The sequence below is a fragment of the Ischnura elegans genome, chromosome 2 (assembly GCF_921293095.1).
Source record: "Ischnura elegans chromosome 2, ioIscEleg1.1, whole genome shotgun sequence".
NCBI classification, from domain to species: domain Eukaryota; kingdom Metazoa; phylum Arthropoda; class Insecta; order Odonata; family Coenagrionidae; genus Ischnura; species Ischnura elegans.
In genome coordinates this window covers 57702592-57774680 of record NC_060247.1, presented here as the reverse complement: position 1 = coordinate 57774680, position 72089 = coordinate 57702592, and the positions used below count along the sequence as shown (strand labels likewise).

The window sequence follows — 72089 nt, the reverse complement described above, 5'->3', positions numbered from 1 at the left end:
ATTTTGAAGTATCACGAAAATTAAGAAATATTTCAGGAAATAAATCATGCATCACTCAATTTACTCCTCGATCTAATTTTCAACATTTTGAAGTGATTTTCCTCAGCTTTAATCTCAATTTTATCATAAGAATACCGAAACTGAACTGGGTGGCTACACTACCACCAAAATATTAGCTTAAAGCACTTTAAAAGCCGATTCTGCATTAGGATTTTCGACGTTTTTGGATTGACTATTTCTGGAAAATATTTTCCAGATGGGGAAAACTACGGGTACTGCAATACCATTTGCATGAGGGTTCTTTCTAAGTCTTTTAATGAAGTAATCAATATTTAGGAGTAAAACAAATATGCAGAGGATTTTAGATTGGCGCATCCAATTGCGTAAGGACTATTGTCGTAACGCTCGTTAAGAATGGAGTCACATTATTTGTAACCCATGATGGAACTGAAGCCCTCGTGTGCACACGCCTCATTAACGTATGGGTAACGCGTTATGAGCTACGCGTCGAGGCGTGGTTGAGGCGCGTTTGACGCCGTAGGAAACGGGGCCTCACTCAAGTCCACTTTCCCTCCGCCGCCCAATGCTCCTGACACAATGGTCGAGAGTCGAAAAATATTATCGTTTCGTATGTGCAATAATCCGGCTCATTAGTCCGGGGTTTCGCGTTTCACGGGCGCGGATTATTGTTCTCCATGTCTATCAGTGACGAAACGCATTCTACTGTATAAAAAAAACTTAATCTTTTCCGTCGCCCGGGAAAAATGATAGGGAAAGCGGATCGTTTTGTGCACGGGAAATCCCTCATTGAACGCGAAAGTAGGCTGGAGTGAACGAGGCTGGTCCATTGTCTCGAACAGCTTGGGTCCGTTGGAAATAAGCAGTCAATTTGCCACTGTCATCAGGATTCTGGGAATGGCGTCCAATTTAGATGTCTTTATACTACAGTATACGCAAAAGAAATTTTATCGACACGCCTAAATGGGTCTTTGGCTTGTCTAATGGAGTGTCTCGTCTCGTGGTGTGGTATTTTAAATTCAAAAGGCTCCCGTTAGCCTTCATAGCTTGCTTTCTTCATCATAGTGGGTAAAAAGGTAGACTAGAAAATGACGTAGAACACGTCGAAATCGGTCGCAAAATATTAAAATTGTGAGGAAAGTACAAAGTGAATAAATTTTATTTTTTTAATCATGTATAACTTCCACAAAGTCAATTCACTAACCATCAACTTCATCATAGTGGGTAATTGAAGAAGGCGACCGACAGCTTCAAGTTACTTACGCTACGAAATGAAGGGTGGAGACAAGGGATCTGCACAGGGGAGGCCCAATTCCATCCCATTGAAGGATGATTTCCGTTGCCACTTATTTATTATACTTGCATTTTATCCGGTTTTCAAAAATGTTCGCGACGCGGTGATGAGTGCAATGCGATCCACTTTTTTTACAATATTTTGCCGTAAAATTCTCGTCAATAGAATTGAAAAATCATGAATTTGATAGATCACATCATCATATGTACACATTTCGGTTAAAGCCCTTTTTATACCTTATTTCCCCGTGAAACTCGGATCACTTTGTCCGTCAGCGACGCGAGTGGCGACTTTTTGTAAACCCATTTAAATGCCCGGTAGGTCACTACACATTTAGAGGCCAACTTGATGATCCTCTTTTGTAATATTCTTGGATGGAGTTAACTCGGCGTCGCATCGGCATTAGCTTTAACTGAAGTGCTTTCCGTAAACCCATCAAGCAGGGATCGGGCTGTAAAGAAGAAATCTCCTGCACTACCGGGATTGGAACTCGGGCCACGGGGAGGGAAGTCAACATTCTAGAATATTTAAAAAATCGAAGTATCGCTTCATAATCTATTCATAAGTCCGTTGACAATTAGGTAATATAGCCACTGATGATTGGGCATTTTACTTTTTAATAGCTTCTCTACACACTTAAAAAAGTTTTCATTGGAAACTGCAAATTTATTCACTCTGGAAATAATTACTTGTGCAGCGCCCTCGTGCTATTTACAAATAGAAAGAATATATGTATATTATATTCCCAACTGAATAACACATTCCTCTAGAGGTAACTAATTATACACTCCAACCCATGCAATTTAATTAATCATAACTCCTTGGGTCGGAAATAGACCATGAGAAAATTATAGAAGTGCAATTCGTTTCGTAATTTTATGGTAGGTAAGTTTATTTTTTCACTTAGCCATTATTCTGGATTCTAGCCACTCGTTTCACTGTAGTGTGAAGGAAGAGGAATCATCAACGTATGCAGTGAACCTGAACGAAATTCCCTTCTCTTCAATGATGGGGAACTCGCAATGAATGCCAGCGAAAACTACGCAGTTCTTCGAAAAAGGGAAGAGAATTAAAACGTCCATGTGACACCTTTTGGTCATTATTCACGGAATATTTAAATGAAACTCATTTTGAATTGATTATACCCCCTTAAGAAAGGCTTCCCTTCAACATACCTTTCAATTTCACAAGCTCAGTTCCCAGGAAAATAAACGCGCTTGGTATCACCGTAACAGAAGCATTGATACTTATAGATCCGTCGAAACATTAGTCACTGCAGCATTTACATAGCTCCAAGGCTATTTTCCTGTCTAACGATGCATAGGAGGAGCAGTAATTTTCGGTAATTTTGCAATCATCTAGCATTGGTTCCATAACGGATACGTACAACTATCAGCAAACTCACTAAAATTTTCATTTACCAGCGGCCTCGATCGGCTTTGTGTGAATTTTAATTATTTAATGAAACATTTACTTATACATGAAAATTTTCAGCGAACGTTTCAAGGGCCGGGAACCGTTACAATATATTAGCAAATATTGTATGAAAGGCTTATTTTAATGACGGGAAATTCTATAAAAGTTGATTCATGCCTGATTTTATATTTTAATTGAAATGTTGGGGAATGATTGTTTTTTGCATTTGTTCCCATAAAAATAAGGCTAGAAATCGTCACTGAGCCATATTAACATAAATATTTTTTTTAGGTTTATTAATCATTTTGCCATGAAGACGTCAGACGACATAAATCAGTGTGTTTTAAATTATTCAATATAAATTTTCTGAGTAAAATTTGTTTTATTATCGTATCTCTACGGATGAAAGAGCTTTCTCAATTTGGTAAACATGTTGTAATTTGTTGGTATGAAACAAAGTTCAAGGCATGATAAGACGTGTACCTACGTGAGAAAAATTTAATTTAAAAAACCCTAGCTTATTTAACTACAGTTTGGCGATTTCGTGCTAACGGCAACACAATCAATTAACTATGAAGCTTACATCCTGCAAATGTATAAGATTTTCGGAACTATAATACCACAAAATCGTCTCTCCTCAGTTAACCTCTTAATTTTTGGGCATCATTAGTTATAAATAATCAGCCAATTTCTAAGATTTTGAAATACGTGTGGCCCAATTTTATACCGTTTTTGGTTGAAACCCTCACGGATTTAAATGAGTTACATGAGTCTAAAGTTACGATTTAATGAAAAATCAACACTGAAGCAATGTAAATTGTGTTAAATTGCGCTTGATCATGCTTATCCTTTCTATACATTCTCAGAGCATCAGGAAGTCCGTGGTAAGACAAATCGATATCACCCGGCTCACTCAATCCTTATGGCTACCGTGTCTTTATCAACTGGATGACATTGCAACGTTATTACACTTTTACCACGATTGGAAGAGTGCCTCGAGTAATATTAAGGAATAATAATTAAATATGGAGTTCTAAAAATGGCCACTTAAATACAATGGAGGCGCTGCAATCACAGTAGTTGCAATAAAGTATCTGTTTGTAAACGTTAAGTAACTCCATATTTTTTCTGTTGTTCATCTTCAACAGAAGCTTGCGATTTACCATTTATTTTATGACTTGCTCTGAAAAATGTATAATGCTACGTGGAATTTTCGACTTTTCGAATTTCGAATTTTCTACATGGAATTTTCGCCCCCGGAGCACAGAGAAATTTTTTAAGTTAAATCCATTTAATTTAATTGAATAAATATTTATAATATTATAAATTCATAATACTTATACTAAATATTTATAATACTTATATTTAATAGTGTAAGCCTTGATAAAATATCCCTCAGAAACCCGTAAAACTCACAATTTTAACTATTAACCTTCCAATTTTCTGAGGGAGGGCCCCCGCACCTCCCGCTTACCCTGGCGGGTATTCCATACCACAAGACCCCCCCCCCGTATTAGTTGCGCCTGAAACCCCCCCCCCCCCCTTAGCCTTATTTCCTAGCTGCACCCCTTATGTGTTTCCCCAAAGTTTCAGGCCTCAAAAATGGCAATTATCCCCAAAAAAAATTGAAACACGAATTTTAGTCTTTTAACCATATCTCCAGTTCTCATTTGTTGGAAAATATTTTCTTGATTTTAAAATATATACACTATTACATCCTAACATCCTGATTTTTAAAAATTTTTTGTCTTGCGAAAAAATGTTTGACCGAAAACTATAATTCTACGTAGGTTTGAAATTAAAAAAAAATATTGTTAAAAAAAATATTAAAAATTTTAGGAAACAATAGACACACCAAAAAATATATGTTTTTATCCCTGCATCAAAATATTTTCCTAATTTTTTTCAGATTTTTAAAATTGGTGGAACATGGTCAAAAACACGAATAACTGTTTTCCGCCATTTACATCTATGTATTCTACGATGAATTTCATTTGATTGTTGAAAGCAACGATTATTGATCAGTTTGTAATATTATTGATAAAGAATAAATATTAATAACAAAAATGCCTATCACACTAATAATAACCGTAATTAATGCTTATAACCACACTGTTAATTTCTTCAAGCTTTGAGAAATACGAAGTCTGCCGAAAATGATTTGTTGGTTTGATGTTGAGGCCTGAAACTTTGGGGAAACACATAATTTCGATGCGCTTTAAGAGCATATTTTTTATTTTTCCAAATATCTGGGGGCATTTTTCACCCTCTTGACCTGCTAGACCCCTTTACAAGCAGTGGAATTCTTACTTTCAACGCATTTCTTCTTACGAAATGGCTATTTTTTAAATTAACTTTTATCTAGTTTTTTTTTACAGCCAGAATTGCGTCAAAATCGATTTCTGGGTGGGCCCCATCATGAGCCCCCGCCGAGGAAATCATCCCAGACCGCCCCTAGTCGCGAAGAGTGAAATGGATCGGAAATAGAGTTGGTTGTTTCGGTGATAAGCTAGTATTGGCATGGTATGACATCATGAATATGGTAATATTTTCTTCAGCCTGGCCATTTATCCATTTTTGGCCTCCCTTGGTATTCAAAACTGTTACTAAATTTCAAAATATCGCCGAACATTACCTAACTGAAGAGTTATTAGCATAAAACGCATGGAAGCATAGCCAGTCATTTCAAAGTCATAAAATCATAAAGATATAAACAGGCCACGGCCAAAAACATGAAACGACGAAAACTCACTGAACAGGGAGTGTCGCTTGAGCCCGAAATTAGCTATAATTGAGAATTGCAAAACCGTGGAATGAATGCCACCAAAGTATCCAAAGGTATCGGCATTTTATTGCCATTGTGGCTATTTGAGTCTAACCTCTTTGAAGATTTGTCCAGTTGGCGAGACGCGACGTCATAAAGTTGCCCATGACCTATTTTCTCCAGCCATTGATCATTCCACCAACGTAGAATTTGTGTTCCCAATAGTATTTTTTCCTTTAATATTCGGGCTTTAAGATAGTCCTCATCTTTCCGAAAAAATTATCCGTGGATATAAATCAAAAGTGGAATGACATATTTGCCGTAGGTTTCAGGGGAACCCGTGCAATATCTGATATCTTAGAAAAGATTTCTTGCCAGAAAGAGAAAACTTGAAAATTATACCTTATTCTACGCATTATTTCACATCTGGTTTAATATATGTAGATTGAAACGACGAGGTTTGTGACTTACAAATTAGAGGCACAATTATCAAATTAAAATGGACGATATGAAGAGGGGTAACATTTGCGTCACTCGAACCTACTTGTTGACTCCAGCTAAAGGATACGTGTTTCTTTTGCCCCACTAGTTAAACACGATGAGCTCCAAATTCAAGGAAGTTGAAATAAGAAGATATTACTAAAATTCCTGCGGTGAACATCATAGCTGTGAATGCATTAAGATTAGAGCTGAGTGGAGAATATTCTGAGAATAGGTGGTTCCAGTCCATATAAGATCATTTTTTCCTCATGACACGACGGGTCATTTTTATTTTCTTAGATTTGAGAATTCAGGCATCAGCACATAAATATAATTATTTGTTTTATTACAAAAATTACAAATGAAAACCTTTTTGGTGTCACAATTTTCCTTTTTTTGGATAATTTTCAAACTCATGGCATCTATTAATTAAGATTTCAAGAAATTGACCTCCAATTACAATCGAGTAGACGCGAACATTACGAATTCTGAAAGTCAATACAAAATGCAATCAGGCATTTTTGTCGCTGATATCCACGGCGAATACGAAGGATATATAAATTGTGAGCAAAAGAAAAGATAGCTCCTATAGGTTTTAAAGTGTTCATAATCCCCATAACGCCAAGTGTTACGAACCATCCAGGACTATCTACAGAAATTCATGATGATATTACCGCGTTTATACCCTTATAAGTCACTTAACAAATGTGCCATCCCAAAAATGAGTGTATCGTCTCCAAAATACACCGAGGTATTCCACGGAGAATGCCAAGTTATGCTACCTTCCTCGTAATGAAAAGACGCAGGCAGCTTGGCAGCTCGCTTTTTGTCATCCATCGAAATTGTAGCATCAGGAGGAAGGAGTGTTTCTGCGCATGTATAGTGATAAACGAAAAAGACGGGAATACCGAGATCAGATAACTTCCGAAATGTAAGTCAGAACGCGTTCTCCCATCCCCATGCAGTCTGCGTCTCCCACTCATCTGGTAAAATGGATCTCATTGTTGTCATGTGAATGCGGCACTAAGTGACATAGAGAATAAAAGGTCATAGAGTATATCGACGGCTAAGTTCTAATAACACGTATCTCAAAAATAGTAACTTTTCAGGAGAAGAAAAAAAGATGATTAATATTTAATTGTGCATAATTTTAATTTTAATTAAAAACCAAAAATACATAAATGTGAAAAAGAAGCATACGTTTGCAAACTAAGAGTTGTTTTTTGCTTAAATTTTATTTTTTATTAACAGTATTAGCAGCATTAACTCAGACCGACCAAATTCTGAGATACGTGTTGTTAGAACTTAGCCATCGATATATTACTGTATTTATGGGCACGCTTCCATATCCGAGACGAGAGGAATGAAGATTGGCAACAGCTGGTGCTGTTGGACCACGGAAATCGTAGGTTCACGTAGGAATTCAGGTCCAAATTTGACCATCTGCATGGTGTCGAAGTCCTCGGTATACGTTTTATAGCCCCTTCTTCTCTTTCTTATCTGGCCACGATGCTTTTTTGTTACTCTTTATCGAGAAACTTTCTGCAGTCTGGTCGTGAGATCCGCGGAAGATGTCTGTTATCCTAAGTGGATGTGGCATTGTGGATCACGAGGGGTTGCCGCTTTGTTTCTGGAGTGTACTATACTATTTTCATAAACTACCTATGTCTTATAAGTCTTTCTTTTGCTATTAACGTTATTTATAAGCAAGCTCAATATTTTTAACGCCTTTTTTCTCCGCAGGATCCGTATGGTTGGATTTCCCGCTCCCGATGTCTTTACCGTGAACAGAAATTCGACTGAGCCAAGTGAATGCATATTTCGAGTTCTGCTTTGATTGGATAAATAAATGCATCCGAGGAAGAATTTAAAGTAGCTCGGATATTAAATGTATGCAAGGTAGGTCATTTTTAACAATTTTGGTATTACTAAGTATATGCTGTAGCTAGTACCGCATTTTTGCATAATGATCAGTGCTGAACTTGTTCACTGATAGGACTGAAATGGTTTCTGTTTAGTTGCCATTTCAATGCTATTATGTAGTGGCCGCTGTTTCTATTCTTTCCTGTAGAAAATCTTGCAATGATATGCCTTATTCTTGTGCCTTTACCTTACTATAATGAACTAATAGAGAAAATCAGCTTAGACTTAGGCATTTTCAAGTACGTACATATATCTTCTCCATCATCGATGAAGGTTGCCTGCCAAATCTAAATTTCTTCTGCAGAAAACTTCGACGTTATTTTCTTATCTCACTCCGTTTCCTCAGCATAAACTTTGTTATCATGACCCCCTCTGTCTCCAACCGCTATGTTTAAATGTTTCGTAAACAACAATATATCCTCCCTCATGCTGTGCTTAGGTCTTCCACTTATCGTTCGTACATTTACTTCATACTATTTCAGAAAGATCGAAAGTTGGCACGAAGGACTGCACAGTATCGCATTTAGGGGGGAGGGGTCATAATACCTCCACATTTTATCAACTTTAAAAAAATGTTATTAGTTTAATAGTTTCTGTTTTCTTAAATGTGTAATATTGCGTAATTTCATTTGTTATTAATAACAAAAATGTAATCTTAGGCTCCAAAAGGGTTTTAAAAATAGGTATTTAAAAACATTTACATGGGAGAACGCCTCTCTCTCCCAGGAATTATTAAATACTCCCCGGCCCCAGGTCATGACCCCCTCCTCAAATTTGATGCTGAATCGACTTTTCGGACTGAACTATTACGATGTAAATCGGTTATCATTTTACTTCGATTAGTATTGTTCATTTTTTGCACTGCCAACATCCTTTCGTCCTACATTGGTCTCGTTTTTCTCATACCAATGCTATATTACTCCTGTACTGCCACCTTTACCTTCAAGATCTCCTATTTCTGGCTTATTCCAAATGATCTACTGTCCCATGTTCATCTTTCATTTCCACCATGCAAAATGATTGACTGGTATCCTATCCTATACGGTTTTCTCTCAGAAAATAGATTGGTGACAGTATTTTATGGGTAAGGATACATCATATTAGAATTAAAATTTCGCCGTAATAGATTTAAAACATTTTTTTTTGTAAATGAGTAAATGGAGAAATCTTTGTAGAAAAAGATTGCCGAATTAACCGAATTTACTTATGTTAGTTAAATTGAAATTCCGAAATGTAAAATTTTCTTTGAAGAAGATTCCAGGCCTCAAAAGCCGTTGCAATTAAGTTGTTTTTGATTATTTTTGTGTTGATATTGACCTTGGTCTCTTATTTGTATTTCGATTTCTTTCAGCATTTTGGGCCAATCTACTGAGTCCAGCTCGAAGCATTTATTTAAGACGCCGCCTAAAGTAGGACATGTGTCCAGATCAGAAGAGTGATCCTAATATTCTTCCAACCACTGCTGATTTCATTAAGTAATGTCAAACGTTATGAGAAAAATTCCCTTGTTTGTCGTAGCCGCTTATAAATAATCTATACATAACTGAAGTGATGGCCATTAATCAAGTGTAAGTAACATAAACTAATTATTCTTATAATATTTTCATGGTGTACGATTTCTGTACAATTTAAATAAATCTAATATTTTCTTAACAGAATAATTTTTAAGATGTAGCCGAAGCTATTGGCTCGATGCGATATCCATGCTTCGGGAAATGTCTTATGTTGCGGTTAGATGGAAATGAAACTAGAAAACCATGAATATTTAAATTTAAGATATATATTTATTAAAAACTAAATTTTGATCATTTCATTTTTTAAATTCACGTAAAAATTCTAATATAATGCACTCGTAATCTGCCGGTGATTAATTACTTTTAGTAGGTTATAGAAAAGAAATTCTCAATTGGCCGTATAATTCTCTCTGCTCGTCCACCTTGTAAGTCAGAAATGTTACTGCGTTGGTGTGCGGGAAGGGGGAGAAATTACCCGCAGGGACCAAACACCAGCCTCTCCACCGGAAAGGCCAAAACACACACACTCACACATTCACTCACAACAAACATACACAGCAAATCCTCTGTGGGGGCTGTAGGGACCTCCACTAAGGATTCTCGCTCCACAAAAAACCGGCAATCTTCACAGGATGGACCTGTTAAAGATAGCGAGTGATTTGTGGAAGCATATGCACTCAATAAGCAGTCACTCACCTGTAGATGGCTTCAATGTTCCGGGAGAAAAATTTGCTACTAGTGAGCGTCGTCGGGGATCGGCAAGAGGACGAGGAAAACACACGTACACATATTTCGGCTACTAAGAAGCCCTATTCAGCGCGCTGAAGGAAGAACCAAATGCACTTAAAACACGAGGCTGAAAGTGGAGGGGACGGGAGGACAAACAAATTATACATAAGAATAAGGATGGGGAGGGTTGAAGATAGAGGGGCCAATGGGGGAGGACCTGCCAGCATATGGCGCATAATTCCACTTCGGAGGTGTGTTCCTTACATTGGTGTCCGCTTTCATCGTTTCAAATTATCTTATGCTGTAGTTTTAAATGAAAAACTATTGAGCAATACGATTATCTCCAATATTAACAGCCTAGTCATTAGATTTCTCTTGCAAAATGCCGAAAATTGGAAATGAAATGACCAAGTAACTTACATGTGTTGTTTTTTATTTGTTCTTTGATTTAATCCCGCCAAAACTATTTAGTATGTCTTTTGTTTGTTTTATATGTATTTTGAATTGTGGGTAAAGAATAAAATTTCACTTCCTGTGTGTTTTTCAAGATGTCGAGTTGATTCTTTAGCGTGGTGATAAATATCCCTCAGCAACTAATTACTCTTAATAGGTTATGGGCCCCAGGACACGTATAACATGCGCTGGCATATTATTTTGTGAAATACGACGGCAGTTCATTTTTAAGACTTTAGTAAGAATTAAACTCGGAAAGCACATGGCGACAGCCACGAAAAAGTGCCGGTTCTTCGGAGTCTAGAATTACTGTGGCGTCCAGTCATTTACCGCCGATTGACAAATAGGGTAGTTTCCTTCATCAATGAAAACGAAAGGCATTGATTGCGATTCGTTACCCACCATTAGTGTATTTACAGGTATACCTGTATAATATAGATACAAATTATTTGGTTGTAGAAATACCGGTTTAGACGAATGGCAATGGCCAATTTTTATCCTCATTTGAAAAAGGCCAGATTGGCGCCCATGCGATGCCACTCCATGTGACGTCATAGGGACCTAGTTTCTATACGAGTAGATAGGAGTTTTACATCGTCTGAGATTACCAATGCATGCATGAGGCACAAAGTTCAGGGAAACATGTCTTAATAATCACTTATTAAAACTGGCTAAGGTCAGAAAGTTTTCTTCGTTTGATAAGATATTAATAATCCTTATTTAAGCCAAGCGCTACCAGCTAGCAGGGTACTCTGCTACCTGCCAGCATCCTGCGTCGTAATAGCGCTCAAAGCCTCGCCCCAAGGTCACCTCACTTGCGGCAGCGGGAACCAGAACGACGTCATACGGAGTTTTCCCGGCATTCATACTTAGCCGTCGCGTTTTCGCGCGCTTGAAATTTTTCACTTTTCATTTAATCGCGAAAAATAGATGTCGTCATTTAAAAATCTAAATGCGTGAAATACGTACTCCAGGAGTAATAATCTTTCGATTTAGGCAATAAAAAATAATAGGAAACCACCCTATTAGAGGGCGAAAGTAACTGGGTGAACTGGAAGTACCTGATGGAGCAATACTTGGGTCTCGACGATCTTGGAGACTGTATTTTAGCTCCACCACCGGAGGATGCGCTATCCGATCCTCTGTGTGGGACAATGAAGAAGAATTTAAGAGCTCGCTCCAAAATCTTAATAATGGTTCAAAAACATATAATTTTCCATGTTAGGACTGCAAAAACTTCATTTGAGGCATGGGATAATTTATGCAATGTTTTCGAGGACAAAGGTGTGTTTAGAATTTCAGCAATTTCAAGGTGTGTGCCTTGGTGGACGAGTTGCTTGATACGAAACAAATCAATCTTAGTTCGTTATGTGATTATGTGATGGGTATGCGGGATATGATTCATAAAATTGCGAAAACCGGCAAGCCCGTAGACAATGAATTCAGTGCTTTTTTTAATGCTAAGAAATTTCAATCCTGAGTATAAATGGCTCTGAATATTAATTGAGAAATATGTTTCAAAGGATGGAGAGTTGACGCCAGATGTGGCTGCTAACCAGCTTCTTCGAGAAGGCCAAAAAGAAGTTGCAGATCGAGGGGGTGCCAGCGGTGACTCGTCCGATCTCTTGGTAGGGACCAACGGCGGACATCGCCAAGGGGGAGGCAGTTCCACTGAAGTGAACAAGAACCACAAGAATGGACGGGGAGTGAACTCCGGAAGTGCCGCACCTCATCAGCAGAAGGCGCAGCAACTGCAACCGTGACAGAGAGATGTACAGATTCCAGATGAGCACCAACAGCGGCAAGGTGGAGGCATGGTTTGCTACAGCTGTGGCAAACCTGGTCGCAAGGCTTCCAATGCTGGTCCCGAGGTCGGGACAAGGAAAGCCAGGGTAATGGCTCGGGTTTAACCGGTAACAAGAGTGGTGGAGCAACCTCATGGAGTCTTCTGGTAGGTATGATTGCTGTGAGTGAAGGTATGGACTGGTATGTGGATTCAGGGGCGTCATCTCAAATGTCAGTGAATAAAAATGCTCCTGTGAATTATAAAGATATTGAGATTCACAATGTAAACTGTGGTGCTCATCAAAAACTTACCACTAAAGGGATGGGTTATGATGAGGAGAGGAAGGGATATCGCTTGATTAATCCTAAAAGTCCACACAAAGTCACTGTAGAGAGGAGGGTAATTTTTTATGATACTTAGTTTCCTGCTTTGAGGCAGTGGCGTAGCCAGGAATTTCGTTCGGGGGGGGGGAGGGGGGGGGAAAGGAAGAAATTTATGAAAAACAGGGTACTAAGTAGAAGGTTTTAAACTAATTTTAACACTTTCCATAGTAGAAAAAAAACTTCATTTGCTAAAGAAATATTATGTAAATTTATAATTTTTCAATATTTTATTTTCTTTTGTGAAGGAAAAATAATTTGGATTTTTATATTTCTGGGGGGGGAGGGGTCCTTACCCCCCAGGCCCCCACTGGCTACGCCACTGCTTTGAGTAAAGGTAAAGTAAAGGATGAATGTCTTAATGGAACTCCTTCTGAAGTAGTATTTCACCTAGATGCACCCAGTGGTTCTCTCATTGTAGAGGAAAGAGTCCAGGAACATGAGGTGGAGCGCAGGTATCCTGTCAGAGAAAGAAAACCTCGTGATTTCCCAGATTTTGTTGCTCGCAAAGCATCGTTAGAGTATTTTGATGATGAGCCAGAAACCAGAGGAGGAGGCACTTTCCAGAGGGGATGGGGAGCTGTGGGAAAGAGCGATGAAAGACGAGATATTGTCATTGAAAGATAATGATGCTTGGACTTTAGTCTCAAGACCTTCTGGCAAAAATTTGGTGCGATCAAGGTGGGTTTATAAATTAAAAAGGGGCTCTGATGGGGAAATTGACCGATATAAGGCACGACTGGTGGCTAAAGGTTATACCCAGCGTTTTGGTCAAGACTATTTTGAAGCATTCTCTCCAGTGGTCAGAGCAGAGAGCCTGAGAATGATGTTATCCTTGTTAAACCAGTTGGATCTGGACATTGAACACCTTGATGTCTGTACTGCCTTCCTTAATGGTGACTTGAATGAAGAGGATATATGGAACAGTCTGAAGGTTTTGTTGATGCGATTAATGGTAATAAGGTACGTCTGCTGAAAAAGGCCATATATGGACTGAAACAGGCCTCCAGAGCCTGGAATATGAAGTTTGATAGTGTTCTGATTTCTTTGGGGTACGTAAGGTCTAAGTGTGACCAATGTGTGTATATTAAATCTAAGGGAATTGATGTACTAACTTTAGTGAGCATTCTTTGGACGATATATTTGTCATGTCTAATAGTGATGATGATAAGTGTTTGTTGAATAAGAGCCTGAAAGATAATTTTGATTGTAGAGACCTTGGCTCTTTAAAATATTTTCTGGGTGTGAGTGATTTTCGTGATAGAGAGAATAATAAAATTTATCTCTCACAAAAGGCCTATCTAACAAAGGTTCTCTCGAAGTTTGGAATGCTAGAGTGCAACCCAGTGAAAAGCCCTTTTGAGAGTGGACTGAATTTACAAAGTACTAACATGTGCGGAATCTCGTAGACATAGGACAAATTTTGGTGCAGGATATGCCGTCAGAGAATACATGGTTGCTGACATGTTGACAAAATCTTTGCCCTATCCTAAATTTATAAAATTTGTGGAAGTGCTCGGTGTCGTTCAAGTGCGGGATTAAAGGGGATGTGTTGTTTTTAATTTGTTCTTTGAGTTAATCCCGCCAAAACTATTCAGTATGTCTTTTTTGTTATAAATGTATTTTGATTTGTTGGTAAAGAATAAAATTTCACTTCCTGTGTGTTTTTCAAGATGTCGAGTTGATTCTTTAGCGTGATGATAAATATCCCTCAGCAACTAATTAATCTTAACAACATGGTATTTTTTTATTTATTAATTTTAGGTGTGTGAGCTTCACTTCAATACTTGTGAGATCAGAAATTGATATGTGGCCTTGGACGAGAAGACAGGGAAGATAATTCATGTTGAATTGAGAGTTCCCAGATTGAAGGAGGGTTTCATTGCTTCACAGTTACCTCACTATCATCAAGGAGACAGAGACATCGAGGCAGAAGTGGCATATAGTGGATGTGGATTTGTTTTTACAAGTGGATGTTGTGACAGTGGGCATTCATCGGAGACACTATTAAAGATAGTTATTATGTCTTCTACCAGTGCTCTATTAAATAATTTTTGTTCGAAAGAGAATAAGAGTATTTGTTTCGCCAAATTAGATGTGAGTTATAAGAGAAAATTGCAAATCGAGATTGACTAATGAAAATATAAAATATCTGTATTGTATTTCTGTGTTTTTTTTTCCTTTGTCTCTAAAATTTCTTGTGATGGTGAGTTCATGCATAGTAAGTAAGATGTGAGGTGTGATTTAAGAGATATATAAAGTTTTTGTACAAATGTTTATGCTGGTGATTTGGCAGGACTTCCGTATTTTTATTAGGTATTTTTACTTATCTGCTGAAGCGACACAGAGACTTACCCATCCAAAATAAATTTTCAAATACTTATGCGCTTTGTGCGGGTACGTTTTAGTAGTCGAGGCGAACTATACGTAAATTTTTGCTGGCATTTTGATGAATTCGAGCATAATAATAGCAGATATGTCAACGATTTTGTTTCATTGACAATTAATTATCATGGAAAAAATCTTATTTCGACAGGCCCTAGGGTAAGGTTTTCAATGCTCGGGTGCTATGTAATGCTAATTTATTGTCAAAATAATGAGAATTTACTCTTAATTAATAAAACTACTTGGGACCTCGTGTCTCTCTGAGAACTTCCAATTTCTAACGTTATTTACTGGCATTATGGCGTCTCTACTGGCGCTACGGTATTCCTGCACGTTTCGTACCCCTTCGCAAGCACTCCGTAGCGGACATTGACATGCTTACCACTCATTTTATCAACAGGCCGTCAGTGGATTGTATCCATTGACAAAAAACACGGAGCGGCATAGTATACCCGCGGTCAATGGATACTATCTAAATACGAATTAGGTACGGAGGGTGTTGTGCCGTCTGGGTAGTCACCACAGAGAATTGCCTGTTCATGAAATATCGATTCAGGGGAAAAAAATGGACTGTGGCTTTCATGGGCTAGTTTATGTGATTTGCCCCTTGACTTGCGGAAGATAGGCAATATTGTGACTTCATAGGTGGGCCAATATATTCAACGGCTCGTTTTCGTGGAAATGTGGTCACCGAAGAAACAGAGATTTTGTTATTAATTGGGAATCTAACCCCAAACAGGAACGTTTAAATCATGTGATACAGTTCAATAATTTCAAATTAAGCAGAATATCGATGCAATCTTGAATAAAAACGGCGTTTTTGTTCATTAAAAATCCCGAATGGTTTTTCCATATTACTCTGTCGATTTCTGTAACAATTACGCCTGTTCGTTGTCTGTTCAGTTGGCTGCGTTCGTTCCCTGTTTCTTGACCAAGAGAGAACAGGCAGGCGACTGTTCGTAGAATGTAAATCGGAACGCCTTGTCTGTTCCTTGTCTGTGAGAAAAGGGTTACTTGTCTGTTCCCTCCCTGTTAAGGTAGCGGCATTCTCTGTTCCTTACTTGTTGGACCACAGCCAGTGAACAGGTGGGGGACTGTGCGCTGTCAGTTCGTTGCCTGTTTTTTTTAGGCTGTTAGTTCCCTGTTCCTTGTCCGAGTGACAACAGCCAGGCAACTGTTGGTTGAATGTAAATTTGAACGCCTTGTCTGTTTCATGTCTGTGAGAAGACGGTTACTTGTCTGTTCTCTCCCTGTTAAGGAAGCAGCATTCTCTGTTCCTTACTTGTTGGACCACAGCCAGTGAACAGGTGGGGGACTGCTCGCTGTCAGTTTGCTGACTGTTTATTAAGCTGTTAGATCCATGTTTGCTGTCCGAGTGACAACAGGCAGGCAACTGTTGGTAGAATTTAAATCGGAACACCTTGTCTGTTTCATGCCTGTGAGATGGTTATTTGCCTTTTCTCTCCCTATGCGCATACGTTGTTCCTTACCTGCTCACTGTTGCTAATTTGGTGATAGAAAAGAGATGATTTATGTAAACATAGAATTCAAAGTTGAAATTCATTTGAATGATTTTAAGAAAAACTTTTATTGTGCTTTTCCACATCTTCCATCAGTTATAAAAATCTTGAATAGTTATAGAAAAGCAAGCTTCGTCATCATTAACAGAACAACCACTACACCAACAAATATTTCACATATCTTCATCAAAGAAAGACTTCCTTGAATTAATACAATGCGGGTTCTGCACTATGCCAATATAATACGTGTGATTCTAAAGGAGAAACACGCCATTAATGAATATATATGAACACGATGATTTCACTACACATAAACAAACGTACAAGAAACACAGTCCTCTGACAATGTTTGTAGGTTCTTATTGGCGATGTAACACATATACGCATAATACATATTAAATACAAATATCAGTAATTGCTCAAAAAATTAAGTCACACGATAAATTATTAAATAAACACACTCAAGAACAAATATCACTTCAAGACATCCACTATCACTGAATGGATGCACGAATCACTTAATTCAACACTGCGGGCATTCAGCACAGGTTAAATAATACTCATATATAAGTAACTATTTTCTCCACAACCAACAACTTCACCACAATACAGTCGACCATGTGCTCCTAAACATGTCCGGAAACGGTATCGGCGTTATTGTTTGCGTTTGCTATCTCCCATAGGTAGGTAGCATCACCGTGCTATCTTTCCGTGCCAGTGAGAACCTGTTCACTATTTTATGTTGATGCCCTTTATCGTGAAACGGACTATCAACCGGCCCTTGCCTGTTGAGTGCCTGTTCACTGTTGCCTGTTCGTTCCCAGTCCGGTGATACATACAACCAATCGCCCCCTACCTGTAATTGGCGAAGTAAAGTATTTAACGTGCATAAGCCGTGATCACTTCGTTAGAACCCGTGGTTGGTGGTAATCGTGATAATGAATTCAAGCGGATATAATTACTGTTTAAGTAGATAATATTTTCTTTGGATTCAATTTAACTTTCTCGTACTCAATTAATTTGAGATTGTTCGTAGGCTGTTCATACTCTGTTCTCTAAATCTCGCGAACAAGCATTATTGTTACCGAAATCGATAGGGTGTTTAGTGTCTGTTCAGGGCGGATTCAGATTTAAGTTTGGGGGGTTTATGATCTGATATAAGTGGGGCATCCTCCCATGTTAACTTTTTTAAATATCCATTTTTAAATGCATTTTGGAGCTTAAAATTTCACTTTTATTCTTAACAACCGATGAAATTGAACAATTGAAATAGTTTAATTTAATAATGGAGAAAAATTAATAGCAAAAAAATGATTAAACTACAAATTTTTTTTAAAAATTAATAAAATTTGGGGGGAGGGGTCACGACCCCTGTGATCCCCCCCTAAATCCACCACTGGTTAGGAGAAGCGGACAGCCAATCAGTTCCTGCCTATTGAGAACCTGTTCACTGTTGTCTGTTCGTTCCCTGTGCGGTGAAACATACAAACAACCGGCCCCTGTCTGTTAAGCGCCTGTTCAATGTTGTCTGTTCGTTCCCTGTATGGTGAAGCATACAACCAACCGGCCCCTGCCTTTTAAGAGCTTGTTCACTATTGTTCCCAAAATGCTTGTTGCCTGCCTGTTAAGGAACAAGCTGCAAACAGAGTACAAACTGTTTTAAGGCTGTTCTTAAGTTGTTCCCATTTGTATGTGGCCCGAGATTGTTATAGGCTGTATCGTAGGCTGTTTGTACTCTGTTCACTAAATCTCCAACAGACTATCAACAGACTTCAAACGGACAGCAAACGGCCATTGTTGTTACAGAAATTGACAGGGTACCTACTCACTTTAGAGAATCTATGCATGTGGATTTACGTTCTCCCAAAGTACATATTAATTATTTAAGCTAACATATGGGATATTTTCCTTCCAAATTTTTACTTATGATCTTAAAATTCCGAGGTGGTGCCAGTGGCAAGATGGACGCCGCGCGCTCACATCATTCACGGAGTCATTCAAGTAAATTATAACATGCTATAAATTTCATTCGAATGCAGGAAATTTCCGTTTAATGCGGTGAATTATGATCATTCGCAAGATCATTCTAATGGTCATCCGAATGAAAATTTACTGAGTTAAACGGTTTTCCGAGATGCACATAATTTATCCCAGCCGTTCCTTTCACGCCTAGGCGAGTCGTGGTTTGATGGCGCCCGTCGCGACAGCCTTCCCTGCCGACGGGTGGCGGTTAAAGGCGGGACTATTTTACTATAAGGATAAATTCAGCAAGATAAACATTGAAGATTGCAGCAGATTGTATTTAGCATTCACGATTCTCAGCCACGTAGAAAACAATTCTGTCCGTTGAGAGCATCAGAACTACGAGATGGTTTCGTGTGGAATAAAACAACAGCATTCACAGAGATTCATTTTTTTGCGCAAAAAATGAACTACAAATACAAGAAACGTAATTGCGCCTTCACTAAATTATTCAAAATAATCTTACAGCATCGTCGCCGCGGGATTAGAAATCTGTGCCCAGTGTCATGCTCGAATCAATTACTAACATTTGACTGAATTAATTCTCTAGTAAAATAAATAATTTTGAGAGAAAACGAGGGTTTGTCATAAGAAAATGAATCAAAAATTAAACCAAGCTTCCGTCTGTGTGCACGATACGACAGCAGTGGCGGCTGGTGGTAATTGATCTGGGGTGTGCATTAGAGCAGATATAGGATGATTTAATTATATTATGTTAATACAAATCCATGAGCATCATATTTCGTCGTAATAGAATACATAGCAAGCAAACCACTGGTATTTTCTACCCTTAAAATTGCATGAACAGAAAAAATATTAGCATGCATGAAAATAATTATCATAAACACACCTTTACAAGTGACGGTGGGTGAAATTCATTCTCCCTTCCTTACACCCTATGAGGAAGTAGTGTAGAAAACGGCCATACAGATGACTCTGTACACGGACTAGGATCCTGGGCGCAGGTAGTGTAGGTTGCGGCTACACCACTACACTACCTTCGAGTCACTCACCAAAAATATGCGCGTGCGCACTCGCATCGTTTTGAGTCTGCTCCCATCACCCATTTGAACTGTACATACCCCCCCGCATACTTCGTCCCGCCAGAGCACCATCAAGCGATCGCATAAACCGAAAATGCGCCCGGCGCGATGCCACGGGATCGCACACTTGTAGAGCGGTGAATTCGAAAAGGAGATAGCTGTAGCGTTCGGAGCTTCGTGTTTCTTGCATATGCAGACAGGATTTTTATCCTTCTCATTGCAAAAGAATAGTTTTCTTTTATAATTCATTCATCTTTGGGTGTGCACTTGCTAACATGCGTATACGCACGCGCCGCCACTGTACGACAGTATTAGTGAACTGTATTTTCGATGCGCTGGGAGTCCCACGACACGTCTCCAAACCATCACTCACCTGAATCGGTCGGTCTCTCCTCACCTGTCGGTCGGTGAGGTCCGGTCGGTCACCTCTCGTCGATAGCTTTCTCTGGGCAGAGTCGGCTGGAGACCTTTTCTACACAACGACAGGAATCACTACTCGTTCGTTCACGACTATCAACCACGAAGCAACAACGCTCAATAATCACACCATCGCCCGCACGGGCGCACAAAAAACAACAAACCAAGTGAGTGGCGATTTTAGCGTGGGAGTCCCTATGACGCGAACAATGATCCCGCCCACTTTGGAACGCTGTTCCAACTAAACTAACCGATTCTGTTGGATTTGCTAATTCATTCTTCATTTCAATAAAGGAGATGGACGCAGACGTATCAAGAAAAACTGATTTTAATTGACCACCTTCATGTTCTCAAGACAACGTACAACTAGTGCAAAAAAGGAAAATCGTCATTCATACATAACAAAAGAAAAAAGAAGGCCAAAAGAATTGACAATTGAACAAAGAGAAGACACCGCGATTAATACAAAAAATTCAATAAAACAACAGATTCGATTTTAATTGTTGACCAAGCCTTCTATTGGACCCCATTCGTCCTACCAACTTAATAATCTTAAACAAATCTGACTAGTATAGGCGTAAAAAAGGTAGAACGTTATATAGGAGAAAAAATATAGAACACCACAGCTGTAAGTTGATGTATTATAATTTCTGAAAGTAAATATCTGGGGTCTGCAGCAAAAAAAAATTAAGAGAAAACTAGACTTCAACACATGAGATAGATTATAGAGAAATTGTATTAGCTGGAATCACATAGAAAATTCGTAGTATTTTGATCTCCAGCTTAAAAGAAAACTTAAGGAATTAAAAAAGTATCTCTTAACTTCCAAAAACTAAAGCTGAAAAAAATGCATTGATAACCTTATAGCCATAGGCGGATTTAGAGGGGGGCACGGGGACACGTGATCCCCCAGACTCTTAAAAAAATAGACGAAATTTTTAATGCAAATATTAATGATCATGGGCGTACCCAGCGAGGGGGGGATGCAGCTGCCCCCCCCCCCAGAAGCAACAATCTGAAATGTCTTTAAGGAAAATATTTTTCCAAGCAAATAATTTAAAAAACTAATAAAGACCTGTTACATTCTCCTTAAAATGTTGATTTCATTCATCTTTTCCATGCTTAAAACTTACCTACCACTTGAACAACCATGGCTTGCCCCCCCTAGCTTTGATCCTGGGTATGCCCTTGTTAATAAGTTTTATATTTTAACACGTTGCGTACCGGGGTATTTAAATTCCTTGGAACGCCGGTTTGGAAATATGTGCCTATTAGGGTGTAATGCCTTTGGTTTAAACATGGTTAAAAAGCTAATGTTTAGAATATAACTTTACCCAATCAAACGTTATGATGCATCAATTCATTATGAATAACAAACAACAACTGAAAATGTACTAACGAATACGTATTGTACTCTTTAAAATTGTTTAGGTTGATGAACCTAAATGATGAGAATCTTCGTCATCCATCCGGAACGTTCAGGAAAAAAATGACGAGAATTCTCGCCATCCTTACGCAATGTGTTTATATAAAAGTTATATGTATTTACATATTAAAAACTTTCATATTGAAATGAAGAGTGTATTTTGTAGAGTAATTGTTGCATGTAGTTTTTAACCTCTAAGATGAGACGACCGTTTGCCAGTCAGATCTTGGTGCCCCCCAGAAACAAATCCTGAATCTGCCCTTGCTCATTGCCATGCGCCTATTTACTTATTCTTTAAAAATAAATTGAAAAAAAATTGGAAAAGAGAGTAATTAGATGTGGGTAATCAAACTTCTATCAAGATAATGTCTATCAATGAGTAAATATGAATGTAGACATTTCCTTGAGTGTTGGTGGTTGGTTGTTGGTCGTCAATTAATTGCTTGTAAAAAATTGTAGAGTTAATATATAATTTGCTAATGTATTGGAGGAATGAGAGGGTTATCATAATAAGTTGAAATGATTGAAAATTATTTGCGGTGTATGTGATGATAGTAAATAATGAGTATGATTATAATAATTACGAATACACATATTACTGCAGACATAGGCGGATCCAGGGGGGGGCACGGGAGCACGTGCCCCCCCCCAGACCCTCAAAAATATGCAAGATTTTTAATACGGTCCCATTATCATTGCGTTCGTTTTGTATTACGAGGTATCCTCGTGCCCCACCCAGAACAAAATCCTGGATACGGCCTTGCTTGTGCCCCTCCCAGAAAAAAATCCTGGATCCGCTCCTGACTGCAGAAAATGTGAAATGGACACCATAAAAATGTTCAACCTGACACCTGCTAATAAGCCAATAACAGCTTAATGGAACCATTAAATAAATGCTTCATGTAATAATGAAATTAGCTGTGAAATGTGAAAATGAAATAAACTATAACTATTACAAAAAACAACTTATTTTGGTGCTGCGGAATTTGGCCCTGCCCCCTCCCATTTGTGCCATTGGTATTATACCTCCTCAAAACGTTTTATGAGGTATAATCTAGTTTAAATCAGATTTTTTAATACATATACAGGAAAATTTGGAGAGCATATAGCAAAAAGGTCAATGTGAAATAGTTATGGCGCCATATATGGTCGACAGCCTAATGGTTGCCATCAAAGAGGGTCTACAGAAAAAAGATTGCACTACAAAAAGGTTGATAGTATGGAAGTGGCAGTGCAAAGTGTTGACTCCTGAGGCTAAGTAGCTTTGCACTCAATAATTTTACTCTTTAAATTTTTAACCTTTTTGCCCTGCGATCTTTTTGCTCATTTTTGTGTACTTCCAGAATCATTTGCATACTCTTGACACTCCAGGCAGAAGATACTGGGTAAATGATAGGTTGCAGAACTCTTTTGCATAAGGCCAAGCCTGCTGTTGTGTTTGCTGCTCCTTACAATACGCAATAGGTTGCTGCAGGGGTGCAGCTAGGAAACAAGTCAGGGGGGGGGGGTTGAGGTGCAACTAATACCGGGGTGTGTGGGGGTATGGAATACCCATCAGGATAAGGTGTAAGTGCGAGATTAATGAATTGTGGAATTTTAAAGATAAATGGTTCAAAATGGTGAGTTTTTGCGGCTTTCTGAGGGATATTTCATTCATCCTTACACTATTCTATTAGTAATAAATCTAATTAAGTAAAATGGTTTAAACTTTAAAATTTCCCTGAGCTCTGGGGGGGGTTTTATCCCCCAAAACCCCCCCCCCTCGCTGTTTCACTGCAATGGGTTGCTGATCTATCCCAAGAGGGAGACTAAACATGCTACTGTCTCCACTAGTGGGTGCCGACAGATAGCTCTCACTCCTCTACCAATGCCAAGCTCCACTAATTTGAAGAAGTAAGCAGTGGTGGCTGGTGGTTATATATCCATGGTGTGCATTAGAGAAGATATACGATGATGGAAAAGGACATGAAGTTCAAATGAATGCTGCTAAATGACACTGAATGCATTGACGGACTAGGATCCTGAGTGCAGGTATGGGCGCAGCCAAAAATTAAGGCTAGGGGGGGTTTTAAGCTAATACTAATACTTTGGGGTGTTGGGGTATTGCATACCTTCTAGGGTAAGTGAGAGTTGCGAGGACCCTCCTCCAGAAAATTTTTAAGATTAATGGTTCCAAATGGCGAGTTTTACGGCTTTCTGAGGGATATTTGATTAATCCCAAAACTTTTATATAAGTAATACTAATCCATTAAGTAAAATGGCTTAAATAAAAAAATTTCTCTGAGCTCTGGGGGGGGGGGGGGGGGTTTAACCCCCGAAACCCCCCCTCGCTGTGCCACTGGCAGGTAGCGTAGGTGGCAGCTACACCACTACACTACTACACTACCTGCGAGTTACTCACCAAATATGCGCGTGCACACTTGCTTTGTGGTGAGTCTGTCCCCAGCAGCCATTTGAACATGGCATGCCCCCCCGCTAACCTCGTCCCGCCCAAGCACCCACAAGAGATCATGTAGACCGATGCCATGGGGTCGCACGCTTGTAGAGCGGTGAATTCGCCAAGTAGCATTTGGAACTTCATATCCCATCTTTGTGTGGACAGGATTTTTATCTTCCTCTTTGCAAAGGAATACATAGTTTTCTTTTATAATTCATTCAGCTTTGGGTGTGCAGTTGTGCTAACTTGCATATATGCATGCACCGCCACTAGTAGTAAGTATCAAATGTATTGTAATACATACAACTCTTTGATTCCACAATCCTAACTCAAATATGCCCATGCAACAATTTAAATAATATTACCACTGGATTCCTCTCATTTGTGTTGAAAATATTAACATTGGAGAATGCTGTCCTTTCAAAAGACTTGTTCTTTTCTATTTACAAAGTAAGGCTGTTGATGGTGTTTTTTTGGGTGTGCCATATCTACTTCTTTGGATTGCTGCCCAACGCTTCATGGCAGTTGCTGGCAATTTTTTCTTAGACAATAGGGATAGTTTTCCCATGGAGGGTACCTATTTATAAGGGTTCATAGAGGGAAGGAGGTTATGAGGGGAGGGAGTGAAGGAGTTGTCATTTTATTTTTGTATAACTTCAGAGCATGACGCCATGGTGGGCTGATTTTTAAGCTAGACTCTCTTCTCTGAAGTTTTACGAAAGTAAATGACAAAACCTTCCCCTTTCAATCTACCCTCCATCAAACCTTATGAATACCCTCCGCGAAACACTATTTTAAGAAAAAGTGACTATCAACGGACATGAAACAGCGGGCAACAAACTGAATAATTATGTAAGGCACAGGGGCTCAGCTAGGAATTAAGGCTGGGGGGTGTTTAGGTGCAACTATTATCTCTTCATTTTATCTCTGCGGGTCAGCTTCCGTGAGATCCCGGACACTATCGGAGGGCCTCGCTGAAGGGGGAGGGGCCTTGCTGAAGGGAAAGGGGTAGTACCAAGAGAGAGAGAGCAGGAGCGACCTTAACGTGCCAAATGTACACAGGCGCCCTAGAGTCCTGCTGAAAAGGTGTGACTCATACGTGGCCACAGATATTTTGGGCCCGGCGGCGAAACAATGGATACAATGTATAGCTACATATTTAGAGGGAATAGAGGATAATCCCATCTCAGAAGCCAGGATATTGTCCGCTAAATGCGAGACCGCTGGTGAAAGGCATACATAAGCGTAACATTCTGATAAACGGGGATTGCAAGGGAATTCGTGAGGATGAGGATGCAAAAAGAATGGAGAAGAGTAGCACGACGGGTGTTTTATTCAATAATTTATTTTGTAACTTATTGCTGGAGTGGTGTGGCTAATAAATCAACCTCCTCGTCTTCCCTCCCGTCAGTGTCTTAATTTTCGGAGTCTTTTTCGAAGCCTTCAATAAACACGCTCGGATGATACTCTTTTAAATCAGAGGTATACAAAACTATATAGGTTTTAATACCCAAAAGTATATACGGAGTTGAGGAAAAGGGTTAGGGTTTGGTAATAAAGGGATCGGAAAAGTACTGACAGGGAATAGGTGGAGGGAGGGAGTCGGTGCTGATGGGAAAGCAAAAGGTAAATAAAAATTTTCTGGAAAGGCGATGGAAAAGGATTGAAGTGGAAGAATAAGGAACAGTAAGTTATACGTTGGATTTAAATGGAAGAATCGAAGAGCACCAAGAGAACGCGCAAGATTTGGCAACACAGCTAGCAGATTCACGAAGTTGACACGACGGAGGTCTGAGAGCGAATGAAATTCCGAAGTGCTAGGCCACGCCTACTGTCTGCTGATTGGAAGAGGGAAAAAGTCACGTGTAGATAAACTTTCCCTCCTCTCACCCCAATTCGGTTAAGCCACACCAGCTCACCCGCAAAGATAAAGTGAACAGACCTTAATACCGGTGTGTGTGGGGGTATGGTATACCCACCAGGATAAGCGGTAAGTGCGAGATTAATGAATGCGTAATTTTAAAGATAAATGGTTAAAAATGGTGAGTTTTAAGGCTTTCTGAGGGTTATTTTATTCATCCTTACACTATTCTATTAGTAATATCAATCCAATTAAGTAAAATGGATTAAACTAAAATATTTCTCTGAGCCCTGGGGGGGTTTTATCCCCCAAAAACCCCCCCCCTCGCTGCGCCACTGGTAGGGCACACCTAAAAAAGCATCATCTACAGCTCTAATGACCCGCAAAAGCTTCAATCAAGAAAATAAAGCTGTCATTTTCATACTATTCATCTCTGTAGTCCTTCATCGTGAAAATGAAACAATGTCTGTCATCGATGTGTACTATTTTTTGACCTATGATAGCTATGCATACTGGTATATGACATGAAAAAAATAGCACAACTTATGAATTATTGAAACGAATCTCCTTTGTGGGGGTCCTCGGTTTGAAGCCCAGTTGAACCCAACGGACACCCCCAAATAAAAAATCCTTGCAGAATGAGGAGGTCCAGCGAAAGGAACTGGCTCCCCTGCCTAGAAAGTGTGAAATTCCTTATCCTGAGTCGTATTCTGGAGAAACTTTACTCTCAACTATCCAATCAATACTTTAGTTGTATCACTGAATTAGTGCACCAAATGCAATTCTCAATCAAAGTAAAAGATAATCAAAATAGTTCGTGATGAATACTAATTGCATAGCAAAAAAATTGGTGCTATAATAGGATTCAACTGATAGCAGAACTCCAAATATTGATAGAAATTTATGCAGATGTATTTAGATACTCCAAGTAAATATCTATGGCATTCAGGAGTAAAAATGGCGATAGATCTTGAATTAGGTACATGCAGATTTTAGATTTCTTTGGGCCATAGCAAACCATTCAATCTTTCTATGGAGTTACATTTATTTTGGTGGATATTTATCCAGTCTTTATGCCTAACACAAATTCACTAAAGATAATCCAAAGGCTACTTTTATATTTCCCTAGAAATTATTATAAAAAGAATGTTGGTAAATTCTTAATTTTTTTATCATATGTAAAAATAATCATCAGGATCAATATGAAAACAATTAATATCACAAAAATGGTATAAACCATCATACCATGAACTCCTATGCAAATGCAAACGTAAATAGACTTCCTGTTCCATTGCAGCTACAGAAATGAAATGAATGATACATTGTGCTAAAACTTCAAACAGGAAGAAATCAAACAATATCAAAGTCACCCAAATTCCACCTTGTAGTAAAATGCACACACATGAATATAAATTTTCCACTCAAACACCAAGCCACACAATCTCTCATACTTTCTTCCTTTAATGGTCAAGATTTGAAGGTTAGAGCAAAAGTTTCATGAACCCATTACAAAACACATCTTGAAATATATTTTTTATGCAATTTCAAGATCAGGGGTGCAGCTAAGAATTTAGGCTAAGGGGGGGTTTTAGGCGCAACTAATACTTACGCGTGTGGGGGTATTGCATACCCACCAGGGTAGCAGAAGTTGCGGGAATTCTCCAGAAAAATTATAAGAATACATAATGGTTCAAAATGGCAAGTTTTACGGCTTTCTGAGGGATGTTTGATTAATCCTAACACTATTCTATAAGTAATACTGATCCAAATAAGTAAAATCGATGAAACTTAAAAATTTCTCTGAGCTCTGTGGGGGGGGGGAGGTTTATCCCCCAAAACCCCCCCTCGCTGCACCACTGATCAAGGTAATCAAAATGCGGATGGTTTGCTCCCTCTCCTTTAAGTCTTTGATATCCCATTAACTTTGTGAATTTTTGTACAGGTAAATGATGTAATCATTCATGAATGATGACTGCTAGGCACCATTGAAGTGACAAGGATAGCGCATAGGTGAGGGACAACATACACTTGAAAAGCAATTAAATGCTGTGACAACATTGTAACATAGATTTATACTATTCATAGAAAAATATCTCCACCAATCACAATATTAATAAATACAAACAATGTTCTAACTAAACTTGCATTCATATGCAAATATATAAAACCTTATCAACAAGAATATTGTGGACGGCATATCTTGAGAACTTCTGCAATTTCTTAGCATTATATTGTGCTGATTATATGATCTCCATATCTCATGCCATTCACTTCAAATGGCCTTGTCCTCACAAAATTTCCAAGTCCAAACAATAAAGGTTATTTGTATTTATGAATCAGCAGGTAGCTGTCCCTATGGCAATTTGACTTTCATGGAATAGGAACTTAATAATTATATGCATTCCATTTGAATTATATAAGAATCTTAGCGGTGTTATGTACACCAGATCCCACTTAGGTACAACTGCTGATTTTCATGGTCAAATTAAACATTTCATTCAATTCCAGAAATTTAGGTAGTTTCAGCTATATCTACTATTAACATTGAAGCATGCCTTAGTTAACGATGACTGACATCTTCTTGATGAAATGGGCATGCAACTCCATTATGATGAAGCGATCATTCGAGGGAATGTCTCGAGACATTCCCTCAAGAATAGATTATAAAGGTGAGAAATGCTGATGCCTCTGAAAAGTTATCACAGAAGTAAAAATTCACAAAAATGAAAAAAGAAGATAGAAACATGGGACAACCCATGCTATTGCCATCATATTTGTGCCTGCTAACTTTGACGCCAACCACCAGACCAGCACATGGATTCCGATTAAGAAGAGGACATGAATGATGAAGAGCCTGAAATGAAAAAATATCAATTACATACCTATTTGCATTATTTCTGGTCAACAAGAGCAATAAATTCATTTCTATACTTGACGTGATCATGCTTTCCAGGCTTTTAATGAGTTAAGGGAGTTTACATGGAGCTGTAGCCAATCCTACATAGGCCAAAGATGTCATTGTTCCAAGCCCCGGCTAAAGGAAAACTTAGGACCACCAAAGAGAAATACATTATATCCCAGCAATTGCAGAGTATGCATGGAGTGCACCTGGACAGGAGGTTGTAATATTGAGAAGTCAGCTAATTTCAGTAACTACATTTCAGTACTTTCACTTATGTAGCTTATTTCAGTACCTAACTCTGTTTAGAATAAATATCACTTGTTCCCCTTGGCTTCTTACCCCCTCATATGTAATAGCAAACAACGGAAAAAATGATTTCCGTACACTACACGTGGGATCAGCTGGTACCCTGCTCCACAAATCGATGTACCTATGTATGAGTATGTGTATCTGTACATGCATAGACCAAGATCGTCATGTGCACACGTACCCCAGCAAAAAGGTTTTCTCTTTGAGGGTGTCAAGATTTTGTGCCTTCTCGGCAGGATGCCCAAGCACATAATTTGTATGACATGAGGTAACAAATGCTAATGAGGAAATGATGCAAAATACGTGTCGGACACAACCAGAAGTAGCACTACTGGCTTTGGGAGCATGAGAGGCACCTAATGTAATAATAACTTTGGTAGCACTCCATGCAGCCATATGAAAATGCATAGTAAACAGACAAATAGACATCCTCCATTATATTAATACATATATATCAGTTGTACATATAAGCAAAGATATTTAATGCTGCCTTATTATACATAGGCACAAAGGTAGGTATTTCGTTAAAATAACAGTTCTGCAGATTTTGACACCAGTGGTCATGCCTACATTCATTCAATATAAAAATTGTATTGAATGAGTGTAGGCATATTATTTATCCATATTATTAGGCATTGTCTGAAATTTTAGGGATAAAAGTGTGTTATATGAATTAAACCAATGAATAATGAACTATTGCTGTGGATGAAATATGTATTATTGTAAGGCCATACTTTAAAAACTTTTTTTGGGAGATTTATACTAGGAGAGGGAAATTCTTATTGAGGGGTTTTCATTAAAAGGGTTGCTCCTAAGATGGTACCGCCCAACAGGGTACAGGGGTATTTGAAACCCTGAAACTTCACTACTTGCTATGTATTGTCTTCATGACACTTTCATGGATATGTAGTATGAGTTTGATGTAAGGTGTGTGATTTGCTTGATTACTACTCTTCAGAGAGCATCACAACTGCTACACAAAAGGGATAAATGTATGTTGAAAATGATCATAACAGTAGAAAAAACTTTTGAAGGATCATTAATTATTGTAAACAGATGCAACCAACAAACCTTCTGTCATGCCGTCTTCCAGCTTTGAGAGTTTCAGGCCCTTCCTTATTGTTGTACCTTCGGACTCCGTACACAAAGTTATCAAAGTATGTTTCCCAGATGAGCTTCCCTATATTCATCTCTCCAAAGAGCTTTCTATCCACTGGTGACAATTCATTCACAAGTCTTATTGTATTACTGTTGTCAAAGAACCATTCATTGAATATGAAAAATTTTAGACGGCCCAGAGAAGCATTAACTCGAGAGTGAAGTTTGATCAGTCTGAAAAATAACAAAAGTCATTAAAAATAATATAATATAGGTATGACTTTATTAAATGATTTCAATTTTTCCAGGTGAATAATATTTAAGTATTCCTCTTGGGCTATACACAAGGTAAAAATTTCAATCGTGATAGTTGCTTTCATCTAAGCAATACTTGGACACCTGTAATCAACATCAACCAAACCGACAACACCTGAGCCTTATTGTTGCATGTACTTGTCAAAAGTTCACTTCAGTTCAGTGTGAATTTTGACATTCAAAAAGCTATATGCCTTGAAAATGGAATACTAGTCGATTCCTGAAATGTCGGTCAATACCACTGAATTAACATTGTGCAGGGCCAAGAGTAGTTACTTATTAATTCATTTACTGAATTGTTTTACAAATAAACAACAAGGTAATGGAGAGCACCAATAATTAATATCTTTACAATAGAGGTATTTTAATTAAGAAATTAATACATAAAACCAAAAATATCTAACCACTTATAATACCAGGCAAATAAAGAAGATAGGAATGGCTATTGCTATATTGCTATCGAGTACTGCATAGTTACTTAAGTTTTCATAATTCATGCATAAATTTAATTGAAATATTAAATAGAAAAATCTTACATAGGACGTCCTCCAAATAATTTTGTTAAGGCATCTAAAAAGATGGCTGGAAGAAAGTGCACGAAGATGGAAGATATTTGAAATAGCAGAAGTGATGGCAGAAACTTCAAATATGGGTACCACACTGCTGATTTCAATGGATAAAGGTGCAAATAATAGCCAACTCTTGCTTCTATGCTAGCCCATCTGAAAGGATTTTGTGTACTGGTGGTGCAGTGATAAATTGCTGTTGATTTAGGCCTGAAAAGGAACAAAATAATTTTAGAGTGGAGCACATGTATAACTTTTGGCAACTCAACTTTTTAGGAACTTGGTAGAACTATAGTAGAGAGGATTTTTGGGAATAATAAAATTGATGTGTGATGGAGAAACAAAGGAATTGAAGGAATTATAACTCATTAAAATGCACTGTAAGAACTGACCAACATGTATACTAAACTAGGAGGTGGGGAACAATATAAAACTGTCTCCTTAGCTTATTGACTTTAATGTAGTGCTCAAATTTTAATTGTGAAGGTCGCCTCATGTTTGTTTTCTTGTTCTTATTTTGTTTGATTCCCAGCCTTGCTAGCTTGTGAGACATTTTGCCAAACTCTGTAGTGGTAGACTAAAAGACCTTCCACAGAGACCTTCCAAACTAAAGGAGGAGTAGATTGAGTCTTACTCAAGGCTATTGCCTCCATTTAGGGCTTAGATATTTGTGTACATTTAGATCTTAGATTGCTACAAAACCCTGATGCAATGGCCAATTTAAAGGGCTATTTTTGGTAGTATGGTAATAGATAAAAATAGATATATGTACATATTTCCCTAAACTCTCAGTGTGGTCAAGTAGCATAGCCAGGAATTTTGTTCGGGGGGGGATTCAAAACCAAAAAACAGGGTGCTTAGTAAGTAGTTGGTTTTGAACTAATTTTAACACTTTTCATAATTGAAAGATCATGATTTCATCAATTGAAGGTTCATGATCTTTCAATGTTTTGTTTCCTTTAATGAAGGAAAATAATTTTGTTTTATATTTCGGGGGGGTCGGGACCCCCTGGACCCCCTCCTGGCTGCGCCACTGGTGTGGTCACTGGATGATCTCTGTCCCAGCAAGCACAAAATATATATTACCCCATTTTTACTTTTTTACACACATAGAACTATGGTAAAAGATGGTAGACCTATGTGCAAACAGGTAACCCATCTATAAATGTAACTTGTGAAATTTGGGTAAATTGGTGGTGAAATTCGGCAAGGTTCCAGGTAAAACCTCCCAATAAAATGTCAGAGCCATCTGTGGCTTTTGAGTTGAAACATTTATTCATCCCCTCTGTTGGTACTCATGTACTTCTACTTTTACTTAACGTGTTTAAGGAATTATTACACCATAATGAAAACAATTGAAATTAATATTGAAGAATACCTGTTTATTGAACGATGGAAAGTTAATAAATATACAAATACGACATCTATATAAGGAAATATAACCACTTGGTAAAAGAGGAATAATTACAAAAATAAAACTTCATTCATAAGGATATGCGTACTTGTTGAAAGAAGAATGACCAAAATTAATAAAAGCTGTGTATTTTAAGAGGAATTGCCCATTTGACTGATCAAATAATTTCTTTCTAAATTAACTTTTGTGCTGGCTAGGTGTGTAAGGAATGTTCCCTCAATTCAATCAGTGATAAATTAAACTTACTTTGTTGTAGCAGTATGCCATGCAGCAACTATCATTTCACTAACTACAGCATCAACTGGAATGTAATCTGTCACAAGATTATGATCCAATGGAAGACGTCGTAATATTCCTTTGGCAGCACCTGTCAGAAACCCGGCAGGACCATTCATTGATGAAATCCAGCCTGGTTTAGGATCCTTCCATGCTCCAGTGACTGAGTATAAAATAATTGAAATTTTAGTTGAGTTTTAATCTCAATCTACATGGGTGTACTAGAGAGTCAGGAAATTATTGTTTTAATCCCCTGAATAATATTTTATTAACTGAAAACTTTGTAATGTGAAGTAAGCAGGTTTCTAATGAGGTAGAGAATTGAGTAAGTGATATACAGAATATCTGTGACATGATCAGGACTGAATTAAAGTCATTGCTTAAGAGGGGTGACTCAGTCCCAGCAAGCACATTATAAGTCATTGAGATAAGGTGAAAGGAAGAAATTAGGAAGGTGCTTATCAAGTAAGCTTGTTATGGGTTTCTTACAGCCAGGCTGACAAACATCCAGAGTAATGGTATAATGGATGCCAAACTTTCAGCACTTTCGTAGATGCTGTAATTATCCCATCATTTCAGAGTACTTATTAATTAAGGCATTTACGTATAAGAATAATGTATGTATTCTTGGCGCTTCTATATTAATAAATAACATCATACAGCCATAGTTAAAAATCATTCACATTATTAACAGAAGCAGGTGAAATGTAGTGGAATGACATCCTATAAGTATTAAAAGAAAATAGAGATGGCACCTTTCCACAGGTTTATTTAAAGTACAATGCGTTTCAAGAGTAGGTACGTATTGTACTTTATAATGACCTAGTGGTTGAAATGCGTTGTACTGTAAATAAACCTGTGGAAAAGTGACATCTCTATTTTCTTTTAATACTTAGGTAAATCATTCACATTTATGAAATGATAGCGAAACGACATTCGTAAGGAAAACACATAATTTCACAAGAATAGTGGCGTAGAATAATATATAATACTGCAAGGAATCTCTAATAGATGTATTGTATTCATCAGGTTATCAGACCATTAATTAAAATTCATAAATGTTAGATTGTGTGGCCCTTGAATAATTTCAGTTTTTTCATTCACGCACCAGCTAAGTTTTTCTATATCATTGGAATTTAAAATGGTTACTACACCTTGTCCACTCATCGGATATCATGGTGTAGTAGATAGCGTGTAAGGCAGCGGATACAAAAGGTCATAAGTTCAGTTCTCCCAGGTATTATTTTTTTCTTCCCGCCACAAGGATAAAGTACTTGTATTATGCTTTCTATCTTTACCAGCCAGTCGCTTGCTGTTGTTAATTTTTTTCTATTTACGGAAAAATCTGTTATCAGTTGTTAAGCTCGAATAAAGACTCGCTGAATTTCACCGGATGGCTTTAAATTCATGTTGGCCTGTGCAGCGTAGCATGTGTAGTACGCTGCTAGCCACCTTTGCCACTCCAACAGAAGCGACTTACATTGTCCGAGGATATTTGATGGCATTCCGTACCTATTCTTCCCTAAATCCTACCCTTGCCTAATATAAGCCCCTTAGCTTACGATAAGCTGCTTATCATTTTCTTCTGTAAGAAATTCATAATAAACTGATAAATCTCTCACATTGTGCTATCTGGGTTAGTTACCCAGCACCTTGGCCGTATGCGATTCCTCTTAGTTGAGAATGCATCTAAGGTATCAGAAAACAACTCGCCACATTTCATTGTAAACAGCTTTTAATTAAAAAATAGCTCATGTTGTTTCAATCACAAATCGAGTTACATGGCATTGTACATGTAACGAACAGAGAGAGAGTTCTTGAACAAAACAAAAGAATGGCGAAAAGATAATCAACTTCACAGATTCAAATTGATATGACACAAAATAATAATGTCAAAATATTAACTCCAATATAAGGTCTGATATGCACAGAGGAGTGGCTTTTAGATAATCATCCATTAAATTTAAACAGGTTTTTTGCTGGCAAAATAAATGCTTACATCGGAGGGCAACTTTAAAAATCACCTTTTCAATTGTTCCATAAGTTATGAGGGAGTGCATTTCCTCAGTTTTTTCTGCCCCTGAATATTTAATACATAACACCACTGAAAATGATACTCAGAAAATCATGACACAAATCACAGAAAAACAGCAATGATGTGAGATAAATCAATCCATTTAATCAATCAATCCAATCAATTGCCATTGATATGTATACTACTCATGGACAAGAGACTGACCAATAGACCTTTGAATCACTGGACCAGTCAGAATGATTTTACTTGGCCCATTAAGACAAAGGCAAATGATATATCCCCTGCAAATTTTTTCAATGTAAAGACACTTAAGGGTGACTCCATAAGTGTCACTGTAAGGTACACTGCTGGCTAATACATGGGCATTACTGAAATCAGTGATATATCTATGAGGGGGATGAGTGGGATAGACCCCCACCAAAGCCTCTGAGGAATAAAAATACATTTAAAAATTTTTGTCTTGTTTTGGCATATAATAACTGCATCTACTTAACACGTTGCGTATGGATGGCGAGAATTCTCGTCATTTTTTTCCCGAACATTCCGGACGGATGACGAAGATTCTCATCATTTAGGCACGTCAATCTAAACAATTTTAAAGCGTACAATACGTATTTGTTAGTACGTTTTCAGTTGTTCTTTATTCATAATGAATTGATGCATCATAACGTTTGATTGGGTAAAGTTATATTCTAAACATTAGCTTTTTAACCATGTTTAAACCAAAGGCATTACGCCCTAATAGGCACATATTTCCAATCTCAACACCTCTGCCCAGAATTGGCGTTCCTAGGAATTTAAATACCCCGGTACGCAACGTGTTAAAGTTAAAGATCATTGATCAAAATGATATGAAATCTATTTTCAGGCTCGCCATTTTTCAAAAATTTTCCCTTGCCCCTGCTGCCTTGGGGCGGGTCGTCCCTCCAGGCCCCACCACCCCTCTCAAAGCATATTCCTTGTTACACCACTGACTTGAATTATGCCGTGAATTCATCGTGAAGGTTTCACTTCTGTCAGCAAGTAAAAAAAAATCACATTTTTTAAATTTCTGGTATAACAGGAAAATTAACTGATTAGCCTTACTAAACAGTTAAAATGTTTATGCAGTCATTCCTCAAAATTAAATTCCTTTCAAGTGATCATTTTAAAATATGAGCACGATGGGATAACACTTACTCATGGATGGGCGGACGATAACGCAAGGGAAGAGGGAAGATGCTGCATCTACTTCATACTCTGCCAAAGCTTTTGTTAATGTATAAGTGTTGGGGTGGTCTCCCATCAGCCTGAAAGAAAAATGAGAATGAATGAACTAATATTCATACAAATGTTTGATAAAATGATCAGGCTCTAGTAGCATGCTGTAGCCAGAAATTTATTTCCGTGGGTGTTTGTTTGGTATACAGGTTGGCTAGATTGGTAATTTTTTGTCAGTTCGCAAATATATATTGGAAACCCATACATATAATTAAATGGACTTTGTATTAATTTAGATTTTCTGAGGCAAAAATCAACAGACTTCATTGGTCTTTACCGAAGGAACAGTCAGCACTCATTCTACAGGACTGAAGTCCCAGAGGTCACTCTGACCATGCACCTGTATCTTTTCTTCACCACAATGACATTACTGATAATAAGCTTTCATGCTTTGGATCTCTCTGTAAATTTATGTATGTATTGTAAAATTTTGTCCTTTTGCAAAAGGAGAATGAGTTATATTTGTTTTCTTTTACACGATTCAGTGACAGACGGTATGAATTGCAACTATGTAAATTGAAATATCGAGTGTCAGAGGGTAATCACTCCTGGGCTAGTGGTCTCCTGAGCAGATGCATCATGGGTAATTGATGTACTAGGAAAAAACTAGGGAGGGAGGAGGACTGTCCACAAATACATATATGTACCCTTGTTGTTTGAGTTGGTTGGTTGAGTGTTTCATGATTTCTTCTTTTTTTTTATGTTAACCTTCTCAGCCTGAGTGTTTATGATTATGTATTAATTTAGGCTCCAAAGGAAAGGATTCCTAGAGCCAATAAAGTTTTTTATTATTATTATTACCCTCAGCCCTTGATTTTTGGTGTCTTACATCAAGATAATTGCTGTCCATTTTGTGTTTTGTGTCCTTGTGTTCCTGATCCTTTCTATCTTATTCAGTCATTTTGAATAATTTTTTTCCTCACAATTACATTCCAGTTATAATTCCAGTGTAGATATCAGCCACTCATGGCCTCAGCTGTTTACATATCGCAGGAAAGTATAAATTCTAAAACAAGGCATATCTCAATTCTAAGTGATACAAGCCTATTAATTTAAAGTTGAACTTGAGCATTTTTAAGATAGGATTTGATAAAATATTCCAAGAATTATTTTATTGCCATGGTCAATGCATAGTAAGAGAATACTCATCCAACTGATCTAAAATATCAACAATTAAGGATAGGGTTGAAGAGAAATGATAGAAATGCAATCAAAACTAAAGAAATAGAATAACAGTTATAATATTTAATGCCCATTTAATCCAAATATTAATATATAAATGCACTTACGTGGGAGCAAGTTTCTCAAAAGCTTCCACAGGCATGGATTGTGATAGACCAATTAACTTCTCAGCAGTTTGTCCCACAGGGTACAATTTCTCCTCAGCACTCTTTCTAATACAATTAACAAATGCACTAGAGACATGGACTAAAACCTGCAAATGAACAACAAAACATGAGTAACCACCACTAAAAATCATCAATTTTATTCAAGATTTCAAGTTTTATTTTCCATTGAGTTTTAATTTTCACATTCAAGTTACTTTAGAAAGTGCTGGTATGTGAATCAAAGATTAAGGAAGGAATGCCTTTGCTGCAGCTAATCTATCAAAAAAGGCATTTAAAATCATGAGTCTTCTGCTTTTTAATAGTCTTAAATAACAAGAAAACCTACTCATTATGCCCACTCAAAAACATTAGAGGGAGTTTATTTGAATGCAAAAATTTGCTACATCTAATGAGGGCATTAACAACTACTCTTTCTTTCATTTTTTGGATAAGTGTACTGCATTCCTCACCAAAAATTGCACAAATGCTTAAATAGTAAAATCATTTCAGATTTACCCCCTAATACACTTCAATGGAAAACCAGCAAGAGAAATTTAATAGAGGGAATGAATTTCAATTTCTGGCCGAGTCAAGCAACCACAATCTTTGCTATATAATTATTGCCATTTGATATTTGTCATTTTACACATGAGCATCTTTCAGGCAGGGGGAAAAATTGGGCATATGAAGCTGAAAAACTTAGGGGACAAAATAATACTGGACCAAAGGCATTATTATGCTGGTGTTGGGGCACTAAAAAGACCTTAACAATTGATGTGGTCTTGTGTGTCGGGATAAAACTGTACATGGATGGAGTCATTCTCACCCAAAATCCCAATTTGTTAAAAGACAATGGAAAACAAAGAGCAAAGATAAAAGAAATCGACATAAATAAATATTCCTCCTATCGCCTACTTCTCGTAAGTTTTAAATGGAAATACATTTGCAGTTGTTTCCGCCCACTTCTCATTATTTGATAACATCATTGGAGTTCTGATTCATTAAATTGTTCAGTGAAAACCACTCACCAATACAAAGCTTTGCTCTCAAGAATGTTAACAAAAACGATCAATGTTAGGTTGATGCATAAGGCTGAGGAGCAGGGGCAAAGGAGTGACAAGCTTGGCAAGAAATATATGTAACGTTATTGAATTATCTGAGAAATGGTTAAGACCATCAATTTTTTTTCCAGTAATGGCTACAGAAGTAGGTTATAGATGAAGGCATGGAAAAATATGGGTCCATTATTTTTTAAATTTGCCATCAAAGACAATAAAATAAAGTTAACGAAAAATGAACCTGTTGGCGTAGTTCCTGCTGTATGTGTTATTTCATGGTCTCCTAAGCATCACTTATTATGACTTTGGTCATAAAAATGCCTGGTTTCCCTCCACCCATCTCTCTTGGTGCAAATGCTCATGACTACTGGTTACTTTTTACAAATTCATACATACTCTAAGAAAATATCGGTTGAGAGCCCAGGGTGGAAACAACTATGAGATCTGGGACCAAGTTCTGAAGACTTCCAGTTACCTCAGGAGAGGGGTGGATTGGAAGGAAAAGGGGAGAGAGAAGCCATCATTATTTAAGCCTGGCGACAACTCCTGGATAGGGGTAGGGATGGAGGGTGATAGAATCTTGACGCAATCACAAAGGCAATGCAAGCTATCACTAGAAAAACCAGGTTTAATGTTCCCACAGAAGTGAAAGATTATTTTATGAGGAAGGAATGTCCTATGACTTTTTCCATGGATAACTATAAGATGACAATGATATCAAAGAGAAAAGATACACTCTTATCTTTTATTGGGAATTTTATTATTTTGGCAATATTTCATCAGTTATTATGCATTTCTGGTAAATATTTAATGAAAAGCTTACCTTTAGTTTAGGCATACTCTTGCACACCTCAATCACTCTCCTTGTCCCCAGGAGATTCACGTCAACAGTTGGTTTTAAGCCAGATTCAAAATCCAGCGTTGCAGCCGAATGGAAGACAATACTAACTTCTCGACAGAGAATTTCTTTATCAGTGTCTGAGAGTCCTAGATTATCCACACCAACATCACCATATACAGCTCGTACTTTACTTTCAAATATTCCAGGACACTCCTCATGCAGCCTTTCAAACACCTGAAGTTTAAAGAAGATCATTAAGAGTGAAATATTTTTTCAATACTGTTATTTCTCATGTTATCTACTGATTGAGAAATGGAAATGAATGCAATGACATAAATTTGTGAAGTTTTTTCAAAATAAAAAAAATCTGAGGAATACACCAGCCATTGGAAATGGTAAGAAGCTATGAGCATACCATTGTGATAATGCTCATCAAATGGCATTGTGATGGCTCAGCAGTAATCTAATTCTGAGCAGAAAGGCTGAAAAAACACCATTTGGACAGCTAGTATGTTAAATATTTTTTGGCACTGGGATTTTGGTTTGAAATTTCCCAGGGAGAACTAAATCAAAAATACATAATATTTACCATCTTAAGATGTCACCGATCAACAGTGAACATATGCAATGAAGTTTTTAGTTGAAATACACACTTAAAAATTTCAGTCCATATTTCACAAAAAGCAAAATAAGCATATCTTATCGATTGATTTTTGATATATATTTGGGTTGTAGCAAAAATGGAGTATATAATAGCAATTGAGATGGTAAGAAGGAACAATAATTTTAAGAAAAATTAAATTCCAGTCAGTAACATTGATTAAATTATTTAAACTATAGAATATAACAACACGTGGGACATCCTATTATTCATTGAGGAATTCTTTATTGCATTGAGTACTCGTCAGAAAGTACATACACAGTTTTAAAAAATTAATCAACCCCTGTTTAGGTGTACAGAAAATATCCTTCATGAAACACAATGCTGCACTGCAAAACAGCACACTTGCAGGAGTGAAAATATTGGCAAAAATTCTGTAAAGACTTCAGGACAACTATGGACTAAAAAAAATCATTTCAGTTGCAATTCCCTGAGATTGATGAAGTTTAAAAATTATTTCTCACCAAATTTTTTGAAAGTTCATCTGCTCGCGTTTTTGGTTCTTTTCCTTTCTTGGCTCGAACTAAAAGATAAATTGTGCCAATTCCAGGGCAGGTTCGGAGAAGTTTCTCCACAAGAGCCATCCCAAGGAATCCAGTTGCTCCAGTGATCAACACCTTCCGGCCGCCTTGTTCATCTGCATCCCCAAAGCCAGCCATGAACCTCTGGATTGGGCTGAACGTATCGTCAGCCATTTTTATGATTTTAGTTCCTCTTCAGTATTAAAGCTGCAAAATATAAAAAAATAACTGTAATAAAACATAAAATTATGCTTATATGTATAAATTAAAGCTTACCTAAAACCTTAATCACTCAAGTCTATTTTTCATACACAAGTTAAGGGATTTTGCCACCAACAGTTAAACCAATAGCTCTCTTACAACAGTATGTTTAGCAGCAGCAGCAATGATAGATATCCAATTGCAATCAATTGTGACTAATACAGTTTCCTTTCCTGCATGTGATAGTGAAATTACTGTGAGGGTTGATTATTGCTCTTTGTTTTCTCTATTAGGTTTCAGGGACACAATGTCAGGTTGACTTCCACTGGCCGAGAATCCCTACAGCCAAAATTAGGCGCAATTAATATTTTGGGGGCAGAGGAGGAGAAAAAGGCTCCCTTGGAGAAGATAAAAGTTGAGGAATTTGATTCGTTTGGAAAAAGTTCACATAATGCCTTACATTTTGAGGCGGTTTATAACCTCATGCTCCCTCCATCTTCAAACTCTATCCATTAAATAATAAAGCATGTGATTGGTCCTACTCAATAAGATGGAATATTGACCCTTACTAGATTTGATTGAGCATTAATATATTTTGGAAAATGCAAACAAAATTTTAATTTTCTTTTTGATGGGAGTACATAACTAGATATTTTGGTTGCATTGCTCAAATAATAGGCATACCCCATACACAGCTGAAAAACAACATAAAGAAACAACTTAGCAGCAGAATAGAAAATATCCTGAAAACGGAACTCCACAGGCGGAATAAAATAAAAGCCATCAATACTTTCGCAATACCAATCCTTCTCTATACCTATGGAATTATCAAATGGACTTCGACCAATCTTAATGAATTAAACAGAATTGTGAGAACCCTTCTTACAAAACACAATTTACACCACCCAAAGAGCTCTACAGAAAGAGTAATACTTCCCACATATGAATGAAGACTTGGTATTCTTGATGCTGTACAGCTTCACTATGAGCAAATTGCTGATCTAAGACAATAATTCTATTGCAAAGGAGTCAAATGTAAACTTTTTGAAATACATAGTATGTAAAACAGACACTCACTACACACCACTATATCTAAACAACCCTGAACTAGACATCCTGATTCAAACTAAAGAACAACTAATCCATCAATGGAAAAGTGAAGAACTTCATGGGCACCATCCTCATCAATTAAACATACCACACATAGATAAAGAGGCTTCTAATATATGGTTGAAACAAGGAAATATATCCAGGTAGCATTCCTATGTCGGTCCAATGTCGATACGACGGCAACATAGGTTGTCTACAGGTTGGTCCAACGTTGAGAGCCAAAGTCGGTCCATCGTCAAATTGATAACGTTTAGCCAGGCTACAGCTGACATGCCAACTGATGTCGGCCCTACATCAAACTGACTTTGGCTTGACACCAAACCGACTTAATAATGATAACAACCACAGGAATCACACAGTGCAAAGTCTTACACCAGCTAAAGAGGCTAAATTTGGAGAAAACTCTACCAGAAATAGAAAAATCAGTCATCCTGGACACCTGTCACATTGTCCGAGGGTTCCTTTCAATAGAATAATAACTGAACTAATAGCAAAACATAGTTGAACTTGACCCAGTCGGTTCACTGTGAACAAGCCTTGCAAGATAGCAAGAGAGAAAAAGAAAATAATAATAAGATTATTGCTTAAAATTTACATTCGGACCAATATATATCAATTAAAATTACGTATTTCATCCATTAAATGACTTCCTATCTATATTGCTCATTCATAGAATCCAACCAGGTAGGAAGGTACACGAAATCAATTTTTCTGTTTCTGCAGCATAGTACTGTAGTATGCTGCAGCTGCAAAACCGCAGTCGGGTCATACATATGACCAAAAAATACCATACTTTATGGCCAAAAAATTGACGAAATAAGCTAAAGGAATGGGGAGGTAACTAATTTTAAGAAACCGAAATGTATGAGAAGCATTTCTTAACTTTAAGAGACCTCCATATTTTTTATGACTAGCTTCGATAGTTTCTGGTGTAAATTAATATGCATATTTTTCATTATATTTAGATATAAACAACTGAAAAATACCATTATTTGGGTAGTTTACTGCGGAAATGGCAAAATTAGGAGAACATGTACTGCGGGTTGTATCCTACCATTTACGACACCGTCTGGTGCAACAAACTAAGTCACCTAATATGGACAAATAATTCATTCATTTTGGACGAGTAGGCTACTTTAATTTCATTTCATATGCTTTCCGCTGTAAGCCTTTTCTGAAGGAATATTGTTTTAAAGAGGTACAGGAGAAGGCCATGCAGTGGTTCAGGCATGCTGGCATCAAATATCAAAGGAATGAGGAGAGAATGAGAGGAGGAAACGTAAATTAGTATAACATAAAAATTTTCTTTGGAAACGGCATAGACATGAATATTATTCATTAAAGATTGCATAGGTGTTGCAATAATGTATTGTGTCAGGATGAAATAACGCTGTCAAGACGTTGCAAAAAATAAAGTTGAATAGGTTAGTAAAATGACCATTTTTTTCCTTCTTAAATGCATCTAAAATCAGGATGACTTTGAAACTAACTTTTTTAACGTATCTTTTTTTCAAACAATTTATCAAGATGCGCTATCAATTCAGTTCAAGTAACTCGAGAATCAGTGAATTACATCTTTTGTGAATCACATACCTCAGCGAACCATTCGTTGTAAAAAAATAGTGTCGGAGCATAGAATCCTGGGTGAATTCTGCAGCATCCTTGCACAACCCTTTCAGCTATGGGCAATTACTGCCACTTCCTCAATCACATCAAACGTAAAAATTACGTGAATAGTTAATTTTTTGGACCTCATGCCTTAACAAATCATGCATGAGAATTTGATGTGGGAGCGTACAGACTCCTCGATGCAGCTTCCGCGCACGAGTGAAAGCCGTTAAGTGACGGGCAAGCTGACGAGACTGAATGCTGAATTTCCTATCCTCATCCCTGCAATTTCCGCATTTCCCCCCTCCAATGAACGCAATGATTTCCTCTGTAACGGAGAAATGGATAATTGACTTGGAGTGAGGCGCGTTGCAGTATAAACTGACTCCAGGAACCTGTATCGTGTTCCACGTGGCGAATATTCGAGCTATCTGCATCGAAAGTGCAGATTTCCCAAGGAAACATGACCAACAATAAAAAAAACACTTCTCGAATAACTCACGTTCGTGGCATTTTAATAATTTTTATCAGCCTAATTCGTCGTGCTGCTGGCATTTTCGGGGGAATGCAGCCCATAGTCCAAAATAAATCGAAAGCTGCTCACGATGAAATAATTTGTAACCCGTTGGAAGCGATAATAATGTCTCTTCTCTCCCTTTTTGCGTTTAATTTTCTTGGGAATATTTCAATTTGCTTACGAATTCCTTCTATATTATCACGCTAAAATCTCTTTAAATAAAATCCAAAGGAAAAATAGCTCATGCTGTAGAAAATGTTTTGTAATTTTCTCTGAGCTCCTTTTTCATAAACTAATTCAGAGGTGCATGCATTTTAGGATTTATAAGCCTCCAAGGAAAGACATATTATCGAGTATTTTTTCTTACATGTGCATGATCGCGCGCGTTTTTGAAAAATTGGTAATGTTTGAGCAAATGTACCGCAGAAACGAATCAAGTTTATGTAAAATGGTATATAAGTCCATAACTGACAATCATATTTGAGTATTTAATCTAGGTTTAAACTCCCTATCTTTAAAAAAAAGCTACTTTGGAGTTTTGTCCGGCATTTTCCGATTTCGAACTACCGAGAGCCGTGGACTATTGTAATAACATATATAGATATTCCGATTATGGAAAAGTCAATAGACTATATTTCACCACTAACGAGTTTCTATTTGAAGGATGATACTTGCTGTCGATTTATTCAAACCACTATTTTTATTGATGTTTTGCGAATAGGTATGATTTCCGCTATTTATGGGAGTTAAATGTTCAAAACTATTAAGGTTTCTACCTCGACCAAGGACACGTTTATTGCGTATAATTAAATGATTGAGATTTTTTTGTTAAAGTATTCCACCGATTAAGGTAGATTTCATGGAATACCTACGTTTTGGAATAAATAACTTGAGCTATTTTGCGAGGGATTAAAAGTATTTTATCGATTGCAATCAGTCGTGCTGATGATGAACAATGATGCAAACCTACTCAATCTCAGTATCTCCGTATGTTATTGACTGAATACTTTTTATCAATGGATTCTGTCAGCATTTTTACCGGCGATTGTTCCTGCGGTCATTTTTCTGTCGATTTTTGTACACTTAATTCATCCAATGTAATCTGCTATTTGGTGCAACGTTCAAAGGAAATCGTTATTTTGAAATTCTCTGATATCTCTAAACAAAATGACAAAAATTATGAGAAACGGTTATTTATTACCATTTGACTTTTTCTCTCACCCACGAATTTCAAGGTAAGAGTTTTGATCGCTGTCCACATTCCTCCTGGTGTGAGCTAGGAACTATTACTACGTCTAATTACTGTCATATGTACCTAATATGGGTGAATTATATAATCCTGAATATTCTAAGTTTCGGGCTTTAATTTGGGTTCCCCCATGAAAGAAAATTTTCTCATTACATCATTTACACCTCATTGCTGAATTACATGGAAACTACCGCGCTTAATAGAACTATGTTAACTCCTTTTTGTGACCAGACTCTCCATCACTTCTTGAGAGGAATCAGTACTTTTATGCCGCTAAAACAATTTCATGAATTTCATAATTAATTTTGATCACATGCGTTCTTATTTACTTTGTGATATAACTATGCTAAAAGGAAACAGTAGCATGCCCACTTTTGAATCGGGTGAGAAATATAGTAAGCAAGCAGCAGAACATTTAATCATGAATTTTCCATAAAGTTTTTAAACTGAGATAATTCTCAATTATTATTGATTATAATTGACCTTAATAAAATGAGCGTACAAATGAAAGCAGTCAGATCTTCATAAGGCTATTTACTCGAATATATCAATGATATCTCAGTATTTCTGTCAGCATTGGAAGCCAATCCTCAATTTCCCGTACTTAAGATCTCACTGAAGAGACAGCACGAATTCCATGGAAACATTTTATCTTCAGTAACTACTTACAGAGGCGCAGCTAGGAATTAAGGCTGGGGGGGGGGGGAGTTTAGGTGTAACTAATACCGCGGTGTGTGGGGGTATGGAATACCCACCAGGATAAGCGGCAGGTGCGAGATTAATAAATGCAGAATTTTAAGATAAGTGGTTCAAAATGGTGAGTTTTACGACTTTAAGAGGGATATTTTATTAATCTTTACACTATTCTATTAGTAATATCAATCCAATTAAGTAAAATGGATTAAACTAAAAAATTTCCATGAGCTCTGGGGGGGGGGGGGGGGTGGTTTATCCCCCAAAATTCCCCCTCGCTGCGCCACTGACTACTTAAACTTTCATGATATTGCGTGGAAATTATTATAAAATCTCAGTAAAACTAAATAATCAGTCCTATCCGAGTCTTTAATCTTTTCATTGTTGCACGTAAATCAGGGATCATTTCAAGATGAAAATACATTTTCTGCACTTATACTCATCATTTGACGACCAAGATTTTTAAAAACGTGATAACCATTAAAAAATTCCCTTGAATTTAACAGTCTATGATATTTCACATTGTATGTTATTTCGAGGTAAACTTCTTCAAATGAAAATCCATAAGGCCGTGAAATCACTTTTCTCTAAAGGTGTATAAATTTATCGACAATCACAATAATATGTATCTCGAAATTCTCCATAGAGAAAGAAGAACTCAAATTTGTATCCTTGCTTGACCATTTTCCTCAGGCAAATTATGTATGGCATTTCAGGAGGAATCCCAAATACCTCAGTAAGTGATAGGGGAGACAAGTTTTAGCATTTTTTGTCCCATAGACATGAACATGGGGTCGCGACTCCTTAGTTACTGAGTTATGGAAACGCAAACGTTCTTGGAAACACTTTGCAGTTACTATGAAAACGGTTTCTATTGTGTATCCAGCCTTTTTGACATTTAATTCAATACTATGGATATTTTAGGATATAACATTATTAGCTGCTGACGAAAATTTGCTATTACAAATTAATGAAACCATTTTGCTGGAAATGGGAGATACGGCGCATTCGTATTTTTGGTACTCGCGCAAAACTCTCGTTTTATTTTGCTCAAAAATAAATTTTCTCAGACAATTATATTCGCACACTTTCGTCCAACCTTAATTATTTAATGCACTTAAACATCATAGAATAAAATGTAACGTTTTACTCGGTTTACGCGTAAGGCGTAATAATTTGCTATGTTGGGCGTAATAATTATCAACAGTCACATAAGATTAGCGTTAAACACATTTTCGAAAACAAGATATTTCACAATATCATAATTACGGAGGCTTCCGCGGTGAGTTGATTGATATATATATAGCTAGTCAGGCGGCCGTAAAAAAATCGCTAATCTTCTTCCTGCAATGCAATTCAAATCAACGGCCGCCTGACTAGCTATGTATATATAAGTATCGCAGCTCTGCAGATCATTTGGACCCGAAGACGGGAGCTGGAACGCGCCCGAAACTGTCGTCCGCAAAAACATGAATCAACGCGGTGTAAACCCGGAAAACTATCACCAATTTCACAATATCGCTGAAAAATAAGGTATGGTACGAGTTTACAGTGCTGTGATTGGATCTGTACGTCGTACCCCCTATAATTCAAACTCGTTATAAGCGTACCGGTTGAAATACCTTTTTAAATGTATTCAACGGTGTTCGGCTAGATGTTGTGAAACATATTGCAATGACAAGTGAAAAGTGAAAAACTTTGTGCATGTCCACAGTATTTATTTTCATACGATGCGTTTCAGCGAATCACCTTCGGTATGATCAGGTACCTGATGTTAGATACCTGATGTTGTACCTGATGATAGCGAAGGTGAAACGCGTCGTACGATAATGCATACTGTGGACATACACAAAGTTTTTCAATTTTCATTTATCATTACATTTTAAAATCTGTAAAAAAGAGCCCACTGTATATTATCTAATGGATTTCGGAAAAAAAATCGGATATGATTATTTGCTTATCCAGAGTTATCTCGTGGCACAACTTGGAACTAATATAAGAGTTGGAGTTTGACATTTCAATCGCGGCCGGATGATTAATACTTGTTCTGCTGATGGCATTATGGTGAGTACCGCCTTATGTTTTTCCCAACTACAGCACTAAGTATACAGCATAGCGATGGGAACAGTAAGTGACGGTACATTAAAGAGTAAGCACACTATACCAGTATCTACGAAATAAATACATGTATTATCAAATATTAAAAAAAATGTTAAAATGTTACTATAAAAATCTGTATCGTCAAGACCGCCTCACAGTGGTCTGGGATGCCCTTATCCGCGGACAAAAGTCGAGTTTTCGATGGCGTTCAAGCTGTCCAAAAATACTATATACGTGCTAAATACTAAAACATCATTCCATTGTAAAAAGATCTTTTTATCTTCCTGTACTGCCCTTTTTTCTAATTACAGGAATGGTCTTTAGCGGAAGTTGTTTGAGTGTAATTTCTCAAGTTTTTGACGGCTTTTAACTTAAAGAATGCCATAGCCAACTATGTAGCTTTTTTTGAATTTATTTCAGCAACCTCACCTTTTAATGACCCATTAACCTAATTATTAATGTTATGAAAGTGTTCGGGGTCTCAGGACAGCATGCTATAATATAATATACAAATAATGTTTTTCCTATACTCACTTAAAGATAAAAAAACCACGCTTTACCATCAGCTTTTCATGTGATAGGATGCAAAGAAAATACTATTCTTGAAGCTATTTTGAAAGAATCATCTGCCTGTATTTGCCTTTTTTTAATTTATAAGCCAAAATGTGTTACAGAGACACTTGACTATCCTAACGCCATGGCGCGCTATCTCTCGGCAAGTCGCTCTTGCTGATAAAATCCTCCATCGTGAGTCTCTCTATCAGGCGCAATAAATCAATTTTTTAGCGTAATTAGCAACAGTGCTATCAATGTCTAAACCATTAGATATTATTCAGTGACTATGTCAGCAACAATATAGCCGATTTGGCATAGCTAAAACCTAGCAATACTACAGCCACTAGGCTCCTGTCTATATGCGATTGGACGTTATGCGACTACTCCTGCTATTACTAAAGGTTCCTTTAATTGGTTAGTGAAAATTAAATACTAAGTGCCTGTGATCCAGTCTTCGGATATGAAGGATATTTTCACTTTAGGAGAGAAGTTGGCCGGAAAGGACAGTGTTCGTTAAAAGCAGCTACATGAGTACATTTTAAGGCAAGTGAAAGTGATTTAATTCAAAGATGCAACGTACTAAGTGGATTACTTAACCCATATTTTGCATATTATAACATTTTTGCGCCTGATTCTAAGGTTACAAGGCCTGACGGACTTGGAAGATGATAGGAAGCTAAGTATTCAAAACCGGCTATACCTATTCTTTCATTAATCGGGCGACACTGAGATGGGAAAAGAGCATTAGAGTATTAAAAGTGTCTTTGCAGAACAACGCTCCGTGGCTTAATTCATATATCGATATTTGGCGGAAAAAATCGAGCCCCAGAATTTTATTGAATTTACGAATATGAGAATATTACCTACCCAAAGATTGATTTTATTTAGGTATTGGTCGTCCGTGTGAGACTTTAAAACGCAGTGCAAGTGATCAAAGAGGACGAGAGCCACGGAATTGCTGGACACCAAAAAAACTGAAGAGCTGGTTTATGCGACAAACGCATCTTCGGGCTGACAAACAAAGCGATGCAGTTCATTTGGTAGATGAGGCAATTCATGGTAGCCCCAGCAGAGCCAGAAATATAAGGCAAGCGTGGAATATCCATTGATCTGGCACCAAGGCAGTTCTTTCCTATACTGCAGACGAGGCATTAAGCTTAATGATCGCGGCAAAGTTGACTTAACATCAGTATATGTCCATCGGGAGAGGGGCCAGATCGCACAAAGAAGCAAATCTTTATCCTCCCAATGAGGAAATCCGGTGCTATCCTCAACCGAATCATATAAAATAACAACAGAAAGCGTTGCTGAAATTTCTCTCCAATTCCTCATGGATCATACTCCCCACCGCATGATGCAGGTTCAGGAGCCTGTTTTGAAGTGCCTTGACCCTGAACAGCGAAATAATCAAACTCTTGTCTGGAAATGAGGGTGCAATGAAAGTAGCGGACACTATACGTACAAACAAAGAACCACGAAAAAATTCAACGTTAGCAGCCTTTTTTTTAATTTCTTTTGTTCCGCTGCAACTGTACACGCGTGACATAGGCTTGAGAAAGAAAGTGTTGTAGAAAAACCCTAGGCATTCGTCCACAAGGTATGAATTACATCTATACTTATGTTTAAATTCCGTCAAAAACCAATTAATACACATACATTCCGTTTTTATGCATTTAAATTAATTTTTATTTTTATTATATGTATTGCTGTCCACTAAAAATACAATTCGTGAAAGAGACAACGTCTCATATTATTGCTGCCACAGACCTTGCCAAGCAAGAAATAGCATTATTACTTCCATCGACATCTGTTACAAATTTGGAGTGTTCGGTACGATACGATTTGCGAATTATTATTATTATATTGTACAAGTTACAAGTTGGCTATTTGCCAGGTGGTAACAGTTTATACAAAAGAAAAAAACAAGAATATTGTAAACGAAAAATACATCACCAAAATGAAACTAGATAGTGTATATTTAAAATGCAATGATATTAATTTTCCAATAAAAATCCAAACACCCCATCTTGAAAATCCTTACGTTATTAGGGTAGGGAAAAGGTAAGGAAAGCCTCAACGAATGGCAATGGTCGATGAAAAAGTTTGCAATGCTTTGACGAGGACTACGTGCACGAAGAATTGTAACATTTTTGGTGCTAAACCAATAGACATGAACAATATTGAAAGAATATTTCGCCGAGAAATTAATTCCAGGGCGTGTGAATTTGGAATTTCTCCACTGCACTCGTGGATTAGAGTTTTAGAATGTTCTCTCCACATGGAATATAAATTAGACATTAAGAAATGGAGATGTTACGGTGTAAACGAGAAAAAAATTGTTAGTGATAGAAATTCAAAAATCTTTTTGTAAATTAGTTGAATTAGTGGTCGATCATCTGAAACAGGGTTTTGGAACAACTAATAATGGAAACAAAGCCCGTAGGTTCCTCGACGATGCATATTTTTCGGCAACACTTCGGGTGGAAACAGGACACAGGTTTGGATGGAAATTTTATTATACGATCTGCCGTGATACAGCGTGCCACATCCAGTCCATATGAAATAAATATAACTGAATTCCATAAATATGCGATGGAGACCGCAAAAGAGTTTGTGTTATTGCATTCCATGCCACCTTATATTCATAAAATACTGCTGAATGGAGCTGAAATCATTATAGCGACGCCCCTTTACATTGGAATGTTCTCCGACGAAGCAAAGGAATCCAGAAATAAAGACTGAAAATTTTCCAGAGAATTCTTCACCTCAAAAACATCCAGAGTTAAGTCTAATACTGATTGGTTTTACATTCTGCTCGTAAGCTCCGACCCAGTGATAACATCCCTAAGGATCTCCCCGCCGAAGAAAAAAGGAAACATTCCCGAAGATGTGCTAAAACTACTTCCATCCCAAAACGTAGACTCAGCACCCGTGTACATAGACGGTGAAGAAACTACAGCTGAGGAGTAATTGTTTAAACTCAATATATTCATTTGCGTCCCTTAAATATCAATTCATTTATTAGCTATTCTACAAAAGTCTTTTATTAAAATTTATCTCACCCTAAAGAATAATGGTAATGTATTGTCATTGGGTGATAAAGCATCCTTTTATACCTGCGAAACTGAATCTGGCGACTAATAAGTGCGTAAGTGTTTTTAAGATCACCATTGCATCTCACGTTGTAGTTGAATTATGCGGAAAAAATAGCGATGCGTGTTCAGTTTTGGGATATATCTTAAGCATAAAAGCTCACTATTAGAAGTTATATTTAATTTGTACAACATCACATATGCCTAAAAAAGGACAGTCAACTTTTACCCGGAAATAAGCACTCCCTAGATCACTGTGCGCCGCCAGGAGTAATTTTTCCTTTTTCATTTCTTCGGCTTGGCATAGAATTAACGGCTTCCAATAATGACAGAAATAGTGAGTATCATTGATATATTTGAGTGAAAATCCTTATTAAGATCTGACTACTTTCATTTATACCCTCATTTTATTAAGGTCAATTATATTCAATAATAATTAAGAATTTTCTGAGTTTAAAAACTTTATGGAAAATTCATGATTAAATGTTCTGCTGCTTGCTTACTATATTTCTCACCCGATTCAAAAGTGGGCATGCTATTGTTTCCTTTTTGCATAGTTATATCACAAAGTAAATAAGAACGCTTGTGATCATAATTAATTATGAAATTCATGAAATTGTTTTAGTGGCATAAAAGTACTGATTCCTCTCAAGAAGTGATGGAGAGTCTGGTCACTGAAAGGACTTAACATAGTTCTATTAAGCGTGGTAGTTTCCTTGGAATTCAGCAATGGGATGTAAATGATGTAATGAGAAAATTTTCTTTCTTGGGGGAACCCAAATGAAAGCCCAAAACTTTTTGAATAATCAGGATTATATAAGTTACCCATATTAGGTACATATGACAGTAATTAGACGTCGCGAAAAAATTGTTTTAAATAGCTCTTGGGATTAGAATAGTTCCTAGGTCACACCAGGAAGAATGTGGACAGCGATCAAAACTCTTACCTTGAAATTCGTGGGTGAGAGAAAAAAGTCAAATGACAATAAAAAATCGTTTCACATATAATTTGTCTTCTTGTTTTGAAATATCAGAGGATTTCGAAATAACGATATCCCGTGTACGCTGCACCGCACAAAACTGTACCAATTTAAATAAGCAAGGTTGGTAATTTTTGCACAAAGATGAAAATGGATAATTTGTTGCATGAAACTCCGAAGTTTAAGTTTTTCGCGGACAGAGTTTATTTCATTTTTACGGTAAGTTATGCTAAGGAATTACCTGAACAACTGGAAATCATGTTTTAGTCAACAAACGCACTTTAGTGATACCCACGATTGGCATTTTTCCATTAACGAAAACCATTTCACTAGGATAAAAACCAAATATCAGATTTCATTGGATGAATTAAGTGTACAAAAATCGACGGAACAAATGACCGCCGAAAAAATCGCCAATAAGAGTAGGCCTGCTCAATTTATTTTTAAAGCTGTCAACGGCGATAGTGTTCTAAATATAAGGAGACAGGTAGTTTCAGGTTTTCGATGCGTTTCCCAGTTCCCGAAATGCTCGCTCCAAAAAGTTGAGGGACCTCCCCCTTATGCTGATGAGTTGATGACGTCATAATATGATTACGATCGAGTTATCGCTTATCAGCGACTCCGCGGCCTTGTGAATGGTCCTCGCGTGGTTTTTGTTTACACTCATGTGAGCAAATCCTTGCCTCAATGATAGGTTCTTCCTAAATGAGTAAATGAACCAGAACATTAATGACGTTACCAACTCGTGAAAATTGGGCGGCAGATTTAATGTGTTCTTTTCCATCAATCGAATTCTTTCCCTGAATTGCGATTTGGGGTCAGAACGAACGAATTTATCCAGCAGGAAGAAACCATACGCCGAGATTATACGCCGTTCAGGTCCTTCGTAAATGATTGACGCGAAAAATAGCGAGAATATCTTTCGTTTCTTTTTTACGGCGAATTTTTTAGTTTTTAACTTTGACATAAGTTTCAAGCTCTCGGCTAGCTAATTTAACCCACTGCCGCGACATGTGGGGTTGAATTTTTAAACTTAGGAAAATTTAGAACTTATATTCTCTTATCGTGAACACACTGGTTTGTCTCGTCCGGAAGCCAAACCGACTAACTTGATTCCTAGGAAACATTCACATGAACATCGCGATAACTGGTTTCGCTACGGCCGAGGAAACTTGCCTTTTGCCGAGAGTACACGTTTCCTTCAACGGATCATATGCATTAATTAAAGCATGCGTTAATGGTAGAAAAATGGCCGACGATCTTATCCATGGTGAAAAAACGAAAAATACAAGAGAAGGTTTCATGTGCAATAAACAATGAAATGCCAGCAGTTCATACCTGTGGCTTGAAGCCGGTACAAAAACGACTGTGTCTTTTGACTTGCAAAACAACTTTCATCAGCTTTCCATCATTGCGGTCACATAAAATCTTTCCCTCGTCAATACATGACGTACAAAACTACTACAAAACAAAAAATGATAAATAATGACAGAATCCAATGAAAGAAAGTATTCAGTCATAACTCATAGGAATACCTACTAAGATTAAGTAGGCCTGCATCATTGCTCATCATCAGCACGACTGATTGCAATCGTAAAATACTTTTAATCCCTCGCAAAATATCTCGAGTTAATTTTTTGTAATATGTAAGTAATCCATGAAAACTACCTTAATCGGTAAAATGCTTAAATGAAAAAATCTCAGCTATTCAACTCTATGCAAAATACATATTCTTTAATTGGTCCAGGGAGAAAATTTAATAGTTTTGAACGTTTAACTCCCAAAAATAGCCGAAATCATACCTATTCACCAAACATTGATAGTAATAGTTGTTTGAATTTATCGACAACAAGTATTATCCTTGAAAGAGAAACTCATTAGCTGTGAAATATAGTCATTATTGCTTTATCCATAAGCGGAATATCTAGATATATTATTTAAGATTGATCACGGCCCAAAAAATGATGCGTTCTATGATTGTGGGTGCGACAGTTCAGAAGCCAAGTCCCGTTTATTTATCGTCGGATGGGATCCTCGCCTACCTGCTACACAGATGACCACCAACAGAGGGAAAGGAGAGACTTTCATCAGGTCAAGGAGATCAATCCCTCAAGGACGACGAGCGACGTAAGTGGACGACTTCTTTCGTGGGCGAGAGATAATCATTCAACGCGAAGAAAAGGATTGGGGAAAAAATTAATCCGTGCGCGGTCGTGACAGCGGTTTCCTGGAGGATTCCCACGAAAGATGGAGCTGAGGGAAGATGATAGAAGACCCACCCAAATTATTTTTTTTGCCTGAAGGTGATGTTTTAGGGTGAAGCAGGTAAAAAATAACGTCATACTGGTCTTATAAAATTCTGGTATATAATTGCATTTGAAGGAGACGGCCGACAGCTTAGGTCACTTGCGCCGAGAGGAAATGGTGAGGAAGGAAGGCTGAACAGAAATATTCCGTCGGCATTTGCGTGTTCTAAAAGAAAGGCACCAAGGGGACCGCAATAGAGTAGTTTCCTTCATCAAAGAAAATGAAAGGCATTGACTGCGATTCGTTACCCACTATTAGTGTATTCATAATATACAAATTATTTGATTTTAGAAGACCCAGATTAGACGAATGGCAATGGTCAATTTTAACTGCATTTGAAAAAGGCCATATTGGCGCCCATGCGATGCCACTCCACGTGACATCACAGGGACCTAGTTTCTATACGAGTAGATAAGAGTTTTACATCGTCTGAGATTACCAATGCATGCTTGAGGCACAGACTTCATGGAAACATCTCTTAATAATCACCTATTAAAATTGCCTATGGTCGGAGAGTTTCCTTCGTTTTATCAGGTATTATAATCCTTATTTAAACCAAGCGCTACCTACTAGCAGCCTACATTGTGGTGGCAGATGGAAGAAGAATGACGTCACTCGGATATTTCCCAGCATTCATACTTAGCCATCGCGTTTTCGCGCGCTTGAATATTTTCACTTTTCATTTAAACGCGAAAAATAAATATCGTCATTTAAAAATCTAAAAGCGTGAAATACGTACTCCAGGAGTAAAGGACCTTTCGATTCAGGCAATAAAAAAAATAGGAAAGCACCCTATTAGACGTCCTATCCGACGGAATGAGTGCTATACCTGAAGTGTCACCCACAAAATATTATAATTTATAATAAATTTTTTTACTTTTAGTTATTTTTTATCTTTTGTTTATTTTTATTTCACAAAAAATTTGTTCCTTGGACCCGTCCATATTATTATCGTCAATAAAATTTTTATATTGTTTTTAGCTGTCAAAGCATGCAAAAAAATTAACAAATATTTGCATATAACTATGTTAATTTCATCGCCAAAATGAGAATGTGTGAAATCAAATGGAACGTGAGTATAAATATATTAAATCAGGTAAGAACTAACGGACGAATGATTCCATTGTATTGTTTAAGAATACAAAGCAATGAACTCTTAATAAAAGGGACTGGAAAGATATAGAACAGACTTCGCGGGTACGGTGAAGACAGCCGTACGGAGATCTACCCGATAATAATATAAGTATTATTTTTCCGGCAGGAACATGCAGGTCTTTATACGCATTGTCGAGGAATTCATAAACACCAACGTTAAACGGCAGGTCAACTGGGCTGATAATTTTATGTTGCATGCCAGAGGGTCGAGGCAGAGCCATTTTAGCCGAAAAGAAATTTTTCAACTCCAAGAATATTTCGATTGAACCATCATGATAACGGAAAATTAGTAATTATTGTATCTAATAAGTAGCTTTATTCGGGTGAACTTAAAATATTTTGCCAAATAAATCTCCGGAGAGGAATTTACTTAATAAGAAATCTAGAATGTTTACTCCTCTAACTACATAGTTTATGAAATATGTGACTCCATATCTAAGACTAAAAACAAGGAATAAAGAACACGGTGGGGCCTGAATACAAAAATATTACTAACAGAAATCAAAAAGTCAGGTACGAACGATAAATTTACTGAGAATTTGTTAATTTACATTATAACAATTATTTATTAAATTTTCATCGCTTGAAGCTTACTTTACAATTTCAAACGTTAATTTTGACAATGATAACGAAAGGGATGCAGTGAAAGGAATTTTTTTAGGACTCAGGTTAAATTTTAATGGAAAAATGAAAAAAAAATCACATGAATGTATTCCCCTTAGGACTCAATGTAAGCTCTGCCACCACTAGTGGACAACCTTTCAGTCGATTGCTAAATAAGCCGACGCAAGGAGAATGGCCATTGAAAATTAATAAGGCAGTATGACTGAAAAAAAACACGACCACTAATGTCAAACAAACGAATGCAAATCGTATGCGTTACGTCATTTCCCGCCTCATAAGAAAAACGCCAGTAAAAGGAGACTCATCGTTGCATTCCACACTCACAATCTAAGTCAACCACTTTACGATGAAGCTAGTGCCTCTATCGTAAATTATTATTGCGTACAGCAACGTAATAATTAATGCATGTTGATGGAGTTAAAAACTTATTTTCCATTTTTTGTGCATGTTGTAACATTCATAGAAACTGGAGAGGAGTCGCTTTTATAAAATGGAAATTTAAAAGTTAATGATCGCTTGAAGCGTATTTTTTCCCTAAAATATTACAGCTACAATGGGTTGGTCGGTTAAATATTTATCTCGTTTTTCTCCGAAATTTTTTAATTCTCGAAGGTGGTGTTGCGGTGATATGATATTTATGGAATAAAAAACACATTATTTATTTGACCAGATGCTTTGGCAGTATTGTCTATGATTTTTGGAGATTTCGGTTCACATGTGCACGCTTTTACAACACAAATTGGCGTATCCTTTTTTCGCGTGTAATTTGGAATAAAGAAAACATTAACGAAATAATATGACAGACGTTTATGAAATATATAGCTCGGGAAACTTACATCACGGTGTGAAGTAGAGATTCGTTCACGCCGTTCTGCCATGCTCATAACGTATTATCCTGCTGAGGAGACGGTGGTATGACGTAAATCCGTTCATATTTTATAACGTGACTGAGTCGATAGGCGTTGCTTCAACCTAATATGACTATTGAGGAGTTCGTTTTATAGTCGCGTATACTTCCTAGTACTTAGGGGTACGCGATTGCGTAACAAAGATGTTGCTTAAGCTCAATATAATAAAAAAACTTTGAGATCTTATGACTAATTCTTTCCATTTTTTAAAAACTAAAATCGACTCAAATGCGACTCTAGAGGACAATAACAGGCGGTAATTTCATTAGCTACGATGTTTAAAACCATTTTTATCTCTCATTTTCAGTTTTTCCAATGGTTACAAGATATTGACAGGAAAAGGTAGCAGATATATAGCAAGTAGTTCCTTCTATAATAATTAAATTGGGAAAATACTTAATGTCTCCGATCGGAGAGTAAAATACAAAACTTTTTCTCTACAATTGTGAGGTGTATTTACATGATGAATGTGTTTTTAGCACAATTAATTTGTCAGTAAGATTTTATAATAATAATATTCATCTAGGATTTTAATTTTGGTTCACACAGATTACCAAAACACCATCTTAACACAGACAGTAAATTTTCAAACTTCGGTTGAGTTCAGCAAACTGATAATTAGAATGCTTGATGGGTGCAACCTGGTGTTTTGCGAAATAGGGTAGGAATTACAGAATTGGTTCCAGGCCAAATGACCTGAAGTTATTATTTCAAAAATGGTCAAACCATTTACGTCAGTACGTTTCCAATATTTCATCGGAAAACAGCGCCCTTGAGCCAAAAATTATCTCGAAATGACAAGAGGAATCTGACGTAAATCTAAAAATGGTAAAGTTTCAAGGCTAAAGAACAGACCTTGAACGATATTATGACATTTGCACCATATTCCGAGATTTCGACCATTTAAGCTCCGAGCCTTTTCTCTGTTTTTATTTTGATCACCTTTTAAAAACAAGGGAATTAATTCTTTCATGTCATGGTTATCGAAGGATCAACCGTAGCATAACAGGCTTGTAATCCGATCGGTGTCTCAGAAGATTACCTCAAACCTACCTAAAATACTGAACCTAAAATATTGGACCCACTTCGAGCATTATACACCTACACCACGATTTTTTAGATATTTTGTCAGAAAAAAACAATCGATAATGATTTTCGTTGGAGGCTCATAAATCCTAAAATGCATGCACTTCTGAATTAGTTCATGAAAAAGGAGCTCATAGCAACAGAAATTACTATCGCTGCCAACGGTTAACAAATTATTTTATCGTGAGCAGCTTTCGGTTTATTTTGGACTATGGACTGCATTCCCCCCAAGCATGCCAACAGGATGACGAATTAGGCAGATAAAAATAATAAAAATGCCACGAACGTGAGTTATTCGAGAATGTTTTTTTTTATTGTTGGTCATGTTTCCTTGGGGAAATCTGCACTTTCGATGCAGATAGCTCGAATATTCGTCACGTGTTACACGATACGGGTTCCTGGAGCCAGTTTATGCTGCAACGCGTCTCACTCCGAGTCGATTGTCCGTTTCTCCGATGCAGAGGAAATCATTGTGCTCATTGGAAGGGGGAAATGCGGAAATTGCAGGGATGAGGAGAGGAAATTCAGCTTTCAGTCTCGTCAGCTTGCCCGTCACTTAAGGGCTTTCACTCGCGCGCGGAAGCTGCATCCACTAGTCTTCGCTCCCTCATCCAATTCTCATGCATGATTTGTTAAGGCATGAGATCCAAAAAATTAACTATTCACGTAATTTTTACGTTTGATGGGAATGAAGAAGTGGCAGTAATATCCCGTCGCTGAAAGGGTCGTGCAAAGAAGCTGCAGGATTCACCCAGGACTCTATGCTCCGACACCGAATATTTATTATAATTAATGGTTCGCTGAGGCATGGGATTCACAAAAGATGTAATTCACTGGTTACTTGAACTGAATGGAAAGCGCATCATGTGATAAATTTCAAAGAAAGTGAGAAATTGTTTGAAAAAAAAAATGTGTAAAAAAGTTAGTTTCAAAGTCATCCTGATCTTACATACATTTAAAAGAGGAAAAAATAGACATTTGAATATCCAGTTCAACTTTTTATAAAAAGAAAATATTTCATCCCATATTATATCACCTACAAGGAATTTTGCATACAATTTTATGTTTATTTATCAAACTTAATTCACCGTTTTATCCCGTCTGCAGATTTTGTCGTTCCTGCATTTTATATTTTTTGAAATAAAAATAAGAATCGATGGTCCCTATTCCTACCATAGGATATGGAGCACAGTTTAAATCATATGAAGATTTCCTAATACTTAAATTTCAAAGAACGAACCCTCTCCTCGTTCATGTGCATCTATGAAAGAAATTAGGAGCAAGGTATTTCAATTCTTAAAATAGACTTTAACAGCAGGTAATAGAATTCCTTCACTCAATTAACTGGGGTAATATTCTTTCACAATTAACAGGCTTCAAGGTCTTATACTCTTTGGGAAGGGCACAAGTTATCCCGACGAAGTTTTTCAAAAGGATTACTGCTGCTTCACCTTCACTCTCAAATGTAAATGATATTATTATTTTAATGTAAAGTATTATTATTGTATCACCAAGTTGTTTTCCCTTTTCCTGGACTGAATCTTTTGATTAACGATTAAAGTGCGCACTTCATGCGAATGAAGTAGTTGTACTTTAGTGTACTCCCTTAGTGTACTTTACACCAATACTTTCAACTAGCGAAAATTTTTAATTGTAAACTAAGTTTCCTGTGGAAAGGTGTACATGCTTCAATAGATGAAGAGCGAATGTGATCCAAATGAAATCAATTATACATAATTAACTAAATACACCAATAATATACTCTGAAAATTCAATAATTGTCGATACAGAGGTCTACTTGGATTGTTTTCAAGCCACAGCCTGAGTTCAAGAAGAATTAAGTAAAATGAACCACTGTCCTTCATCACTCACGTCTGCCTATTAAGATTTAATAGATATAAATTTCCGGAAATTAGTAGGGAGATAAATTCATGTACTTGAAAGAAAAATTATCCTCAATGCCGTATTGCGATGGTAATAAGAAGCAATCAGGTATCAAGTACTTATTATACTTGTTATAGAAGCTGCGGTCACTCTTTCAACCCGACGATCGGTTTAGTTTGAATTGGAGAGAGTAAGGCTTGGCGCAAATTATGCTAAACGCGTGTGGAATCCGCGCATATATCTGTGTTGCTTGTGCATAATGTGTTAAGTCACTCAATCATAGTTTTGAGATAATCTACATAACACACTCTGCACTAGCATCACAGTAGAATCCTCTACTTTTCACAAACTGCACAAATGAAAACACATGCTGTTATGAGGTTTGGACATACCACACTATGCACAAACGACTCTATATGATTCATTTGATGGTTAGGTGAGATAGTCCCATTTTTGGGGTTTTTGGACTTAACACATTATGCGCAAGCAACACAGATGTAGAAAAAGGCCTGCAAATTTTCTTGAATGGTGTGATGCAATCAAAGGGCTGACGACTATTGGAAAAGTCTCACTAAGAAGATAAGCCAAATGACTTCTTCTGGAACATCACGAAGAGTAACCGAACGGTCTTGTTTGGTCCCATGAAATCGATATTTGACTTTGAATGACCATGCCGAAATTTGGACAATAATGGAAGAAATCAACGTGAAAAATATATGGTGAGCTTCAAATAAACAAGGAAAATTAAGTATTTCGACGGCGAATATTTATGAACTAAGGCACAATGTTGATGCTCCGATGATATGTGGAAGCCATTACATTTAGTGCAGGTTAGTAGAGTGTTCATCATGGGATTTTGCGAGGATTTAGAGGGATGTTACATAAAAGGCTTGTGTAGACTCTAGTTTTATCTTTACCCTCTCGATCTGAAGGGCCCGAATTTTCGTAGACAATGCTGTGTGTGAAGTTTTGCGGATCAAGCGATCTTTTCAGAACTCTCCCTTGGTCCTGGTCCTCTGGTCCTGGAACTCTCATATGGTCCAGAAAAGAAAGTGGATATATCGTCCTCCCTAATTCACGAGACGTTTTTTACGTTCTTCCTAATCTCGCTCCGGTCAGACTCGCTCTCAAACCGTCGACTGTTTCATCTTATATTACGTCACATCGATCTTTACATCCGCGAACATAAGACAGCCTTCTCATTCACGCGGCACCAATTGCTCATCGTCAAAAGCTAAATTAAATGGGAGAGCAAATGATGAATATTTTTTTTGTGTTCAATTCTTGGTATTACTATTCCCACCCACCTATATTCGACAGTGATGATTCCAAAACAAATATCTTTTCATAGCAAAGTAACTCTAGGAGCCGGTCCCACAGACATTTACGGAATTTTTCGAGATTATAATAAAAAGAATTTATACAATTACTCTTTTTAAATAATAATCACACGAAAATTATTACAGCAATTTTTACGTAGTCTTTTTTCAGATTGAAACCTAGCATGACAGAAACACATTGCGCATTGCATACCTATTATGTAGTGATTGTGCTAGTATTTATTCCAAATTTTTGATGAGGGAGTACAAAGAATAGTACTTGCAGTGTAGTGCACTGTGAAAAATTCCCATAAAATCCTAAGTAGAGAACAAGAGAGCTTAATCGGTCAGATAACGAAACATGGACTGGTAAAAAATCTTTAAAAGCTCGTTGAAGGAAAATAATTATTCATGTTCAATTCACATATCATGTGATGAAAAACATTAAGGAAGAGAAATAGCATTAATCAAAACGTTTGTTTACAAGTGAACTGAGTGGAGAGCTGCTTCAAAACAAATACAGGATTGTTAACGGATAAAATGACAAAGAAGTGGGTCCAATCCCATTGCATGTTATTTTTCCCTTAATATTAGCGCCTCAGTCAATTTGTTACTGAATACTTTGAAAGATTGCCACACGTTTTCGGCCAATTAGTGTTATGTTTTGAAAATTTCATAAATACAAATAAATATTTCTAAAATTATATTTCTTTCTCCTAAGGAACAAGGTGTTCAAAATGTCCACTAATCGGGCAGATATTCCTTAGGAATTCCTCAATACCTAAGGAATGTTTGCTCACCTTATTACCGAGATGATCATGCAAGAATATTTGCTTGCTTAATATTTAATATTTACCCTAGTCTGGTTGTGAAATTTGTCATACATGATTCAGTAACACGATGCATATTGGGGTCGGGGACGAGATGGAAAATAGCTGACTGAAATAAGGTGTTTCTTTGAAGACAAAATGAGGATTATACGGAATTTAAAGTACCAATCAATATTTTCACATATTTTTCAGCATTTTAAACATGAAGACACATTTCAGTTATTGATTAGTAATGAACATGAAACCCTGTATTGAGGGAAAAGAGAAGGTAATGTGAAGACTTAATTATTCATCAAAATAGTGATGAAATCTCTCCTTTTACTATCATTGTTTTTCCTAAGCTCGGTGAATGGTCTAAAGAGCAAAAACCAGTAACAAATATAGCTAAAGCATGTAAACTTTTGTTATAAAAGATATCTTCTTTCGCATCAATTTATACAATGGATTAAATATTAATAGCTCATAAAGCTACCATCCCTCCTTTCCTCGTGGCTGTACGGTTTCATCCGTTTCATAGTATAGTTGCACGACTTTGCTCGAAGTATATTTATCGCACTAAATTTTAATACATAATATAACCAACTTACTCTGGTTTTGTCTACTCGATAGACATTTTCAGGAGATTAGGTGAAAAATATGTTAATCGATTAAATGATCTATTGAAATTAATACACAAAGTATTTAAATCTCACCGAGATCGACTATTCGTGAGTTCAACAGTCTAGACTTCCTCGTCGTGACACTCCGATAGTAGTCTCGTTTGCCAAGCAATTTTTCCCTGTAGCAGAGAAAGGCGGTCATAAGCTTTGTAGCACTTCCTAGAAGTTACTAGAGTGATTCATTTCCGAACGGGTGCTTCATTTTTAAACCAGAATAGCTGCTTTTCCTAACCTTTCACTGGCAAAGGACGAATGTTTATTTTCCCCATTACATAAGGGCATTTGAGACGGAATTCCCTTTAGAGAAAACAATTTTTTTTTATTCTCAAAACACCGAATACAGCTCATATTGGCCATTTTAAATCGGGGTATTCAACAAATTTAACAAGTAAATGTACACAAACAACCACGCCCTGGATCGGGGAAACCTATCCAGGACTCGAACCCGCGACCTCTTGTTTGGCAGGTGAAGACGTTACCCCGCCGCCACCGAGGCCGGCAATGCAATAGGATGTTTCGATAAAATTGTACAATACACAAAAATTGCAAAACCTCTAGCTATGTATGATCAAAAAACATTTCTGAAGGTGATGTTCATATGCAGAAACAAAATAAATTACCGAAATTACTTCTAAACATGCCCAAAATGAACATGTGTCGGAATTACTGCCAGGTAAACCTCCAAAGTGCACTGATTTCACACATCTTAAAAACTCTCTGAATCGAAGTATAATTTGAAACCTTTTAACAAGGCTCTAAATAATGTTTCAAATACTGATTTCAAAAAATTCAATCGTTTAGCGGCTGATTTATCAAGATAAAATATTTCCAGCCTAAATTTAAATTTGAGAGAAAAATTTGACATTTTCATGGAAATGCCCCTAACAACAGCAGCTAGCAGAAAAATTATTTTCACTTAAACAAACAATGCTTATTAATACCCGATAAATAGATGCTTATTCTAACCCAAGGTAATGGAAACTAATCAATTTTTAACGTAGCTTATTCCATAAAAATAGTACAAGTAGATAAATATGAGTGGAGCCCTTCAAAAAGACGAAGGAAAACCAAAATTTCCGTGTACTATTGCCAATTCATAGGGCTTCTCGGTATGGCAATGAAATTCATAGCAGTTACTGGAAGATTCTTATGATATGCCTAGAGAGAGAAAATTCTCAAACTATTTTCTCATATTATACAAGAAAATATAACTTTAAAAAGGATTCCCGCGGATGTAGTGGAAGCTAGGTGGGTTGGCAAAAATATTCTAAATTATTTGATAGGTGAATTCGTGTTTAACGAATATGCTGAAAACGGCGTAATTGAAGAGTTACCACCAATATTGAACAGCGATTTACGTAGTTTGCAAAATGAATGTGTGATAAAGTTTAAAGTCCCAATCAATCTCTCCACATCTTTTTGAGCATGTTAAATACGACGACGCATTTCAGTTATTGATGAGTAATAAACATAACAGTATCTTGTAGAAACAGTAACAACTTTACAACAACAGTATATTTAACAAACAGTATCTTGAAGCCAAGACAAACCTAGTTAAACGACTTACTTATAAAATTTACAGATTTTAGAGTAAAATGTTTTACAATGCGTCACCAAAACTTAAAGAGAATGAAAGGTGTGACCCATCGATGCTGAGACCCCTAACTTACCAAATAAGCCAAGTCCTTCAAACTTAATTTTTCTTAGAGAGGTAGTGGCATTGAAATGCTTGGCCAAGGTTAATTTTGAGGAAGTTCTAAATATAACCACGAATTTTTCTGGCGACGATTTTATCTTATCTGAACAAAAACAGCAAAGCGTATCGGAATTCTTTATTTTTCAGGTGTCAAGATGGAATGCGTTGAAATGCATTTTAAAAACTTTTTGAAGGCACTGCATTCATCACTGTTTTGAAGCCTGATTACTGCCACTGTATGTTCGTAAAATATCTCCGGGTGGCTTTAAACTCAAAGTTAAAAGAATAAATTGTACAAGGACTCATTCAGGTCTTGGGCTCCGCCGATTGCTTGAAAGTGGATTTGGTCCAAACGTTTTACAAACCAACTACATTAACTATGATCAAATTGTAACTCAATTATTACAAAAGTTTTTATGTGACTGATTTAAACAGGGAAAAGAAAAAATATTTATGTGGTATAATATGCGATGTAATCCAATCACACTTCATAATTATGTGATATTTATGGAAACAGTCCTCCTACGATTTGGGTTGTCAAGTTGTCAATAAAACGAAGGGAAGAACCACTTGAAGTATGAGAAATACTAAATAATACGGAATAAGTGTTTAATATTCGTAAAATCAGGATAAAACCCGTTTATATCTATACATTTACGCTTATAAATCTAACACATGGACTTGGGTCAAGGAACCACAAGGCGCGCCCCCTGATAATTACGCATAGCCGGTTGATGCCTTACGTTGACGGCCTGCGGTGGAAAACATTGCTCCGCCTTCGAATGGATTTCTCAAAGTTCACTCATGCATGGCAAATTGGGCAAAAAAATTAACCCCTGCGATTGATAAATGCACGGAAATGTTTTTCCTAATACGGTGGCCAGGAAAAACTTTTTTAGGATGACTATGAAGTGAATAAACTGAAAAGGTGAAACCCTCGTTTCCAGATTCCATTACGCGAATGGAGACCGAATTTGCGTAGAATTTCTCCATAACCCCTCACAGCAAAACATAATAAGTACAAGTCTAAGACCAGAAATTTGGTCTTCTTGCCCATGAACATTGCCTTGTACACAGAAATAAGGCCACAGCAATAATTCTATTATCAGTCACAAAAGGGTCTATATTAAATGAAAGAGAGAGCATTAGGTGATCGTAAATATGCAAAAATTTCAACGAGTTTCATTCAGAAACAAGACTAAAACAATAGAATGTGTTAGCTAAAGAACTTTTAGTGATCATAATTTTGGTTAGCTCATTGAAATAAATCAAATTATGGCTCTTTTACTCTATGAAAATATTTTATCTCGTTAATATATATTGATAAAATTCCAACCTTTCATCAAAAATTATGACAGTAAATGCAATGATAGTGCTACAATTACAAAAATGCTACTCATATTATCATTCGAAAATATTTTAGCAGTGAAAACATTTTTCCCGTTAATTCTTCTAAAGCTTATTCTTTCCTGGATCCCTTTTCTTTCTTATCTCAGTCATGCATTCCGTTCAAAAATTGATGCTGTAATTCTTATGATCTCAATGGGAACAAATAAGCTATGTGATCCAGTGTAGACGGAATTTTTGCGCTTCTGTTCTGTCAGCCCGACTGCTGCATTCATTCGTTCTTGAAGACGAGCGGAATTGATTGCTATAGACACCTTACAAGCTAGTTTGAACTTAACTATTATTTTAAGCGAATATATATTTCAAAATAATCGCGACTTAAGCACAATAAAGTCTCATTCGCATGTCCAAAGATATTTCGATCTCATTGATTGCAAAATACAAAGAGGTGGGCAAGATTGTGTGAAATCGAAAAATCTTCCACTAAAAATACTCTGCTGATGAAAGAAACGGATTATATTCGCAATAGCGCAATACAGTAGTTGTTACGGAAGGTTAGCATTTATCCGTGATCGGATGGTCATGGACTAGAGACGAATTAGTCACTGGTTTTATTCCCATCCTCAATGCCAGCGCTCCACCTATTACACCTTGTCTTTCCTACGTTACTCGCGAAAATCATTGGAAGCATTCTGCAGAAAATAGCACACTAGACTAGCATCTATGCCGGCCTCGGTGGCGTCGGGGTAAAGTCCCCGGCTGCTAACCTAGAGGTCGCGGGTTCGAATCCCGCCTGGGTGGATTGATCACCATCCAGGGCATGGATGTTTGTGAATGTCCATCAAGTTAATTGGAAGAGAGGACAACAATGTCCTAAATTCGCTTGAGAAAATAAGACGAAATAATAATAATAATAATAATAGACAAGAATCGCGGCAGTGAACGGAAAATTCCAGCATCGAGAAAGTTAATCACTTGTTTTATGCACATAGTAGAGCATATCAGTGGCGGTAAATTGTTTCCGGTATTTCCCTGAAGTGCATTGCCCGTTTTTCCTTAAGCGTTTACGGAATTAACTCACTGTAACTATATTTCTAGCAATTCAACTGGAAACAATTGATGAAGGCAATGTTTTTGAAAATATTTCGAGAGAAATTTACCGCTCTCTTGAAAAAAACATAACTCCGGCTAAACCGCATTTATATATTTTTTGTTTTAGGTTTTAGCAATGTCTTTGTTGATAATAATATTTCCATTAATTTTGAAACGGTCAGTGTAGGATAGATCTTAATTTTCAGCTGCTTTTGTTTTTATATATAAAAATCACACGTCCGAGAAAATAGTTCAAAGGCAAAATGAATTGAATCTTCTATACATACCCTGAGCATTACAATGTGATAATTAACATTCAATCAAGTGATACGACCCGAAAAAATACTGGTTATGTGAGGTTGATGGGCCCTCTAAATTATAATTGAATATATATATTTTTATTTCTTCTCTTTCTACCCCAATTTCATAAAACGTTACTTGAAATAAAACAGCACCCTAATGGCAAACCACACGTTTTAAAATATCCTATTTAATTGAAGGCATACAAGGTTTTACCACAATAACTAACGAATTTTCTTTCTTTACGTATCGTTTATCCGGTAGTTTTTTTTTACCGGAACTTACGTTTTAGCAAGAACTAATGAGTGCTCTTAACTATACAGGGGAAAAAAATCTCTTCTCGGAAAGAGGAAAGACGAGGTTCCGCTAATGAAAGCCGTCTCTCAAGGATTTAAAAATGGCAAGGACCTTTTAAAATACCGTTGAACGCTCCTAAGAAAACCTAAGGGAAAAAACACTTGAGTTCTTTTGCCCCGTCTCATAAGCCTGTTTTCACTAATTGCGTTCGGTCTCATAGAAAACTCCACAAAAATCACCTGGAGTTTCTGGCGAGAAAAAAACCTGTATCAGCGGATGCCGGAAATATTATATCAGCCTTAATAATCCCGACGGGTTCCTCCTCCGATATCTTGTCTCAAGAGCACCCACGTGTTTGCCTCAGCTGCTTTGGAAAGTAAGCATGTGTTGGTGCTAACGAATTCTGACGATAATTATTCAATTTTTAAATTATGAAATCTGGAAAAAACTAGTTAAGGGTAGGCATTTTGTTCGTATTACCACTGATATTCCCTACTGAGTGGATGTAATACTATTCCATTCAATTCATTGAAACATGTAAGAAGATTCGGTGAAAGCTTGAAGAAATACCTAATGTCCATTGGATAAGAATGGAGGAGGTGGTAAATTTCCAAACAATTATAATCTTCACCGACCCGGTTTCGACACTTTGCCAGATAGAAGAATCTCTCTTCCAATGCGAGAAACACAAATAATGATAATTCTTACGGCATCAGTTAAGAACTTAGAGGTCTATGGTAATTAATGCGGTAGTTATTAAATTTAACCTTGATAACGACACGGAGTTTCGAAACCGATTCGATCAACATGAAAACTTTATTGTGAAAAATTACCACTCTCTATCATTTTCGTACCTTGAATTATAACTGGGCAGTTTCCCTGTTCAATCATGTTAAATATGAATAACAAAAATGTACGTCAGTTATAAAAATAAATGGAAGAAGAGGTAGTTAAGAATACAGCAGCATGTAATCAATGAATAATATTTCAATATATTGAAGCAAAGAAATAATCTCTTTTCCTAGTAGAGAAACATCAACGTTGAAAATAATTACGAAATCAATAACGGGCTTGGAGATCCATGATAATAAATGCGGTAATTATTGCAATAAAAGCGCTTAAGGGAACTTACAGTTTTAAGAAGCAAGACATGTAGCGGTGATGCTGGAGAATGAGGAATTGAGTACATAAGAACGAAAAGAGAGGTAACGTTTTGATACGCCGGTTAAAATGGGACAGTTTGAAACTTATCTCAATAATCTTACTATTTGGCATTAAAAAATTAATTTTAGTTGTACAGAATAGATTAGCTATAACAGAAACACATTTTATTTGCTCAACTTTGGGATGATACCCCACCAATACGAATATTTTTCGAGGAAAAATTTAGCTAAATTACATCCAATCAGAAACAAGCATAATGAAAAGCCATCAGGCAAAGTTGTTACCAGTTATAACGGAGTAACTCCAGAGATTTCAATCTAAGTATTATGGTTGTTGAATGAAGGCTCTATCACCAAAAGCACAAAACTCCTAGAAAACGAGAATATTCGCGGGATGCCACCGTCGTCTGAAGTCTGGCCGTCTCATTGAGTCACAAACCGGAAATCAATAAATCTCCAACCAGTTTTCCCGTGAGATCTAAGCGATTTCCAAATCAAGTATAAAAAAAGGAGGGACTTACAGTTTTAAGAAAGCTCGAGAGAGGACTTCTCCTCCAGAAGATCCGCGGGGACTGAAGTTGATCCAATTTGCGGTTAAAAACAATTGAAGATAGACTCCTCTGGGTGCGGGAATCTTCGAAAATAATAAAGAGTTCCCGGACGGATGAAAGACACGAGAGATTTGATTTAAAAGCCCTCACAATCACACGTGCACTCTGATGGGAGCCCCCGGGACTAACCGCTCGGCGGCTTCCAGGTTCCGAACTGGCTCGATAAGCTTTCACTGCTCCACAGTCTCTCCCCTTCTCCCTTCCCGCCAACTCGCGGCGGAGGGCGGGCAACCGGAGCGCCTCTGGTGGGGAGAGGGGGCGAGCGCGATAGCAGCGCCTCGATCGTCTCGCGTCGTTCATTCGCATTCTCTGGCGACCGGATAAGCCTTCACTTTTTTTTGGTGGAATGGGGAGGGAGAAGGCGAGGTAATCTTCCTTCCTTTTTTTCCTTCAAGGGTGACGACTTTGGTCTAGCGATAATGTGGTTACGGGGGCAAGAACGATACTCACGCGGAGTTGTTTTCTCATCAGGTTTTTCTTACCGGCGTCGAATGACTACACGAGCATTATTCGAGAGAACGAGCTTTTACTGCAGTCTTGTTTGTATCGTAGGATTGCAGAGAAATGAAATGGAAGGCGTGAATTACTAATTTCGCTAAGCAACATGTTTTTACGTTATTCAGGTGAGCCGAGCTTGGATAACGTAAAAACACATTTGAAATAACCGGATAGCGTAGTAGTCTGCTCAGTGGCCCGGAAAGCTGAGCCTCTAGTTACATTCACAGCCCAGAGGATTTTTTCCCGTGGCAGTTTTAAATGATTTTAAATAAAACAAAATGATTTTACGGCGTCGAATGATTACTCGCAAACTATTCCAGAGAACGAGCTTTGACTGCTGTCTTGTTTGTATCGTAGGTTTGTAGAGAAATTTAATGAACAGTCCCACCAAATTCAGTATTCCCGAACAATCCCACCAAATCTCGATAAACAACGTGTTTTTACGTTATCCAGGTAAGCCGAGCATTAACATAAAAACATAGTGAATTAACCTGATAGCGTAGTGATTTGCGCAGTGGCCTGGATATACACAGGTGTGTGGTTCGATTTTCGGTCCTGTGAACTTTTTCTATTTGCAATTCATTCAAAAAAAGTGTTTCACTATTGCATGAACTTTTCTTGGGTATTGTATCGAGTTCATCTGGTAAGTAGGTAACTTCGTCTCTGTCTACTCACCCGGTGGGAGACCTAAGGAAAGTTCACGCAATTATTTCGTCGGGAATCCATTAGAAGTTCTCACTGCCCCAAACGGTAGGTATTAAAGGAATTACATCGATTTTTATAAATTAAAATGCTGCACACAACAACTTTAGTTACTTTCTAGCGAAAAAAAACTCAAAATAAAATTTTAAAGATATGAAAAAATGTTCAACTTCAATCTTCAAGTGGACGAGTTATCCTATTCAATTTACTGCTTCAATCGGCATTGATGGGTTAGGTAAGTAATAATAGTTTACCAAAGAACGAGTCACGATTTCCATGTGGCATGCAAACATGCGACGAAGGAGTAGAGAAGAAGGCAAAAGCGAAGGAAGAAAAATAGAAGGGGAAAGTTAAGTTTTCCTCAGAGAATAAAATATTGATTCATTTCCCAGAAAAGTGACAACTAATAGAGTAACCTTCGTAGAAAAAAATGTGGTTTCTTTTCCCTGTATCTTCTTTATGGAGAAGTTTTTTTTTCAACAGTTCTGACCGAGAATTTAATTTATACGTTAATTTGATGGCTGGCCTAACATAGGCGCCGGTAAAAATTTCAACTATGGCATATCCTTCTGAGGGATTCAGAGATTGAACGATGGCATATTCATTGAAATCAACTCTTTTCCTACAGGGAGATTCTCTAATATTTGTAAGCTCCATGAATAGATGGGCACAGGCAAGTTTCGTTGCCCCTGATCAGAGACTATTTTAGCCCAGATAAAAGTCATAGAAAAATTATTTCCAGCCATGGGTGTGGGTGTTACTCTCTGGGCAGATGATCTAGCTGAAAGCCTAATATAATTACACCTAATTATTTTTAATTCGAGATCAATCTAAATGCGATACCATTTCGTGAAAATGTTCCATTTATTACCAGGAACCAAATCATTATAGATTATGGCGTATTTGTTTTACTAAATCAATAAACCGAAAGGAATTCCCGAGAGACCATTCATTACCTAATATTACAATAAATAAAATATCAGTATGACTGTTATGAAGAATGAAATATGTTGCAGAACATGGACCGCTCATTTTAAATTACCATTAGCCATCT

General features: G+C 37.2%; 1 protein-coding gene across 1 annotated transcript; it reads right to left on the bottom strand.

The window, feature by feature from the left end:
* Positions 1-27921: 27921 nt before the first annotated feature.
* On the bottom strand, positions 27922-70018 carry LOC124153781 (putative fatty acyl-CoA reductase CG8306). Its single transcript, XM_046527137.1, has 9 exons — positions 69746-70018; positions 40396-40659; positions 39253-39504; positions 37333-37478; positions 35963-36072; positions 32719-32911; positions 31029-31268; positions 30151-30411; positions 27922-28722 (listed from the first exon to the last, which is right to left on the bottom strand). Exons 2-9 carry the CDS (start codon positions 40624-40626, stop codon positions 28584-28586), a joined length of 1572 nt encoding a protein of 523 aa, XP_046383093.1. The 5' UTR covers positions 40627-40659; positions 69746-70018; the 3' UTR covers positions 27922-28583.
* Between the last annotated feature and the right edge of the window lie 2071 nt (positions 70019-72089).

Bases quoted from the DNA above. Each gene is read 5' to 3' on its own strand.
- LOC124153781 (XM_046527137.1), bottom strand. From the start codon at position 40,626: ATGGCTGACGATACGTTCAGCCCAATCCAGAGGTTCATGGCTGGCTTT. The intron at 36,073-37,332 runs GTAAGTGCATTT...TTTTTCTTTCAG, and splicing joins TTTGAGAAACTTGCTCCCAC to GCTGATGGGAGACCACCCCA. The intron at 31,269-32,718 runs GTAAGTTTAATT...GTTCCTTTTCAG, and splicing joins TGGCATACTGCTACAACAAA to GCCTAAATCAACAGCAATTT.